The 72,089-nt window shown below is 37.9% G+C and overlaps 2 protein-coding genes across 2 annotated transcripts; one reads left to right on the top strand and one right to left on the bottom strand.

Annotated features, from left to right (window-relative positions):
- The first annotated feature begins 22,527 nt into the window (after positions 1-22,527).
- LOC142613922 (kinesin-like protein KIN-UA) lies at positions 22,528-38,850 on the top strand. The gene is made up of 19 exons (XM_075786439.1): positions 22,528-22,918; positions 23,753-23,853; positions 23,946-24,068; positions 24,772-24,957; positions 25,158-25,379; positions 25,503-25,656; positions 28,179-28,328; positions 28,832-28,920; positions 29,197-29,400; positions 30,132-30,278; positions 32,981-33,115; positions 33,241-33,372; positions 34,806-34,941; positions 35,050-35,142; positions 36,653-36,778; positions 36,896-37,021; positions 37,814-37,957; positions 38,196-38,324; positions 38,407-38,850. Exons 1-19 carry the CDS (start codon positions 22,732-22,734, stop codon positions 38,565-38,567), a joined length of 2,745 nt encoding a protein of 914 aa, XP_075642554.1. The 5' UTR covers positions 22,528-22,731; the 3' UTR covers positions 38,568-38,850.
- Positions 38,851-43,965: 5,115 nt separating this feature from the next.
- Positions 43,966-45,579, bottom strand: LOC142613690 (AT-hook motif nuclear-localized protein 24). Its single transcript, XM_075786142.1, has one exon. The coding sequence runs from the start codon at positions 45,038-45,040 to the stop codon at positions 44,126-44,128; it is 915 nt and encodes a 304-aa protein (XP_075642257.1). The 5' UTR covers positions 45,041-45,579; the 3' UTR covers positions 43,966-44,125.
- Between the last annotated feature and the right edge of the window lie 26,510 nt (positions 45,580-72,089).

Raw genomic sequence — 72,089 nt, 5'->3', positions numbered from 1 at the left:
AAAGTTTGTTGGATTTTGATTAAGTGAGTTCAACCCTTACTCGGTTGGTTAGAATTTGTGTAATCTAATTCCTCCAGAGATAACTTAATTTATTTGTGCCCAACCCGGAACTAACCCTATCAATTCCGGTCTCCTAAAATTGAACCCGCCGCTGACCCGCTGAAGGCAACAGTTCGGGTGGTCAGATGTCGTCGGTTTCTGGTCAAGCTCGGACTGTGTGAATTGTCGCCAAATTTTGCCTAAATCTGCTTATTTTTACTGGATTGTTTGGATTTCGAAGAGATCTTGACAGATCTTAACAAGATCAAGCCCGATCTCGAAGAGATCCAGCGAGATCTCACCGGATCTCGACAAATCAAACAAAATCGTCGCCGGCGAACAACTTCAATTGGTGGAGAAACCTATTTCTGGTGTTTTTCTGGTCGGGTTGGTTGAAAATCAGTTTTCATGCTCTAACCCGTCAACCGACCCGCCGGTATTGGGTTTTGGGAGTGGAGATTCGCCACCGATCGTCGCTGGCGTCGGTTCGGCCGGTTCTCAAGCCGGATCGACCGAGTTGGGTGGGTGGGTCGGGTACTACGTCTGGTTGGACACCCCTGAGTTTTCCAATAACTTTACATTCCTCAATAACTTTTTTAGGGAATCAATGTTCTCATAATTTTAGCTTAATTATGTTAATTACAATTTAAGATACCTTGTGAAAATGAGTAAGGTTCAAGTTATATTTGATGTAATCGTTACATCACTTAACTTTTTTTTTTTTTTTGACAAAGAATTTTGATAAATCAATGATAGGATAATATTATTTCATTATACTCTCCATGTATGCAAAATATCAATATAAGTGAAGATTATTAACTATTTCATCATAATATATATATATATATATATATATATATATATATATATATATATTAACTTTTAAACTATGCACACAACATTAGTTTGTGAATAAGATTGATTAATACGAAATTTAGTGTGTATATTAAAAACAACAAAAATATGTCCATCTGTGAGATTATATAATGTTATTGAGTTACGTGACATTGCAAAGAGTAACACAAGGAGTATGTAACTGGATAAAGTATCTTATGCCCAACCTTATTAACATGGGTTGAGATGGATTGGAAACCCTGCTTAACCCAGTTCATCTGAAGCAACCTATAAAGCAATTGGGTTCACTATCTTATTGCAGGTTCCAAATAAAGTACTGGCAAAACTTAGAAGTATGATTGTCATACATCAAGCATCATCTTGTAGAACATTCAGTTCTGCACTAAAATTTTTTTTAAAAAAATGGTGCAATTAAAGATTCACTTACTGACTTACTGTTGTTTGCAAATGCTTACTTCTGTCGAGAATGGAAGATGACCGATCAATGCCTGTTAAGGTTCTTACATAAGAAATGCTTATAAAAGATCACCATGTTACCGGTGCAATTAAAGTTCTAATTTCTTCAAGATTGTAAGATAAAACTTGCAACAAGTAAATTGGCATTTAGAGTTAGGGGTCTTAAAGACATACCCTTCTATTGTGTATCAAAATCTATGATGCACGGACGCAGCGCCGGAGGTGCCGCGCCCGCGTCCGACGAGGCATGACGTGGCGACGCGCGAGGGACGCCGCTGCTTGTGCGTCGGGCCGCGTCTGCCACTTTTTTTTTTTTTTAGCCGACTCGCGCCGACGCGGCTTGAATCGCGCTGACTCGGCGTCGATTTGGGCCGATTCGGCCAGAATCGGGCCGTATCGGGTCGTATCGGCTGGCGACCGAAACAGCCGAGATGGCCGAAATCGGCCTTGAATCATGCCGGAACAACCGAAATCAGCTCTGAATGAGACCCAAAAACCCTAAATCTATCTTTCCTTAATTTTATTTTGAATATTTGTTGCTTCTTTTGTGTTTTCTTTTTGGTTTTGTGTTTCTTGCTTTCTTCTTTCTTTGTTTTGTGAATCAAGGCATAGTAATATGTTTTTTAAGAATATTTTAATAGTAAAAATATATAGAAAATATAAATAAAAATATTTTTAATAATTTTTTAATTGCCGAGTCCCGCCGCACCCTCACCCACCTTTTTCAAAAATTGCCGAGTCCCGCACCCGTACCCGCACCCGCACCCGCACCCGCACCCGCACCCGTGCTTCATAGATCAAAATTTATGGTTTCTAGTGTTGTAAATCCAATTGCCACTATAAAGCACAAATCTATCTCCAACGATCCCATCGCTATAGAATTCATCGATTATGAGTACATCAAATGCAGGTACCATAAGCACAACTCAAAGAGGTGGTTTTGTTTTGCCTCATTTTCTCTATTCTAGCAATGCCTTATTATGTTATTAAATGTTATTTCAGCCACAAATTATGATAGTCATTTAGTAACTTAATACTTCAAAGATAGGCAGATAATCTTGCCTCTACTTTAGCTTCAACAAAAAACTATCTGCCTTCATTTCTCCCAATCTGGGAGTTTATAGACAGATCATTCAGCTATGTTTTGGGACCATTCAAAGCGAGGAAAATTCTTTTCACGTGGTGCCATGCTTTTTCATTAAGGAAAATTCTTAGGTACTCGTGAAGTATAACGAAATAGTGCTCTCTTCTCTCTCATTCACGGTGAACTTTACCATAAATTTAATGAGCGGACCCTATCATGAATGTGAAAGGAGGAAGCACCACTGACTATGCTCTGAGAGTACTTAAGAATTATTCTTCCATCTAAGTTAACAGTAAACTTAATATTGATATGCAAAGTGTAACAATGGTCATAGTTTATAATGCAAAATGTGCATTCGAAAAGTTTATGATGCAAAACATAATTAAAAGTATAATTTAGGATCATAAAGTGTAATATTCCCTAATAAAAGTCCTAAAACTTTTTTAACACAAAAAAAAATCCCTAAAACCTATGAACCCTAAATCCTAAATGCTAATTCCTTTAACCTTATATCTCAAACCCCGGGGTTTGATGAATAACAGTTTTCATATAAATATAACTAAATGTTAAAGTTTTTTTTTTTTTTTTCCTCAAGCTAAAACTTAAGAAAAAAACCTCAATATTCTAAAACAAAATAAAATAAGGCTAAAATGCAAAACTCAACCTATAAGTTTTACCACTTTTCATTTTAGTCCTTTAAGTTTACATTTTGTTATTTCAGTCTTCTAAATTTCAAATTTTCTCAATTTAGTTCTCCGTTAACTCACCATTCACATATACTATTAGTTTTGGCAATACTTTAATATTTAATATTTATTATATCATATTATTTATTAATTTAAAACAACATTTTCTTATAGAAAACCCAAAAATTAAAAAAACCTCAATTACCCCCAACCCGTCTCATCTAAAGAACACGAAATTCCTAGCCTAATCCGATATGTGAGAGACTGAGAGCGAGAAAGAGAGAAATATTTATAACTCAACAGCCTAAGATAATGGGGTTTTTAAAATACAAATTTTACAAGAGCGAGGAAAAAAAAAAGTAAGAGAAATGAGAATAAAAAAGAACCTAGAAACCCGTAGTAGTTGTGAGGAGTAACAAAGCTCGGAGAAATAAATAATTTCAGGTTTTTTTAAACATTTTTTAAAATTCATAAATAAATAATTAAATATTAAATTACAGCCAAAATGGCACCATTTTGGGTAAATCAGCGGCAAACATGGATGTGAGTTAATAGATAACTTAATTAAGGAGATTTGAAACTTAAATGACTAACAAAATACAAACTTAAAGAACTGAAATGATAAATAGTGTAACTTAGAAAATAAGTTTTGCATTTTGTTCATAAAATAAAATAAAAAAGAAGCCCATAATCTTTATACTTTTAACCTTAAATCATAAAAGTTATAGTCCAAATTCCAAAGTTTGATAAATACCATTCTTTGTTTATATGCAACTCAAAGTAGTTTTATAATTAATTTGTATAATCAAAATGAAAAATGCTAGCTAGCTCAAAGTTTCGGTTGGGCAATAATATTTATCTATTTTATATAATTTTTTTTTTCTAAGAATTGTTTTTTTTTTTTGGGTAAGTACATAAGTTGTTGCACATTGATGGAGCGGAAGTTTGCAGTTTAGACATTAATGGTATTTCATTTTGTTTAGTTTCTCTTGTCCTCATCTCTCTTGTTTAGCTTTACATGAAATAAAGGAGGGGAAATCAAATTGAACAAATCAAGCACAAAATCAGTGATCATAACCACTCAAAGTTTTGACGCGTTACCAACATTTAAATCTCTTTATTCTGGATTCTTATTAGTTATTAGTTTCTATATTTTTACTTTTGGATCTTGAAAAATTATACAAAACAGAAACGTACAATTGAGAGAGCAGCTGAGAAGGCGAATATATAGTGGCACATTTACGAGTATCACCAATAAATTATAAGGACTTTATTCTGGAGATTTTTTTAAAATTATTATTTTTAAATTTAAATTCCTATGTTCTAAATGCATGACTTCCATACGACGATTTCTATTTTTAAAAAAATGCATGACTTCCATTCTAGTTTATAGCTATATCACAAGTTAGATCCTAAAAGTTTAAAACAATTGGTAAACTGTGAGCACAAATTTGTCTAGATATAAACTATAGAGTCTATAGGGTATATTATACAATGCTTAAGATGCTACAAGTTAGAATATAAGAAAAAGAAAGTTATAGATTCAAGAATTCGAAACATGCCAGGTTCGACTGATCGAGGAGAAGGCTCAATCGATCAAGACACGGATCTGCAGAAATTAATTAAAACCTAACAGCTCATTAAGTAATTAAAGTTTTAGATCTAATTCTCCTAATATTTAAAGGAAAACCTAGGCACGCTTTGAAGAGACTTTGGAGATGCTCTTTTGAGATCTAAAAAGTACAGTGCATTCTCCTTTCAAAGCCATTATCAGAATTCCATCTATACATTATTAAAAATCGGTAGATTAGAAGTTGCTACAACAAGATCATACATAGCTGGTGATCTAAAATCTTTGAGTGAGATCTCAAAGTCATAAACGTGGGTGCTTGTGTTTAACAAATTTAGATAAAAGAGTTCATAGATTCGAAGCTGCATGTGTTTATGTGAGTAAGTACTACAAGATGTAGTTTTAGATTTTAGGGAGAAAATTTATTGTAAAACTTCCATTCTAACATAGTGAATTTGTTGTTTTGAAGATAGATTAATTATGTTAGATCATCTCCATGTTTTTTACCTTAAGACTGTTAGTTTCATTGGTTATCCTGAGTTATTATATTATTTGTCTTTTTTACTTTTCCGCGCTAAGTAGTATAATTGTATGTGTTTAACCTATATCTGAATAATAAATTTAATTATCAACTTGGTTAATTAATTAAGTTAAACAATTTGAGTGTATAAGGGTCTAAACAAACAAATAAAGATCTCATAAATAAAAAGCCCTAAAATCTTAAACAACCCTAAGGATTAAGGCCTAAACCATAAAGCTCTATAAATCCCGAAAATCCCAAAAAACCTAAATCCAACATCTTAAAAAACTTAAGCCAGCCAAGCCAACTACACCTATATCCTACGAATCTCTAACCCGAATGCCTTTAACTATGAAATTTTAAACTCTACACCCTAAAATTGTGACATTTTTCTCTCTTAAGCCCATTGGGGCGTAACTCTTTCGTATTTCGATTATTTAATAAACCAAAAAAAAAAAAATCTCTCTATATTTCTTCCTTCGTACAAGTAACAAATCAAGAATGTTTGCATTTCTGCGTTTCACAACTTCATCATCGTGACCAAGGTATCCTCTTATTTGGTGGTCAGGATGAGTGAAGATTGGTGTCCAAAAATCTGTTGCTTAATTACCCCCGTGAAGAATGGTCATATATTTAGTTAGCATTGTTCTATTGGTAAAAAAACTAAGATATAGCAAATAATTATACTGGCAAATAACATGAATGTTTACAACATAATTAATGTGGGAGTGCTGTTAATTTATATATCATTAATCCAGGGTTTAGTCTCCCCGTTTGCACATACTTGGTGTTCAGTGCTTCTTCTTTTTGCTTGCAACTCAGCTAGTTGTTGTAGATTCATGAACAATATATATTCTTTTCCTCAATTACCAGATGATAGATTGAGTTGGTATATATATGATATAAGAATTATTGCTTACACATTATGTGTATACATGGGGAACACTGAAGCATTTAACATGTACTTGTACCATGATTTCAGTACCACTTGCTCTGAAAATTTGTAACTTTAAAACTGATTGGTCTTTGTCAAAACAAAGTGAAAGTAGGGGAAAAAAAAGACTATTAAAGGCAGCCTATGGCTTAAGAGGTTGGATCAGATTTCCCCATACTTCTCGTGCCATTCAATTATGGAAGTCTCTATCAAAATAAGGGATTCCTTTAATTTCTCCCTTTCTCTGAGGCTTCCAGCCTTTAGAACTAAAAGGATAAGAATAATCTACTTTATATAAAGAACATTGTAATCTCATGATGTGAGAATTCGACTGCTCAATTATAAGTACCCGTGGCCATCTCCTTTGGACCAAGTAGGACGATGAGCACTTACAAAACTTTGTGGCATTCATTTTACCCTCCTCCTTTTTTTGGTTGTCACGATTTTCATATGACTCCCTTTCTAAGGACCAATTATATAGTTTTTGTTTTGTCAACTAAAATCATTATAGTTTTCAATCTAGATGATATATAAAGATGAGTTTTACTAATGTATGCCCATAGTGCATATGTTTAGATTGTTAATAACTATTTTAGGATTTTTTTTTTAATCAAAAGTGAAAGAGCAACTAATTTTTTTTTTTACAATTTTTACAATTTTCTATAAAAAGTTTCTTAAAATGGATGATTAATGTATGCCCGAACCTTATAAAGATATCGAGTTTGATTGTAAAAACCAAGATTGATATCTATGAATAATATGCTAATATATCAATAATATACTATAATATTGATTTTAGCTTCCTTAACCCATTTTAATATACTAATATCATTATAGGTTTTTTTTTTTTTTTTGGGACTAGATGGGTGTACAGAGCTTTTAAAGCCCTTGACTAATCCCTGAATGAATGTAATCTTTATCTCCCACACACATTGAGTAATTATATATATGGAGAAATTCCTTGAGGTAACACAAATTGTTGTATTAGGAGAATCGAATCCAGGAATTCATAGATTTTCTGAGTCTTGGAAACTGTGGCAGAGTTTAGATTTTAGTTAGGAGGCAAGATTAAAATAAAAAGTTGAAAAAAATAAATTAAAAAATGTTAATTAGTCTAAGTAAAAAGCATTTTAACTAATTATAAAAAGTTTGATTGACATAGAAAAAAAAAATGTAAATATAAGTTATAATTTAATTAATCATGCTTAAGGTTGGAGTTGATACTTAGTATAATATTTATTATGCTTAAGGTACTTTATAATCTAAGGTGACTATAGATATATATCTGAAATAAGTAAAAGGTATAGATAAAAAGTTAAAAACAATTAATATATAGTAATTAATAGGTGAAGTTAAAATTAATCTAAATACATGATATTCAAACAAGTCATTTAATAAAAGCAAAATGGAAAAATTAAATTAATATAAAACTATTAAATAACGAAAATATATTTAAAATTTTTAAAATTTTCTATGTATGTCTTGATTTTTTAAAAAGATTGTATGAAAATTTTATTAATTTTAAATTAACTAAAAAGAATCAACCTTTATCTATTTTATCTTAGCTTTCATTTCCAACTATAAAAATGTGAGTTTATTGAAAAAAATATAAATACAAAATAATGCACTATCAAAGATTTTTTTTTAAAGTAAACAAATAAAATTTGATATATTGGTTAGAGGAAGTTGTGATAATATACACTTTTAACGATCACTTTAAAGCTTCATATTGGATATTTCCCCCCACATTTCAAGCCTTGCCTAGCATTTGAGGGGATATGTAGACTTTGAATAGCTTATGTTTATATTTTTATCATGCAACATCAACCTCTCATGTCTTTTGAATAAATTAACAGAGATGCATATGCCTTCTCTTCCGAAATGTAAGAGCCGTATATGTCTGAAAGGGGTTTAATTTTGTTGCAAGATTTTAGTCATCATAGGGCTTCATTGTGTTGTCAATAGTCAATGTCAAACTTTTCCTTTGTGTTGAGTTTAATCATTTAAGAGGGGCCCTGATCAATGGACTTGTTAACCACTAGATGGTGGATCTAGTTCAAATGTTAAATCATACTTATTCTTTGCTAATACATTAATTCGAAGCTCCTGAGAATTTGACAGTACTTCCGACCACCTGAAGAAGTTACGGATCACTATCTCTCAAGTTTTGATTTAGGCTCTTCATCTTAGTTAGCTATAGTTACATTGTATACAAATTGAATGTCAATCAATATAAGGTATCATGACCCACCATGTGATTAATAGAGGGATGGATTAGAAGTGAGGTGATTTATACCGCTAAAAAACATTAACCGTCGTAGAGTGGTTTAGTGGTAGAGTAGAAGTCCTCGTATTATTTTACGTGATGCTTAGCAAGAGTTGAGTGGTTTGTGTAGTGACAATTCAATGAATGTGTTGTGTTCATAACTGAAGGGGATAAAAATGGTACGGAGAAGTTGAGGACGGATCGACACTATCATTGACCCAGCTATGACGGTTGGGTGTTGCTGAATGTCCGTCTTGTATAAATTATTTATGGATGCCACGTGGCATGTCGTTTGATATATTTCAGATAAGCCTTTTGCTTTATCCCCACGCAAACGCATGCGCTTAGACCTCTTGCGACACACGTTTGGGAAGACTCCTATATGGAAAGGAACTTGAGAAGGAAGTTGCATCCTTAAAGAAAGGTAATTCTACTCAATATAAATACCTGAGAAACCCTAGGTATGGAGGTACGCATAATATTCTTAACTCTAGCACTCTAGGGTTAAAGGAACAAGATTCTAACTTGACCTTCGGAGGGTATTCGGTCGACACCACACCGGTGCTCTCTTCTAGGTTCTTCGTTTTACTTTTGCAGGTGTTGCTTTCGTTTGAGGAGTGCTTGGAACTCACTTGGTGATATTTTCGGCATCATCGGTTGGCGCCGTCACATGGGAAAGAGGAAGAAAATCTTCGATTATTTTTAGCCTCGCTCTATCCACGAGACAAAGAGTTGCATGGCACTCACCGATCGATGGCGACGAACAACAATCAAGGCGACGAACCACGTGCCACCGCTTTGGAAAGGCAGGTCCAAACGCTTGCGGCGGCGGTTGAGCGCCTCGCTAAGCGAATCATGATTTGGAAGAACGATTGCGGATAACCGCAAATCCGAAGTGCACCACGGGAAGATCGGGGAGGGCGCTAGCCCCGAAGGAAGGAACGTGGAAAGACTCCGAGGGGCAATGCTCGACTAGACCCGAGCGACAAGAAACCAATCCACCACTTGCTCTAGAAACGATGCCGACCCACATAGCCACCGAGATGCGGGAGATGAGGGAACGTATGGATGCCATGATGAACGCCCTTAAGGGAAGGGTATCCGGCAATGCGGACGACCTAGTCCATAGAACGGATTCACCATTCACGGCATTGGTGAATTCATACCCCGTCCCTTCGAGTTTAAAATGCCCCGTGTGGAAAACTATGACGGATCCAAGGACCCGTTGGATCACACAGAGTCTTCCGAGAACTCTAATGCATCTTCGTGGTGTACCGGACGAGATCATGTGCGGAGGCTTTCCTCACCACCTTGAAAGCTGCGAGGGATTGGTACGGCAAGTTGACGCCTAATTCCATCGGCACTTTTAAGGAATTAAGGTGCACGATTCGTGTCACACTTCATTGGAAGTCATCGGCACAAGAGGTCTATTGCATGTATATTGGGAATTAAACAACGAGAGGTGAGACTTTAAGGTCTTATATAGCCCGCTTTAATAAGGAATCCCTCTCGATAGACGAGTCGACGACAAGACACTGTGGCGACATTCACAAACGGGTTACAAGAGGGTAAGTTCTTATTTTCCCTATGTAAGAATGACCCAAAGACTATGTCCGATGTCTATTACGGGGCGACGAAGTATATGAACGCGGAGGATGCCTTGCGCGGAGAAGACTACAAACCAAAGAAAAGGGAGAGAGAGGAAGATATGAAACCGGATAACGGACGAAAAGTGGCTAGAACCGAGAGATCGACGAGAAGACCGGAGACCCAAACCGCCTTCGGGGAGGTTCACAAGTTTCACCTCTCACGCGGCCCCAATTGACCAAGTGCTAATGCAAATCAAAGATGAAGGAAGCTTGACATTCCGGGTAAGTTGAAGGGAGATCCGAACAAGAGGTCGAGAGATAGATATTGCCGCTTTCACGGGACCACGGCCATGATACGACGGATTGTTTTGATTTGAAACAACAGATTGAAGCCCTTATAAGGCAAGGAAGGTTGCAAAGGTTCGTGAGGAAGGAAAGAATCGATCATCCTCGGAGCGAGAATCCTAGACGGGAAAACGAGCGTCCCGGACCACCTAAGCGGACATACGGATGATAATGGGGGGCAACGCTTCGATAGGATCGTCCAAGAAGGCCGAGAAAGACTTATTTACGGACGGTACAAAGTGTCCAATCGACGGGACCTTCATTAGAAAGAATACGGCGAAACGGCTCCGCATCGAGTTTTTTGAAGACGAGGCCGGCGCCTTCACCACCCCCGTGACGACGCGCTTGTGGTTAGCATCCGGGTAGGGATTTCAACGTCCACCGAGTTCTAGTAGACAACGGGAGCTCAGCAGACATCCTTTACTATCCTGCGTTCCAGCAGATGGGGATTGCAAAGGAGCGCCTGATCCCGGCACGCGCGCCCCTCGTCGGCTTTGGGGGAACCCGAGTCCATCCTTTAGGATCCGTCACATTGGAGGTGACGGTAGGGAGACTACCCAAGACAAATAACTAAAAATGTCTCCTTTCTAGTGGTGGATTGCTCTTCGACGATACAACGCCATACTCGGACGACCTACACTCAACGCATGGAAAGCCATCACTTCAACCTACCATCCGATGATCAAGTTTCCCACCGAACATGGGGTTGGAGAACTACGCGGAAATCAAGTAACCGCTGAGGGAATGCTACGTGGCCATGATGGAGATGGATGACCCCGTACGGACAATGAGCATCGAAGAACGGAGAATAATGGCGAGAACCCATGGAGACATTGGAAGAAGTCCAACTAGATGATTCAAGGCCCTGATCGAACCACCGGGGATAGGAACCTCGGTCGACCAACCGATTCGACATGCGCTTTTAACGTTCCTTAAAAAGAACCAAGATGTGTTCGCATGGAGCCATGACGACATGCCGGGAATAGATCCAGCCGTCATAGTTCATAAATTGAATATATCACCCTCCTTCCCCCCGGTCAGGACAAAAGAAACGCGTGTTTGCCCCCGAGCGAGATCGGGCCGCGAGCAGAGGAAGTGCGGAAGCTACGAGAAGCGGACTTCATACGGTAGGTGTACTACCCGGTACCGGGCCGGGCGAACGTGGTAATGGTCAAAAAGTCAAATGGGAAGTGGAGAATGTGCGTTGATTTCACGGATCGAACAAAGCATGCCCTAAAGACGGTTACCGGCTCCCACGGATTGACGCCTTAGTCGACTCGGCCGCAAAACATGAGTTGTTGAGCTTCGCTGGACGCCTTCTCGGGGTACAACCAGAGTTGGAGAAGACGGATCGAGAGAAGACATCATTCGTGACGAGTCAAGGGCTTTTTGCTATAAGGTGATGCCATTCGGGCTCAAGAATGCGGGAGCCACATACCAAAGATTAATGAACAAGATGTTCGAGCACCGGATTGGCGGAACGTCCAAGTCTACGTAGATGACATGTTGGTAAAAAGCGTAAAAGCGTCGGATCATCCGAGGACCTCCAGAGACTTTCGACACTCTTCGAACGTACAAAATGAAGCCGAACCCAAGCAAATGCACATTCGAATGCTTCTTTGGAAAGTTCTTAGGGTTCATGGTGTCCAATGAGGCATCGAGGTCAACCCCGAGAAAGTAAAAGCAATAATGGATCTAGCTCCTCCAAGGACGGTGGAAGGAAGTGCAAAGCCCGACGGGAAGATAGCAGACCTTGAATAGGTTTGTATCAAGAGCAACGGACAAGTGTCTCCCTTTCTTTAGGACGCTAAGGAGATCTTTTGAATGGACGGACGAATGCCAAAGAGCATTTGAAGAGTTGAAGGCATATCTCCGTGCCCCACCGTCTTGCTAAGCCCGTCTACGCCGGGGAGGAATTATTCTGTGCACAGGCTGTCTCATCGGCAGCGGTAAGTGCGGCTCTCATTAGAGAAGAAAGGAAGGTACAAAAGCCGTCTACTTTGTAAGCCGGGCGCTACGAGGCGCAGGAAAGGTACCCACGGATGGAAAAACTCGCCTTCGCGTTTGTAACCGCAACTTGAAAATTGAAACCGTATTTTCAAGCACACGCGATAATAGTCCCGACGGATCAACCATTGCGGAGAGCAATGAACAATCCCCTGAAGCCGCCGGACGGATGGCCTTGTGGGCAATCGAGGGGCCGAGTACGATATCCAATACCGGCCACGAACAGCTGTGAAAGGACAAATATTGGCGGACTTTATTGCGGAATTCACTACACATGAGGAGCGAGGGGCGCAGGAGCCCACATGGAGAATTCACACGGACGGATCCTCCGATAAGCACGCGGGAGGAGTCGGAGTTGTACTCCATACCACGAAGGAGATAAGATTGAATGTATGATCCGTCCGGAGTTCCCTACTACGAATAATGAAGCGGAGTATGAGGCCACGATGGCGGGATTGGAGCTTGCAATAGCGGTAGGGCCGGGAAGGCAAGGTATACTCCGATTCCCAAATCGTAGCTAGCCAAGTTAATGGGAGTTATGATTGCGGGAGTGAACGAATGAGAAAGTACCTCGGAGAAGTGAAGGGTCGAACTAATGACCTCCAATTCACAATAACTCAAATCCGAGAGAAGAGAACCAAGAAGCGGATCGACTTGCAAAGGCCGCTTCGGCCGAACCTATGGTTATCCCGAACGGTATTATCCTTTGTCCAATATTCGTCGTTGCTAGATAACGTTCGAGTGCAGGAGTTAACCGAAGACGATTGGACGATTCCCAGTGTGACATACCTCAAGGACGGGAAGCTTCCGGACGGGAAGGAAGAAGCTAGGAACCGAAGGTTAGAGTCGCCCGATTCATACTAATCAAAGGCATCCTCTACAAAAGAGGATTCTCCCGACCATATCTAAGATGCCTAGGCCATGACGGCGGATTATGTAATGAGGGAAGTTCATGAAGGGATTTGTGGAAACCACTCGGGATCGAGGTCTCGGTACACAAGCTACTCGTAGCCGGGTATTATTGGCCGACAATGCGAAGGATGCCCATATTTACGTGAGAGCTGCGATAAGTGTCAACGGTTCGGCAATCTTATTAGGCGGCCAACAGGAACTCACACCCATGACGGCCCCGCATGGCCGTTCGCACTGATGGGGATTGGACATCATGGGTCCATTTCCAATGGCGACAAGACAAGCGAAGTTCCTGGTAGTAGGAATCGACTACTTCACCAAATGGGTGGAAGCGAAGCTCTTGCTACAATCACGGAGAAAAATATTCGCAACTTTGTATGGAGAAATATTATGCCGATATGGGATCCCGAGAGTACTCGTGTCGGACAATGGGAAGCAATTCGACAACGATGCGTTCCGAGACTTTTGTTCTCGGCCTAGGAATCAAGAATCACTATTCGTCACCCGCTCATCCACGAGGCTAATGGACAAGTTGAAGTCACGAACCGGTCCTTGTTAAAGATCATCAAGACCGGCTCGAGGGGCAAAGGGCATATGGCCGGACGAGTTACCAAGTGTCTTATGGGCGTACGAACGACGGCAAGAACGCCAACGGGAGAAACACCGTTTCGATTGGCGTTTGGTCTTGAAGCCCTCATACCGTGAGAAGTAGGTTTGACGAGCTACCGCGTGGAAAGCTATGACGAGAATGAGAATGCGAAGCATTACGTCTGAGCTTGACCTTGTTGACGAAGTCGGGGCAACGGCGGCTCAAAGACCGGCGCGGTACCGGGACATGATGGCAAAACACTACAATTCTAAGGTTCGGCACGGGACTTCAAAGTCGGAGATCTAGTGTTACGAAAAGTGCTTGGCGCTACGAAAGATGCATCCACAGGAAAGCCGGGTCCCAGGCGGGAAGGCCCGTGCCGAATCATTTCATGGCGCGGAAGGGAACGTACTACTTGGAGACATTAGACGGAAAGAAGTTGAGCCATCCCCGGAACACGGAGCACTTTGAAGAGGTACTACCAATAGTGCGGCCGATCACAATACCTAGGCGCCTTACTTTTCGGTTAGTTTTAGACAGTTGTAGTTTTTACTCTTTAAACAGCTTTTCTTTTTCATGAACAATTTGGTTTATTGAACTTATGGGAGGAATTTTTTAAATAAATGCATGCTGATGAAAATCTACGAGTCCACATAGTGGACGGATCCACGTAGTGGACGGATCCACGTAGTGGACGGATCACCCAAAGGGTGAAGAACCTACGAGTCCACATAGTGGACGGATCACCCAAAGGGTGAAAAACCTACACATCCACATAGTGGACGGATCACCCAAAGGGTGAAAAACCTACGAGTCCACATAGTGGACGGATCACCTAAAGGGTGAAAAACCTACACATCTACATAGTGGACGGATCACCCAAAGGGTGAAAAACCTACGAGTCCACATAGTGGACGGATCACCCAAAGGGTGAAGAACCTACAAGTCCACATAGTGGACGGATCACCCAAAGGGTGAAGAACCTACACATCCACATAGTGGACGGATCACCCAAAGGGTGAAGAACCTTCAAGTCCACATAGTGGACGGATCACCCAAAGGGTGAAAAACCTACGAGTCCACATAGTGGACGGATCACCCAAAGGGTGAAGAACCTGCAAGTCCACATAGTGGACGGATCACCCAAAGGGTGAAGAACCTACACGTCCACATAGTGGACGGATCACCCAAAGGGTGAAGAGCCTACAAGTCCATATAGTGGACGGGTCACCCATAATACAACTTCATAAAATAAGGCAGACCACAAAAAGATTGGAAAATCGAGTTCATAAAGTGGACGGTTAGTTAAAATGGACGGGTTATCTGAATATATGACGGATAATAAGTAAGCAACATACCATTTAAGGTTTGATAAGTCAAGTTTAAAAATTACAAATGACGGTTCAAACAAAAAGTTCACTAAACAGTGATAAATTTTTACAAAAGGGAAAGTGTTCTATTTGTTCTTCGGAGATGAATTCCCGTCCAATGGACCGTCGTCTTGCTTGAGTAGGAGGTTGAACTTCACCTTCATCGGCCGGAGCAGTGACGGCCAACACTTCATCTGTACTTTCGACATTGGACGGATTGCGCGAGTGTTTGCCACCCGAGCATCAATGTTGATGCTGAGATAAGTCCAACTCGGGGTACGACGACTTAACGACGGATAGCGTCGTCGAACCCGTCTGCAAAGGAGTTTCCGAGCTCCGTTATAAGATTCTCGGAATCACGGTATTCTTGGACTCCGGCTATCTCCTTGGCATTGTCAAGCTTCGACATCGTCTCCGTCGCTGCTTATCTTTATTATTCAAAAGTTCACGTAGATGCCCATTCTCTTTCTCCACTTCGCCTCTAACTTGCTCGAGCACTTGAGCTTTTGTCCATGTTAATCTTATAGGTCTTCGGCTCATGTAACTCCTCCTCCATCGTCTTGTTTTTACATGTCTCGGACGGTCCATGGATGTCTCGTGGTTAAGGCAACGGCCAAAAAGCCCACTTCATCATCACCATAGCCCTTTGAAACAAAAGAAGAACGATGTCAAGATAATAACGGGCATAAAGTAACTTAGCAACAATAGTAGACGGATCCAAAATTACACGAGCAAGGTGAAGAGTCTGTTTCACCCATCGCTTCCGTCGAGTGGTTTCCAAGGTCCGCGTAGTCGTCGGCGGTCGGCATGGACGACATCTTCTCGAGAGCATGGCTCGAGTCTTCTCGGAAGAGGACGGTGGTTTCTCCCCGGGGTGTTGGACCCTTCATTAAACCCTTGCCTTTCCGTGTTTGACGGGAGTTTTCTCGGCTTGTAAGGCCACGACGGGTTCAACGGTAGTCCTTTGTTTCTTCGGAGGACGGTCCGCCTTCTCATGTTGGATTCGTTTGACGTGCCGTATGGGTCGTCCCCTTTGCTTGACCCGTCCGTTTTTCTTTCGCTTGCTTTGTTTAATAAGGGCTCTCCTCTGCGGCGTCCATTTCTGCAAATCAAAGACGGATGAGAGAGGAAAGGTAAAAAAAAAAAAAAAAAAAAATGAAAGACAGGTATAGTTTTGACGAACTTACGTTTTCGAACTACATTATCGTATTGACGAGCGCGGATGATGGTTCGGGTCCGTCACAATACCAATTCGGAGTATCAAGCGTGCGAGTTGAGCCCGAGTTCTTTCCTGCCGATTTTGTCTTGTTAAAAATTCTCTCCAAAAAACTCCTTGCTCCAAGTCAACGAGGACGGTCCCGAGCTGCAATACACGACGGTTAGACTTAGAAAATAAAGTAAATTGACTTTAAAGATTGGACGGAAGCAAAAAGGGGTACACATGCACCCGACGGAGGCATTATGCCCCATGTTGTGTCGACGGGCGTTAGATACATCTCTGGACGGCACATCCATTCGTCCCCTTCTAAAAAGAAGTAACGACTCTTCCGATCTCTATTTGAGTGCGGAGTGTCACCGACGAGCCTCGATAAGGGACTTCTAGCTACAAAGCTATACATCCCCTTGGACTTGACGATCTCTCGTTGGACGGTAACAATGGAAAAATTCTTCCACCGTCAACCTTCGGGCACCTTCAGACATCGCCCAATACAAAACCTCAACCCCAATGAACACTCTCCAGGCATTTGGGGAGATTTGGGTGACGGATAGTCCAACGTATTGAAGAAGTCGACCGTGAAGAGAACTCAAGGGAAATCCCGAGCCCCGCCTTTAAAGCTTGCTCGTAGATCCCAACACCGTCTACCCCTTGTAGTAGCATTTCTCGGACTTGTTTGGAAGACGTAGACGGATGTTGTCCGGTATTTGGTACTTTGTCCTAAGTGTGTTGAGTTGAGATTCGGTCATGGACGATCTAAAATCGTTTACCGTCCGGAGGCGGCCATAACGAACTCCCTAAGGCCATCTGGGCCAATTGCGATTGGACGGGAGGATCCACACCGTCCAAGCTACTAGTGGACGATTACGAACTCTCCGTCTCTAGACCACCATCAAGGGAAGAAGAGGTACTTGACGGATCCCTCTCTTCACTTGAAGTGTCGGGATCTCTTGGATGCGACGAAACTTTTCATCGTAGCCCGCCCCCTCGCGGACAAACGGCGGTTACTTGACGCACTAGACATTACCTACATTTATGACGGTATAACCTAAGACACCGACGGTTCTAAAGAAAGTGCATATACTCAAAACAATGAAATTCAAAGAAAGACGGAGAAAGGTTTGGAATACATACCGGATTTGCGGGCGACAGAAGGCAACGCGTAGTTGTGACGGTTGCGCTCGCTCACAAGTTTTTGACGGGAAGAAGAAATGAAGGGAGGAATATACGGCCTTTTATAGAGCAAAGGGCACGGAATACGAAGCGACGCCTCAGATTTGGGAAATAGCCAATCCACGAGGGCCACGTGCTCTTCGTCAGAAATACAGGCCACGTGTCATCCGTCATGGTATACCAAACCCGTTCCCATCTAATATATTGTATACAGTCATTCCATGAATCCGTCAGGTTTCAAGGACGGATCCAAGGACTGAAGGGGGCAACTGAAGGGGATAAAAATGGTACGGAGAAGTTGAGGACGGATCGACACTATCATTGACCCAGCTATGACGGTTGGGTGTTGCTGAATGTCCGTCTTGTATAAATTATTTATGGATGCCACGTGGCATGTCGTTTGATATATTTCAGATAAGCCTTTTGCTTTATCCCCACGCAAACGCATGCGCTTAGACCTCTTGCGACACACGTTTGGGAAGACTCCTATATGGAAAGGAACTTGAGAAGGAAGTTGCATCCTTAAAGAAAGGTAATTCTACTCAATATAAATACCTGAGAAACCCTAGGTATGGAGGTACGCATAATATTCTTAACTCTAGCACTCTAGGGTTAAAGGAACAAGATTCTAACTTGACCTTCGGAGGGTATTCGGTCGACACCACACCGGTGCTCTCTTCTAGGTTCTTCGTTTTACTTTTGCAGGTGTTGCTTTCGTTTGAGGAGTGCTTGGAACTCACTGGTGATATTTTCGGCATCATCAATAACGATGAACTCATCAAAGATCCAATGATACAGATGATATTACTTTTGCCCTCATACATTGCGGACTCATTTTTTATTCAGGGAAAAAAAAAAACTAAAAAACACTGCATAGAGATTATAAACATTTTATACCATTTTGGTGGGTGCACCCATGATTTAATGCAGAACTGGACCTTCTTTCTTTTCCTTTATATATTGAGTCAGAATGAATGAATGTCAGATGAACTCCTTACCCTTTTATTGTCCCTACAACTTCTGCCATTGGATTTGAATGAAAGAATAAAGATTCCAAGGCGTGTTATAGTGAATAGAGAGAAGGCTTTTTTAGAATGGGAAAGAGGCGGACGTTCTTTCAAATGAAGGCGTGTATTATAATGAATATGAATAGAGACTTTTATTTGAAATCATAGTGGAGGTTGATGCTCTCTTTTTTGGCTCCATAGTTGAATTCGAAAATTGTATGTCAGTAATATATTGTAGCTAGATTTAAAGCAGTCCATCTTTACTCGCTTTTCTCCTTTTTTTTATGCAAAAGCTATCTCTCTCTCTCTCATGTACTTTGCTTATCACTTTTTTCCTTTCTATTCAATCTCAAAATTTCAAAATCATGGGTAATTCTTATATGCTCTGGGAGCAATTCTCCCTCCTCTCACACGAGGGGTGGGCCCCACACGTGGGTCCCACCATGGGCCCACCCCTCATGTGAGAGGAGAGAGCATTGCTCCCGAAGCACCTAAGTTTTTTACTGAAATCATAGTGCTGAATCTCGAAGATTCAAGATTGCCCTTCTAGTATCTGATATTGGCTCAAACATCACTCAAGGTTGTCGTATGCCTTCTTTTTTTTTCTTTTTTTTTATTTATTTTAATTTTAAGAATAGAAGTCAATAAAGTTGATGAAAGATTTTGAGCTATCTTTGTCCCACTGTACTGAAATATTGAGTTAATTCATGGGTCATGGCATCAAATTTCCAATCAATTGGATGTTTCTTGGTTATCCTCTCTCTTTTACTGATCAATGGATGTATAATTATGCTAAAGCACAATATATTATCTTCTAACAAGAAAACTCATAATCTTTGTTCTTTGCATATAATGCAGGGATGACAGCCAAAAAGAGAAAAATGTAAAAAAGAAATAGTTATAATGAAAGTAATTAACGCAAAGTGGCCATAAGTCTTGTTCATGATTTGAAAGAAAATGCTTAAGTTAATAACAATTTTACTACAAAGAACTTACATATTGAAGTGACAACCTTGGGAGTGACCTCAAGGTTTTGACTAAGAGACTTGAACCCAATACTTCTTGGTCACATGAAACTTGGGATCCATTAACCATTTTCTTGTGGTTTCATGCTCAAAACCAACTTAAGACAAATATTCAATTCTTGTGTATTTTTTGCCATGTAAATAGTGGGGAAAGTATCCATTGAGAGTATTCATACCATTGAGCTATTGCTTGAATTCCCATGATCGTGTTAAAATAATCAAACAATAAGGTTTTTATTCCTAAATAGTACACATTTTTTAAGGAAAATGTACTTCTTTGTAACCAATTAACAAAAAAATTGTAATTGAATTCTTCAACTATCTTCCTTGATGTGTTAGAGCTGGTTTGTGGCTGTTATAGGAAGTAAAGCTTTAAATTTTATAACTTTTGGGATAAAGAGTTCAAGCACTTGGTTTGTTTAACAAAACTACAGTGATGAAGTATTTTGAATTTGTTATACTTATGTTTGGTAACCAGATTTGATAGAGTTTTTAGATTTGAGAAATGAAAGAATCGAAGAATACATAATAAGAATTTGTTATACAATGTGTTTTGAATTAGTATTTTCATATTTGAACGGAATTGAGCCCAATCAAAATCATTTAATGGCCATTATTATTATTATTATTATTATTATTATTATCATCATCATTATTAGCTCTCTCTCTGTCTCTCTCTTTCTCTCTCAAAATGGGTGGGCATTAATGTCATTTAAAAACAAATTAACATGGACATTTATGTCAATTTGTTATTTATGTCCAAAGTTGAAGTCATAAAATAAAGAGCTTTAAAGCTAAGGGCTTGTTTGATTTTGAATTTGGAGGGGTTGAAGAGTTCTTTAAGGGGTTTAAAACTCTTTTTAGCTGAAATTGCTAAACGATTTTCAATTTCGCTAAGGAACTTTAAGGGTACTCAAAGCTATTTTTAACTCTTTTTAGCTTTAGTGCATGTTTGGCATTGCTCTAGGAAATAGAATTTAATTGGAGACCTTTAATCGTAGATTTAACTGAAAGGTTTTTAAGGCTTATTTGGTAATCCATTCCAAACTCACATTTTTACATTTTAAACAACATCATACGCATTTCTATGCACTTTTTGAATGTTTGGAAAATTACAATGAATAATATTTCAATGTTTTGAATTTATAAAACATGAATAGTGAATTGTAGAACTTTTCTTAAAAGTTTCAAATTTTAACATCAAGTTTTAAATGTTTTCAACTTTAAGGACCCCTTGAAGTTTTTTTGTTTGTTTGTTTTTAAGTGGATTGTCAGATAAGTTCTTAGGAATAGAACTTTTGTGATATATTGCTTTAACTAAAAAACTTTTTAGCGTTTTGAGTGTTTGACAAATAACAATAATTGAAACTTTAAAAGTTCTAGATTTATAAAGCATGGATAATAAGTATGGAGATTTTTTTCCCCAAACGTTCCATTTTTTTTTTTTAATCTTCAAACTTAAAATAAAAAAAAAATTTAAAGACCCCCTTAAAATCTCTTTAGTGAAATTGCCAAACAATCTGACAATTTTTGCAAAAAAGAGCTATAAGCCTTTTAAAGCATTTTAACACCCCCTTCAAAAGGAGAACGAGATGGACAAGAGCTTTAAAATACCATTCATTGTAATTTATCAAACACAAAAGGGTTTTTCATTAAAGCTTTTTATTAAAGAATCACTACTACTAAAGGTATGTTTGGTTCTATGATTGAGCTGAAAAGCTCTTTTAATTAAGCAAAAAATGAGGGTGTTTGACAAACCATTGAAAAAGAGATTTAAAAGGTCGTTCGAGTTGAAAACAACTTTAAGGCTAAAGTTAAAATTTGGAGATTTTAAGAAAACACTAAAGAGCTTTTCAGTTAAAACTCTATATTGCAAAGATTTACCATAAATGTTTGACGGTTAAAGATCTATGTACTTCTCATAGCAATACTAAGTGGGAGCTAAAACTCTACAGTTAAAACTCTACTTCTTATAACAATATCAAATGGGCACTAAATATGCGTACTTTAATAATAAGAATATATAAAATTTTTGCTTCCACAGATCTGGTTAATGTACCCAAGTTTTGTCTTACTACCTAAAGTAACAAGATTATTATACAAACTTTTCTCTATAATAAATATACTACACTTTTTGTAAGTGTTTCTTAAATGAGTGTGTTTGGGCTCAAGGAAAGGTAGAAGATTTCTACATTTATTATAATTGTGCTCTAAACTACACGACACACCTTGGTGTCTCCTTTATTTACCAGCTTGCTTAGAAAACTCTAATGACTTTGAGACATTCTAACTTCTAGAGATAGGTTTGTGTATCACATGAAAACTTATCTATACTATACATGTCTTCTTCATCTTCTTCTTTTTTCCAGCGGTACAAAATTGAAATCCTTGCCAATGTAACTTTCCTTTAGCGGTAGAAACTCAACCAACTGAGCGGTTGGGAAGTTAGGAATTGAATGCAAAAAAGTCGTGGTGAATGTGAGGAGGGGCAATTCGGTCAAATCACACACACACCCCCACTGACACACGACTCACGTTGTGCCCCTCACGACACATCCTCAAAAACCCCGTAATACACAACGGTAAGCTTAAAAAAGGAAATAAATTTTCAAATATACCCTTGTAAAAGTAATTAAAATTCAAATCTTCATGGGTGTTCTCGTACAATAGAGTTAAAAAATGACCCACTTTTGTTTAATTGCTAAAAATAAAGTCAAATACTGTCTCTCTTTCTAGAGTCCTGAAGAGACTGTCTCTCTACGCTTTCAATTGAGGAATGCAAAACAAAACAGAGGCCGTGTTTTCCTGAGTCACATCTTACACGATTTAGGTCCACTTCCAGTTCCACAAAGTACAACAACCTTTGCCAAACTTCAATTTCTCCACTTGGGTCTTGTTGGGTCTCTCTCATTTTCTTCTCTCTTTCAAGAAAGATTGCATTTTTTTGCACTTCTAGTATTTTGTGTGCTACTGTAACATTGAGGTATAAGCCATTTCTTCAATGGCCTAAATAACGAGAATTAGTAGGCAGTGGCAGACCCCTTTTTTTTTTTTTTTTAAAGAAGCTTCATTGGGTTTGGTGTTAACAATGGCCACTTCAGGTGGTGGTAATTACAGAAATGGGACACACAAGAGCTCCATGAAGGTGGATAGGTCTCTCACTTTGAGTTCAAACCCAAAGTCCTCTGTAAAGTCCAAGTCTTTGCCTTCTTCAGGGCCCCGCCGCAATAGCACTGGCTCTCTAGCCGGTGGAGCAGCCAAGGATAATGCTGGAGGTGAGTTTTGTGGTTTTTATTTTATTGGTGGTTGAAGAATTTGAAAATTGTTGCACTTGGTTATTGAGATCTTGGGCTACCCATTTCTTGTTTTGGTTGGTATAGGTGTTGTGTGTATAGAATTGTGTTACAAAATTTGATGGGTGTTTTGGGTTGTGGGAAAGAGAGGCTTTTTTTTTTTTTTTAAATAAAATTTTTTACTATAAATTTAATTTTTTAAAAATATTTTGGGTTGTGTACTGCCATTATGGTTTTTGCACTTTGCCTTATTTTCTTGCTTTGAAGGCGAAAGTTGCTTTAGGTAATTGGGTTACTGCTTAAGAGCAAGGAAAGTACTTTCAAAATGCTAAGCAAATTGAACTATAGAAGTTTGATTATTATTGTATTTAATATCTGAGGATAGATATTGGATAGCCTTTTGATCACTTATAGATGGAACTCCTTTAATTTGGGTAAATTTGGGTGTCTTCTGAAAATAAAAATGCTTGTTAAACAGTCTTGGTGGGTTCGCACTTAAATTATTGTTTAAAAAAAGAAGATTCTTTCCTTTCTACAGCTTGTTCATCATTCCTTTATATCCCTATTTCTCTATATAGCTCTGAATGCTATGAATTGGTTTGTCCTGGTAAGGGTAAGAGATTATGCTTTTCTATAATAATACCAACTTGTACAGACTTTGCTAACAGTTTCTTTGATAAGTTTCTGAAGCATTGCCTTTTCGTTAATTAAAAAGGGATGACTAATAAGATTTCCTTTTTAAAGAAGCTGTGTTTTAAGCTTTTGTCAGATAATAAACCTTTTGTTGTTCATTATATGTTTCTATTTTGAGAGTAGTTCCTGGAAGAGTTCGAGTAGCTGTGAGATTGCGACCGCGTAATGCTGAGGAATTGGTGGAAGATGCTGATTTTGCTGATTGTGTAGAATTGCAGCCAGAGGTGCCCTTCAATAGTTATTGATAAATATGTTCTAGTTGGTTTCAATACTTGTTTTTAGTATACTAATTCACACACGAGTGTTCCTTTTTCAGCTTAAAAGGTTGAAACTTCGAAAAAACAATTGGGACTCAGACACTTATGAGTTTGATGAAGTGCTTACCGAGTTTGCATCCCAAAAACGTGTTTATGAAGTTGTAGCAAAGCCTGTTGTTGAGGTGTGTATAAATGTGATGGCAGTTTCTGTTATGCATGTTAATGCATTTGAATTTCAGTTTTTGCTTTTGAAGACATGGGTGGTTCATGGATTGATTTTTGATTATGTTATTTGTCTTGGTAATCTGTTGGGAATGTATAATCAGGATAGTGGATCATATCAGTTCGATTCAAATATGGGATCAAACCATGAATTTTAGTATAAATGCAGTTAGAAAGTTACTATAATATATTTGCATATGCTGAATTAAAAAAAAAAAAAAAAAATCTGAGAGCCATAGTGTAGAAAATAAGCAAATAGCTCTTGGATTATGTAGGCTTTCAAGTAATGAATAAAAGTGCGAATAAAGCTCCTTTATTTTCACTTAAATCATAAATAGGGTCAAAGTATAAGCACCTAAAGGTGTTATTTAAAGTTGAGTTTTCTTTTTGAATTTGTAACTACATGTTGTGTTTGCTGTTCCGGACATATAAAACTATCACTCACTTACTTCATTTGTTCATATAAGCCAGCTCAGAATGTCATCAGCTGCTTGTTTTCTTACTGTTTTATTTATTATTTTTAAATTACATTTTTTTCCCCTTTGATATGCATTCAAGGGAACTGTTTATATGTTTCATTACATAAATTTGGGTAAGTTTGTTTTCTTAGTTTTTGTGGAAATCCCTCCAAGTGATGTGCTTCTTTGTAATTTTCTTTTTCAGAGTGTTCTGGATGGTTACAATGGAACCATCATGGCATATGGGCAGACTGGTACTGGTAAAACATATACTCTTGGACGACTTGGAGAGGAAGATACAGCTGCTCGTGGAATAATGGTGCGTGCTATGGAGGATATTCTAGCAGATGTTTCATTGGAGACTGATTCAGTCTCGGTCTCATATCTGCAGGTTGTTGTCCTTGAAAGTAAAACCTAATGCATTGTTTCTAATATCATCATTGTCGTTTGTTTAATTCTATTATTAGCTGGTTTATACACATGACTTTGTCATCATTTTAGATATGTTATGTTCTGAAGTCTATGTTAAACAGTCTGTCAGCACTGTTACAAGTTCATGTTTAACATTAGGCTCCCTACACATACATGCAGCTTTATATGGAGACTATACAGGACCTTCTTGATCCCGCCAATGATAACATTCCTATTGTGGAAGACCCAAAAACTGGTGATGTTTCAGTACCTGGGGCTACCCTAGTGGAAATTAGGGACCAGCACAGTTTTGTGGAACTACTGCGATTAGGGGAAGCTCATCGCTTTGCTGCGAACACAAAATTGAATACAGAATCTTCTCGTAGTCACGCTATACTGATGGTGAATTACGCATTTCTTGTATTTTGATGCTTGTGCTCTTGAAATTTCAAGGCACTTATTGCAGTTATATGAAGCTTTTTGTTGTTTTTGATTGAGCATTAATAGATGTCCCTAATCCTGCAGGTACATGTAAAGAGATCTGTCAAGGCAAGGGATTCAGCATTTTCAAGTGAAAATGGTAACAGTCCTCATATGAAAACATTAAAGCCTTCCCTTGTTCGGAAGGGAAAGTTAGTTGTGGTAGATCTTGCTGGTTCAGAGCGTATTGATAAGTCAGGTGTGTGAGTGTAACAAGAGGACTTACTTAGTCCTCTTTCCTTGTTATGACTTTGTCATTTTACTATTGTTGTTTGTTTTATGGCCTGACTCTTTATTCATATGAATAGCATCCCTGCTGTTCTTAAATTTTTGCTAAACTATGTTACAATCTGTATCTTTATACGGGTACTTTTTTCCTCTATCTTGGTTTACTGAAAACATTTTCTAATGAAAGTCAGTCTTTTAAGGTGAGTTTTGGTCAGCCAGGGTGCAAAATTATAAGAAGACAAGAAGTAGTGGGAGCAGATGAGGAGGAAATCTGGCACTCTTGGAAATTGAATAAAGTATACCTAGGAGCTTAAAGTGTGGATTGGAGAATATTTATCCCTAGAAATATGTCCAAAGCTAGACATCATCACAAGATTAATCCCAAATGAAAACACTGTTAGCTAGATCTCATTAGAATACCTTGGAAATTAAAGGAAAGAGAAATTTGCAATCCACCAGAATTTGAGAGAAAATTCTTAGAGAAATATTTATTGCCATCTGATAAAGCCAGTGAAATACAATGTCTTGTAAAGTTTCCTATGACTTTGCTGAAGACTAAATTACAAGCCATTCACCTTAATTTTTGACGGTCCTGCTTTTTAAAAAATTCCAAGGAAATTGATCGTTGTACTTTTGGTTCTTGATTTGTGCCCCCATAGTATATCCCCAATGTACTCGGCTTTGCACTTTTTCTATTATTAATAATATTTTTACGTTACTTATCAAAAAAAAAAAAAAAAATCCAAGGAAACATGTTCTACATCACATATGTAATTATAATGGGAAAGAGTTACAGGCTAAAAAACTTCTATTTTTCAATTCTTCCTTCAAATAAAAATAGATTAAGTTACACATACAATGGAAAATTTATATTTTCATAGAAATACTGTGATGATATTGTTAACAAGTTAAAGAAAAAACTGTCCAGTACCTTGAAGCAAGAGTCTTTGATTTACCCCCTAATTTCTTAAATTGTAGCTACAAATTCAAGTATTTTCTTTTAGTAGGCCGTGTGAAGATACTTCTCTTTTGGAAAGACATGAATAACTCATGAACTTCATGAATAATATGTGTTTGATCTGAAACTGAAAAATTAAACTCATATTCTAACAGTGGAATCTCTAATTTATCAAGTTCCAATAATGTTTGATAAATATAAAGTGGTGAATTCTGATTTGTATTTGTTGTACTATATAAATATGGATTTTGGTGATATCCTTTGCTATGGTTTTGGTTCAACTCAAACAGATATATTTTAAGACTGAGATGGTAAGAATTTGAAATTTTTAGGCATGTCAAACATCATTTCTGGTTTTGAATGAGCTAGAGGTGTACTGGGACAATGCTTGGGCAAGATTTGCACCATGCCTTGGTGGGCGTGGGGGTGGGGGGGTTTAGTTAAGCTGTATAAGGAAGACAAGGATAGGGAGGAGAAAAAAAAAGAGAGGTCTTTATTTTGCAGTGGTCCAAGTTTAATTCAAGGTAGTTCTGGAGGAAAAAAAAAAAAAAAAAAAAAAAAAGAAAAAAAGAAAAAAAGAAAAAGGGAAGGGCTCTCACAGTGGAGGTCATTGGGTCTTACAAGGCAACTTGTTCCTTGCAAGTCCCTGACTCCCTGTATCAAGTTGCCCACCATCAATTGTTTAGAAGAATTGATAGAGGGCTCTATGTCAGGGAAGTTCAATGGTGCATTATTGGAAGGTCATGATTAGAAAATTGGATTGCCCTGCAGCAAGTTCGCTACCATCAGTGGGCCAGTTGTTGTCCAAATGACATGGACATTGAAGGTTGTGGCCTTTAGGGTGTATATTTAAGATTGGTAGCTGCAATGCAGGTTGGCAGGGTGAATAGCTTAAGGTGACAAGTCAATACATCTGAAATAGCTGGCTTGGGGTTGTTTCCCTCTTTTGTTTGACAAAGCTTTAGGTGGTGCTTTGGGCATGGTATGGGTGCACCCTTGTTTCCATTCCTTGATTTGGTAAAGCTCCTCAGTGGTTTCTCCTGCTAAGGGAAGTGTCTTATACTCTTATGTCAGGATTACTGTTGATAAACTCACCTTTTTCAACTGGGGAAGCTAATAGACATGCCTTACAATCTATTCAGATTTTGGGATTTCATACCAATCGCTTGTGATTATTGATTTGGGACAAACTGACAGCACTTGACTAGCATTGGAGAGGTTCCAACTGCTAAATTTTATTTAAATTCTGTGAGTTCACACCAGGGCTTTTTCCTTGAGAAAGCATTCCTGTAAAATTTTCACCTTAATTTTCTTCATTCAGTGGAACAGCAACTATTTCCAGTTGTAGACATGTCATATTTGATAGATTCTGCGAGCATGCATGAAGAATGCATAACAGATTCATATATTTTCCTTCTTTTCTTTTCTTTTTTCCTGATGATTTGTGCTATTATCTTAGTTTATCTCGCCATGTGTTAACCTATCTACCACATATTGAAAATTGTTTATTCTTCTTTTCTCTTTTTCTTTGGCAGGAAGTGAGGGGCATACACTAGAGGAAGCCAAATCCATCAATCTCTCCTTGAGCGCATTGGGAAAGTGCATTAATGCACTGGCAGAGAATAGTGCACATGTTCCTGTTCGTGATTCAAAGCTTACAAGATTGCTTAAGGATTCATTTGGAGGCATGAATCATGTTACTCTTCACATGGATATGAATTCAATTTTCCTTTTGTTTTATGGGTTTAACCTCCAATTTTGACAAATGATTTGACATGTTCATTCATTAAAATGTATTGCAATTTGAATAACTGAATGAGAGTATGTTAAATTTGAGCTCTTTCACTTTCTAAAGTTTATTTTGTGTTTGGTAGAGATTCAAAATTTTAAAGGTGTGGAGATGTGGATCTCTAAATCAGCAGTTTATGTTGACTTTTCATGTACTGAATTCATATATATACATATAAGGAACCGTATTTAGGGCCTGAGATTTTAGACACAAGATGATTTTATCATATGCTTGCAAATACAGTTTCAAGGCACCATTTTTTCTTTCTTTTAAGTGGCAGAGAATATTCCATCTTTGATAGTGCCTTTAATTAATTAAATGTCCAGTATTTTCTTTATTTTTTTATGAAGTATCATTTGCGTTTTGCTATGTATGATACTGACATTGAAAATTTAACAGGCACAGCAAGAACTTCACTAGTTATTACTATTGGTCCATCCCCACGTCATCGAGGAGAGACAGCAAGTACTATAATGTTTGGACAGAGGGTGGGTTACGAAGTCATTACCTTTCTTTCTCACATTCTGAATATGTATCTCTGACTTGTTAGTGTAATCCTGATAGATGGAGTTATGCCATTTCTCTTTCAAAATCATTAGGGCAGGCTGCTAGCATTTTTCTGCATAATAATCCTTCTTGTCTGCTTGGATCTCAACTGTGTGATCTATGGCAACAATCGATTTTTTCATGGGGGACACTTTTATATTTGTGTGTGTGTGGCTTTTTCTTATTTTGGAAGGTGCTAATATTTTGTCATCTCATAGGCTATGAAGGTGGAAAATATGTTGAAATTGAAGGAGGAATTCGATTACAAAAGTTTAGCTAGAAGATTAGACATACAATTAGACAAGCTTATTGCAGAACATGAAAGGCAGCAGAAAGCATTTGAGGATGAAATCGAAAGAATAAATGTGGAAGCACAAAATCAGATTTCTGAGTTTGAAAGTAACCATGCAGATGCATTAGAGGTAAACACTTATATCTACATTATATATATATATATATATTTAAAACTTGAATATTGTATGTGCTTGCATATGTTTGTTCTCACAATAGTGTGTTTATAGAGAGAGAGAGAGAGAGAGAGAGAGAGAGAGAGAGTCTTTCTTATAGGCTTATAGCTTATGGTGCTAATATATACACGTGTTAGATATAATTTGGAGTTGAAGTTTTGGTTCTGCATGTGAGTTGCATGTTATGCAATATTCCAATAGCTTGCCATAGTACGTTTGGCTTGTGTCATAACTATGATGTGATAACTACAAGCATTGTCGTTTTATCTCTATTGATTTCTTAAGGTAAATTTGATAATGTACACAGTGACCTCTCTACAACTTACATTTGGGAAATCATATTCTACATGTGCATTGGTCTCTACCCCCTTCTTAAGAAACCTGTTAGCATTTACATGATTGGTAGCTTGGAGAATTCTCTATTATTTATATCCAAAAGTTTTGTAAATCTCTTCATAGGAATAGTTGTTATAAGTAGCACTTTTTGGCCAATGAGCTCTAGCTCAAATGGCACCTCCTCCTTTTGTAAGAGCAATGTGGAGAGTGAAGTTGTAGATTCAAAACCCAATAGGTGCATATTGAAATATTTCTGTGTTTGAGTTTAATTGCCAGTTGAACTTCATTTACCAATTATCATGCTTATCTCATTGCATATTGAAATCCATGTGTGCTTGTTTCTTTTGTAGAAGGAAAGATTGAAATATCAAAAAGACTATATGGATTCAATAAAGAAGCTTGAAGAGCAATTGGTGAAGAGTCAGCAAAAGAATGGCAGTGAAAAAGTTCCAGTTGGACTCAGAGAGGATGGCTCTGCCTTGACATCTAACACAGAGGTAGCCTAGTTATGAATCTGCATATCTTGTCATTTATTGTTGTCCATACTGTAGGTAAATGCATGGTACATGTGCTAGTGCTATTTTAAATATCTGATTTAGTTTATGGATCTTGAATGCCCAATACCTTTGTCACCGAGTCCAAAAAGTGGCCTATGTAACCCATGTTTCTGTCTTTTGTCTCTTACTCTTCGTAGGGTTAATTTCACCATAATCCTCTTCCATTGCCAATATTACTTTGACTTTTTGCATATTGAGAAAAATAGAAGAGGAGAATTTACTAGAGGTTATGGATGCACCACGCTATTGTGCCGATTCCACCTTTTGGGTAGCTGCAATTTGTGTCAAAGTTTCCTTTCCTATGGCTAAGAAAATGAATTTGGTGTCAATACCAGTTGGAAAATTTGAATAAAAATTGGAGCTTGATTTGAATTCAGTACAAAGATGTAAATATTATGAGGCACTTGAAGTTCTTGAGATCTTTGCTTTCTCCATTTTAATGGCCAACCAAATCCACCAAAAACCCTTTAACATGGTTGGCCAACTTCATGACTATATCCACTGGCAACACCAATCAAAATCCACTATCAATGATATGGGCTACGACCATATGCCTAATCATGACAACATAAACTCTTAGACTCTCACAAGCAACACTCACAACCTCTGAAACAAACACTCTTAAAATACAAACTAGCCTACATCTCCCAATATACCTAATTAAATCAAATTCTTAGTTCTAAATCACAGACTTGACAAACTCATAGTCCTATAACTCTAATATACCTAATGGTGCTCTCACAGTAACACCTAAACAAACCCTTAAGTCACACATGCAAGTATCTCTCAACCCTAAGAGAGATACTAAACAGTTTTTCAAAGAAATCCATACACTTTCTTTTTTTAAGAGTCTTCTCCTCTCTCCATATGGGAGGACATCTTGGGCCAAAACCACCAAGTCCCTTATAGCGTTGTATATAAATAAGAACTCAATACTAATTTCTCGTTTGACAAGTTATACTACCTCTGTATCATGTCGTTGGTCATGTTTAGAAAATCCAACTTGTTAAGGGAACATCATTTAATGTGTTGTCTTTTAGTTAAAAAGGTACAAGTTTCCTAAATTACCCTCATTAATATAAACTCTAGTGAGAAGATGATAGAATTTTTAAATAAAGGGTAAGTTAGGAAATTCATTTATTGACTTTTCAATAAGGACTACATTTTGGGACGTCCCAAAATGGAATAGAAGACCAACAATTGGATGTAGGGGGAGTATCAAATTAATTAGTTTACAAAGAATAAACTTTCCCTTCCATACCAAAATATCCCAAGCTAAATCAAAACAGGAATTTGAGTGAATTTCTACCAAACCCTATGACTAATTGATATGGTATAGTATTACCTATGCTATAGCCTTCATTCTTGCTATAGCACCATATGGCTGACCTGGGAGGCTGGGTTTTTCCCCCAGGATTTTAGTCCATAGTCTTTACCTCATTTTTTGTTCTTTTTCTCTCTGTAGTTCTAGAATTCCAGTGGTTGAACCTTACAAGGGGGCGGGGTGAGTTTGTGGATAACAATTTATAGGGAAAATGGTGTTTTAGGCACCATGTTCAAGAGAAGCAAAAGAAAACAAAACACAAGGAAAAAAAAAGTGGTCTTCTGTATTGTTTTGTAAGCTTTTTATTTATTTATTTTTAATATTATTATTTTTTTAAAACATATTTTTCTTTGTTCTTTTAATTTTAATCTGCCAATAAGATTTTAAAACTTCAAAGTTTCTTTATTTTTTTTTAAAAAAGATGTTCATAATTGATGCCACAACTTTTTTCATTGGGTACAATTGCAAAAAAAAGGGTAGAAAAGAAAGGAAAACTCCTCAACATTATACATATACCCCAGGTTTGGTTTTTTTTTTTTTGGTTGAAAATTTCAGTAGGTGCAATTGCACCCACTTGCTACGATGTGGCTCAGCCACTGCCGGCTTTGGACTGAAATCATCCCATTAAGTTTACCATTCATGTATGGAGTTGGAATTTTCTACTATATTTATGGAAGCTTGCAGTGTATGGGGAAGCGAATGAAAGGAGTTGAACGTGAATAAAGTAGGACTATGGCCACAGTGGAGGAGAACTATCTATAAAGTAGTAGCCTATGCCTATTTGTAGGAGATTTCTCTTTTTAACATGACATGCAGTGTGGGGAGATGGCTCTAAAGATGCTGTTCTTGGCTGTATATATATATATATATATATACACGCACACAAATAATTTAATGAATTTTATGTAACGACTGGGGAAGGAATTCATTAGCATCCAAGATTTCAGAAACTTATGATAATGTTTATACACCTTTGTATGAGTTATCAATGTTGCTCGTTCCTTTAACCTACAACATTAAAACAGAAGCCAGCTCAGTTTTTAATGCTCTTATGCAGTTTTAATTACTGTCCTTTTTTAATTATTTTTTTTTTCATTTTTATCATTTATTATCATTTTTTAATATTATTGGTTCACATATTAAACCATCTCTTAGCATGTTCCACCATTTTTAATGTTTTGATTTCTTTGGATAAGTAGAAAGTTTTTTGAAAAATATAATTACTTCAAGTTCATGATAATGAATGCAAAGTGTCTAAAAAAATTACAATGAATCAAACAGAAAAGCTAAGAGTTCCACCACTTTCAATGTTGTTCAGAGTTCCAAGGTCTCTGCTGCAGAGGAAGTTGCTGAGCTGAAAAAATTGCTTCAAAAAGAAAATCTTTTACGGAAGACTGCTGAAGAGGAAGTTAATAATCTTAAAAGTCAAATAGCTCAATGGAAAAGGTCTGAGGTATGTTTTATTTCTCTCCAAGCATTTTTTAGTTCAACATTGTCTATGCTCGATTCTCTGCACTCTCCCTTCCCCCCATCTTTGGTATCTTTGTCATATGTAGAGTGATACTTTTGATATCGTAGGCATCAGGAAATTCAGAGATCTTAAAGCTTCGCAAGATGCTGGAAGATGAGGCAAGTCAGAAAGAGAAACTTGAAGGAGAAATAGCAATACTACAAAGCCAGTTGTTGCAATTAAGTTTTGACGCTGATGAGGTATTCTGTGCTTGGAATTTGTAAGGCTGTGGTTTAAATTTTTTGACTTTCTAATCAGACATATGCCATTGGAATACTCCCTTTTTGGATTTCTCCCCATATTCCTTGCATTGTTCTCTTATCTGATAGTCCTGAAGTATTCCTCTTTGCAAAAATCCTATATTTCATGGGATTAGATGGTCAAGGTTTATAAATTCTGTAGATTTTGTTCATTGTGTATTACTTTAAACCATATATGTAAATTATCAGAAATTTATGGAAGGCTGGGTTTTCATGAATTAAATTTAAATCTTGGGATTCTTAGCTCCTGAGGATGACTTAAATTCCTGAGAAATGTGGGTATTTTAAGTCTTGTGACAAGATATTGCCAATATCTGATTCTCACAACTTCCTTAGAGATTTTTCTCTCTAGTCAAAGTAAACTTTTTAAGAGAAAAGTACTAGCTATGGTTAAGGCGTAATAGTAGTTACTAGAGCATTGAGCATTTTTGTTATATCCTGATTTTAGCTTCCAATGGCCTTATGGATAAAGACTACTATTTGTTGGGCCTAAGGCCTGATCAATTAATGTCTAGGATTTACTATATTCTATTTACTTTATTTAATTGGTTAAACATTATTTTCTTTTCCTACTTGGTTTAGGAATTTAATTCCTTTTCTTACTGAGATGAGTAGAATTAATTCATTTTCTTACTAGGATAATATTAATTGGAACTCTATAATCTATTTAAAGAACATAGGGTTCAGTATTTTTTTACAGTTCGATTCAGTAATAAAATTTATTGTTGGAGTTTTCCTTAATAGCTTGGTGTTGATTTCAGGCAACCCTAGGTTTTATTCCTTGATTATTATTTTCTCTTTTTAGGTTCTGATTCCAACCAAGTCTTGGTGCTGATTCTTAATGCTATTTTACTCTGTTCTTTAGAAATCTGTTTGTCTTGTCCTGTGTCAGTAAGCTTGGCTAGCATCAAGCCATACCTTGAGTTTGCTCTGATGTTTTCAAGCAGATGATTAGGAGGCCTATACAGGAAAATCTAAATGGAAATGAGGCCTCAACAATTTCCCATTGCTAAATTGTTGGTTGAACAAGGAGGCCAAAGCACATTTAATTGGAAGTTTAATGCACTATTGCAAAGTGTACAAGTTGATAACATTGGCTATTTGGGTTATCTACAAAGCGATTTCCTTTTGATATTTATTACTTGACTTGCTAGGAATTTACAATTGGAAAACAATATGAATCTTAATTTTTGGGACTTACTTACTCTCATGTTGGAATCTTGTAACTTTTGTGAATCACTTTAAGCAAATTAGTGGGCATTAAATGATGTTTCTTATGTCATCTTTGTATGCATTTAAATGTGTTCATGGTATCCACCTGTATCTACCAATGTAGTATTTGATGAATTCTAAATTAAATATATGACATGTAGACAACAAGAAGACTTGATAGAGGTGGATCTGGTAAAGTTCCAAGCGGTCTAGATTCACTTATATCTCAAGTTAAACATCACCAGCAAGATTCAGGAAATGGGGAAAAGGCCTCAATAGCCAAACTCTTTGAACAAGGTAGCAGTCAGTGCCTGCATGACATTTGTTTTTATTTTAAGCTAACGAGTAGGGTTAATCTGCCTGCTTTCTTGGTATTTCTTGCTAATAAACTCAATATTCTTATAGTGGGATTGCAAAAGATCTTATCGTTGCTTGAAGCTGAAGATGCTGATGTGCGAATTCACGCTGTGAAAGTGGTTGCAAATCTAGCTGCTGAAGGTGTCTATATTTCCTAACACTATTATTCTGTTGTATCACTAGCTCATTCTGAATTGCCCTGTCAAATTGTGCTTGCACCATGGTCTTATGTTATTGCCACATGTTCAATTCAAAGTTCTTCTTTCTCCAATTCTTGCATTATGTTGGTGATTTGATAGGTTTTGTTAAATTACTGATTGTCCCAAAAGCTTAACTTTTAGGGCAATCGGTAATTTAACATGGTATTAAAGCAGGAGGTCTTGAGTTCAATCTCTGTCTCCTCCACTCTACCTACTATTTAAATTCCCATGTGTTGGGTCTTACCTATCAAAAGGTAGTTTCGGCCCACCCGTGAGGAGGAGTGTTAGAAATAGGTGGTTAAATGATTGAATTTACCATATTCTAATAGCTTAAGCTTTTGAGAGAATTGGTAATTTAACAAGTTTGACTTTTGGAATGCTTGCTTAGTTGTTTTGATTATTACTACTACTACTACTATTATTATTATTATTATTATTATTTATTGAAGATATGGGAAGACTGCCGGTTAGTTGCATGCATGTAATAGAGTTGATAGAGATAAGGATTTCTATGAAAAGTATAAGATATTTTCTTAAATTTCTGGGGGAGGAGGGGAAAATTTACTCAAGAAGTCATTACTACTACCACTACTACTGCTACTACTACTATTATTATTATTATTATTATTATTGAAGATGTGGGAAGACTGCCGGTTAGTTGCATGCATGTAATAGAGTTGATAGAGATAAGGATTTCTATGAAAAGTATAAGATATTTTCTTAAATTTCTGGGGGAGGAGGGGAAAATTTACTCAAGAAGTCATTACTACTACTACTACTACTACTATTATTATTATTATTATTATTATTATTGAAGATATGGGAAGACTGCCGGTTAGTTGCATGCATGTAATAGAGTTGATAGAGATAAAGATTTCTATGAAAAGTATAAGATATTTTCTTAAATTTCTGGGGGAGGAGGGGAAAATTTACTCAAGAAGTCATTAGTGAAAACAAGCTTTAGATATTAGGTACCGAGGTGTTGACATCAGAAGACCGGGGAAGACTGGGATCCCCTTCTTCAACGTTGACTTTGAGTCTGTATCTTCTTTCTTATTAAAATGATTTTATTGGTTGTTCTTCAGAAGACTGGAAGTTGAAGTATTATAGGAGGTTTAAGATGTAAAAGATCTTGGTATTGATCAGGTGTTATGAGGAGGTTTAGGGGTTGATTTTCCTTGTCGTTCTATTTGGAAGGCAAAACTTCTGGCGAAGTTAGCATTTTGTAATACGTGTTTCAGTTTGACTTTGATTATAATATTGTGATGAAGTTGAAGTGGAACTTTGTTCTTTCTCATCATGACATATGTTTAACTTTGTTTACTGTTCTGTATTGAACCAAGCTCTCTTTTTGAACATTTGGTTATCACTTTGATAGCACTTGATATGTGCTATTATATTACTTCTATCTGCAACGATATGAACTTCCTTTCATTCCCTCTAATGTGCAGAGATGAATCAGGAAAAGATTGTAGAAGCTGGCGGACTTACATCGTTGTTGATGCTTCTTAGGAACTCTGAGGATGAGACCATACATAGAGTTGCAGCAGGCGCTATTGCCAATCTTGCAATGAATGGTAAATATTTTGAGTCCATTTCTATGTGATTTGTAAAATATATGCCAGTCTTGGCTGATAATATTTCTAGTTTGGCTATGATTTTCCTCATATGTGCAACCTCTTGTGGCCTGTCAGAAACCAACCAGGAGCTCATCATGTCTCAAGGGGGCATTGGTTTGTTATCAATGACAGCAGCCAATGCTGAGGATCCTCAAACCCTTCGGATGGTTGCTGGAGCTATTGCAAATCTTTGTGGCAATGGTAAACTGTCTGACCTCTTTTATTTGTATGAAAATTTGACAGTATGTCTTACTAAGTATGAAGGAGATGTTTTGAGTATATTCATACTTGATTAAGGAGGGATTGAGATGGAAAATTGAATAAATTTAATAATCTGTTTGAAAGAAACTGGATTTAAGTTTACAGATACTTGGAGTGAGCTCCATATATTTTTTGTGCTACTCAAGCTTAGATGAAAAGATAACATTAGTAGAAAATCAGGATTAATAGAGAAGATTACACTGCTTCTTCCTGCTATAACACTAGACATACTTGCAACTACTAATTTTTGTTTCCTTTTCCTTAAATTCTGTCATCAATGATAAACCATATATTTAGAGTATTAGTTTAACCTGAAAATCTGAATGGGATTGTGTCTTTCAGCATCTACTGTAATAATTTTTTTCCTATGTATGGAAAAGAGAATCAAGTTTAAATTGGGTATACGTTGGAAACATGATGGTTTTGAGTGTAGAATGCAAACTAGTGCACTTGTTCCCTTGGAAAGTGATAACATTTTTTTTTTTTTTTTTTTTTAAATTTAAGATAGAAATTCTATTCTAGCCTAATTTAAGTGTATCTGTTTGTGAAGCTCTCTTTTGGAAACTTGAACCTCTACTCTTGTCCCCCCACACCCCACAAGTTCTTATACTTGTAGAGTAACCATTGCGCCAAGGGTGATAACATCTAGTTACCCAATAGAAAGTTCATTTGAGCTAGTCCAGTACATTGGCAGTCTACTGTCACTAACAAAAATAAAATTGCATCAATTAGATAAGTTGCAGATGAAGCTAAGGAGTGAAGGTGGTATCAAAGCATTGCTAGGAATGGTCAGATGCAGACATGCTGATGTTCTTGCACAAGTTGCTCGTGGAATAGCAAATTTTGCAAAATGCGAGTCAAGAGCAGCTACGCAAGGTGAAAAGCTCATAAAAGCACCTTCCTGATGTTCTTGTTACTCTGCTTGTCATGTGATGCACAAAATTAGCATCTTTATTCTTAAGAACTGCTTCCTAAGTTTTGTTGTCTTTTTGACAAAATTACCAGTTTATAAGTCTCAAATTATACCGTTTATATTCATCATGATATTTTAATGAACCATCTGTGTTTAAATCATCCTGTTTTTTGAGCTTAGACAGTTTTTAAAATGGTATAGGAACTAAGACCGGAAGGTCTCTTCTGATTGAGGATGGTGCACTTCCATGGATTGTACAGAATGCTAACAATGAAGCCTCACCAATCAGGCGTCATATTGAGCTTGCACTCTGTCATCTAGCACAACATGGTATGTTTGCCTTCTCTTGTCCTTGAACAAGTTGAGTTCCCATAGAATGTTGCCTAAGAAGGCTTGGATTACTGCATTTCAGAAGCAAATGCAAAAGATATGATCAGTGGAGGTGCCTTGTGGGAGTTGGTTCGCATCTCGCGAGACTGTGCACGGGAAGACATAAGGACTCTTTCACATCGAACGCTAACTTCCAGCCCTACTTTCCAAGCTGAAATGAGGCGTTTAAGGATAGGTCATTGACAAATTTGTGAAATAATTGAAGCAGCTGAAGGTGGGGTAGCATGGAAATACACATGTAGCTGATCCCAGCTGGAAAGATTGATCTTTTCAAGGTAAAAGAAGCAGGATGCATTGACTTTGCTGTCAGTGTCAGCTGTATTGGCCAAAGTTTTGTTATTAGTGGGGCATGCATGCTTGGGTTGTAGTCCTTGTATGAAGTTGATTACAGATGATAACTCTAATTTATTAATCAAATTATAGTCTTGTAATCTCATTTAATGTATTCACCCAGGTATGACCTTCCCATGTGTAGCTTCTAATTAGCTTGTAAATTGATTTGTATATGAAATCATTAGTAAAAAAATTTTTGGGGGGGGGGGGCGGTTGGAGAAAAACAATATTTTTGTCTCAAGAAGTATTGAGATTGTAATTTATGTAGCACATATTAATTTATTTGTTCAGTTTATGCTGATATTGTTTAATATGAAATTTATCTACCATTTCTACCACTTTCTCTGATATTTTACCTTCGATGAGATGCTGTCTGCATAAATTATGCGTTCAAATTATCTGTGGATAATTGAATTGTCTCTCTCATCTCAAGTCATTGATTATGACACTATAATGGTATTGAAGATTCTGCTTAGTTTGAGGTAATGAAAGTGTGCTTTTTCTTTTTTCTGATTTTTATTTTCAGGTGACTTATTATGTTTAGACACATGCGAAATAAGCATATCTAAGATATATATAAAATTTTTTTTGTTTTGTTTTGTAAGCATATCTAAATACCCCAACAGTAAAGGTTTTCTATTTTAGTTTCACATTTTGAATATCAGCACTACAAATCAAAGGGAACATACTGTGATGGACCCGTTGCCTGTTAATTCATGTTAGTCCCCATTAAATGGGCGTTTCCTCATTAAAATAGAAGAGATTAATTTTCCAGTACATGGTTTCTTACTTATTATAAATATTTTTGAGAGATTGACGTCTGTTGGCCAGTTACCACCTCCACCTGAGACAGTTGCTTTTCTAAATTCTTTTTGGGTGGTGTGGGTCAAAGTCCATGCCAATCATATATTTTACAGGCCAGTGCTAATCATGCTTCAATATGGATAACAATATTAAACTTCATAGTAAGGTACGAAGGGGCATGTACTACGTTTTTCTTTGATAGAGATTATTTAAAAGAGAGGAGTTTCTTTATTTTGTTAACATTTTGTGTGTGAGAGCTGTAAGACTATTCACAAGGTATGCATGAGTATTGCCACAGCAGTGACAACCTAGAAACAAACAACCTGGAGAGGTTGGTCTAGTAGCTCCCAAAGTTTTATCAATGATATCTTAACCTGCATCTTGGAGTCACTTTAAGGAGTTTTTCCGTTTAATTAGCTTGTGGGATGAGGGGATACACACATTTAGAGAATAGTCAGGCTCTCGAAGAGCTCTTGACACCACATTAACTAGTAAAAAAAAAAAATTTTAAAAGTTAGAAGCAATATCAAGAAAAGTAATCTTGGCAAACTAGAGGGCTTTGAATAAAAGATCCATGTTAGAAGCAAGCACCATGGGAGTATTTTTATCATTTGATTTGTATAACGGATGTACAACATGTGAACTCCACAGGTTCATGAGATCCACATGCTATGAGACACTTGTAACATATAACAAGTGTAAGTGCATGAGATTAATAATATTGTGAGACATCCGTTATATGTAATGAATACATAAGATACCTTTAAAGTTAGGACAAATTGTGTTAATAGTACAACACAAATCCAAACTAGTAGTAAGTTTGTAGGCCTAGGGCAATAACAGACACTGTTCATATGATTGTACACATGTTTGGTGCGGATATGAAACAAGTGTCAAATATGTTATAAGGGTGTGCTGCTCTATTAATAGTTCATTTGTAAATTCTCCCTAGCATAAAATTAATAGAACAAAAATGTTATAGTCTAGCCAATATTATTTTGTCTAGTATTCAGTTTATTTATGAAAGAAACTAGGCACTTGGATTTCAACCAAAACATTATGAGGGAAAGGACTGTTAGTGTTTACAGCAGGATTGTATAATGTTGTATATAATGATGGTCGCTAGCATTCGCCAAACGCATGATTTATGCAGCATCCACCGTGAGCCAATTTTTGAGAAAGAATATCTCATCTGGGTACTTCGTAGTTCTTGAAAAGTTATCCACTAATTTTTGAACAAGCATATTACATTTTGATGTGCTTGACGTTCAAACACGACAATGTTCACCAAATGCATCCATGGCACCGATGGTATACCACTTTTCTGCAAAACTTTAATGTTAACCAAATGCGACCATAGCTAAAATAATAACCCCAAAAAGGAAAAGCCAAACTATTACATGCAACTTATGTGTTTACCCCAAGATAGGAAATAATCATAGAATGAAATGCTATGTTCATAACTCCGTTGGTCATGCACTTTTATGTTCTCAAAAAAATTTCCTAGAGATAAGAGTAGAAAACAAAATGAGTTCAAGCTTGGAGCAAAAAATATAATCATCCCAAAGTTCAAAATTAAAGGCAGCCCATCTAAGAAAATAAGATTCCAAACCTATGGTCAGTTTGTCTCCACACAAATAGGTTGATTTTCAATCCAAATTAGGTTAACTTGGTTGGATTTATCCCTAACCTTGCTAATACATGCTTTTATAGGTTTATTTTTTTATTTTTTATTTTTACTTTTTAATTTTATTTTAAGACTAAAAAGCTACTGTTATTAAATGGCAAACTTCTAAATTGGGTTCAATCTAGCTAAATATTGATGGGTTCTTCATTCGATAATCCAGGAATAGTGGTGAGATAATTAAAAATATTTATGACAATATTTGACACAATCTGAACATCTCACTTTTTTTTTCCTCTTGCGGGTTACTATTTAGTCTAAATAGGTTTGTGCTAAAGTGGGTGGTGTTGTCCCACTTCTATATGATTAATAAGCAAGCCAATTTTGATTTGGCTTCCATAACTCACGATCATCGATCGTGAAATAATTCAATTCATATAAATAAATGCCCTTCTTACCCAATATAAATATAAATTTTAAATTTAGAATTGAGTGATTAAAATAATTTAATGATTATATTGATAAATTATTTCTTTTGTGGTAATCCTTTACATTAAGTTAAATGAGTCAAGTTTGTGTTAACCGTATACATGTTTATTAAATAAGTTGAAATGAGTTGTGTTTGTGTTAACCCATCATGACCTGTATCTTAAGCGTGTTACATAAGTCATGTCATGTCAATTTACTTAATAAATATGTTGTATTAGGGTTGAAGGAATTTGAATTTTTTCAATTAATTATTAAATGGATTGAATTATACAGTTAACCAATATAATCAAATACCCTTATCTTGAGATAATACATACTTTGACCTGCTAACATGAATGTCACTCCTAATTAGATATTGTGATAAGTGGGTTCGAGGATTCTCATGCCATCTTGGATTTGCCACGAATGTAGTGGCAAAACTTTAGGCTTGGGATTGGGGTTATTAGAGATCAATGTGGCTAGTGGATTTGTGGGTTATCACAGCATGCATATAGGAATTACCACAAGTGTAAAGGTAGAACTTTGGTCTTTAAAGGTTGGGTTAGCCTATCTTCATCCTTAGGCTATACCTATTTAACGGTTGAATTGGATGCTTTGACGGTGGTCTCCTTTCTTAGTACTGTTAGCGTTCATTCTGGATTGCTTACAGAAATGGATGATTGCATGTCTCTTGTCGATAATCCATATAAATAGACTAAATAGTCAAGCATGCTTACAAGGAAGCAAATAGGTGTACCTTGGTAGCTTTGGGAAGATCTCAAGTAGAGGACTTCTCTTTGTTTTCTTCACCCCCCTTTAGGGTTTAGTTGTCTTTGATGTTTTGGAGAATGTTAGTATTCAACTTATATCGAACTCTATTTACGTTATTACTCCTGTTATTCTCAGTTACCAAAAAAGAGATCCCAAACCTAAGTAAATTGATATAAACAAGATTTAGAAAGTAAATGTCGTGTTCCTTCTTCCTTGCCCTTTTTAAGATTCCATGCACATTGAAGTAAAACAAATCATATAAGGAAAAAAAAATACCAATTTTGAGATTCAGCTTGGAGAACAATAGCACGGTCGGGAAAAAAAAACAACTAAGGCTTTTAGCTAACAACAAAGAAGATGACCATCAAAGCAAAACTGAGAGAAATCCCACACTTTGCTGTAGGATGAATTATTTGGCTTCAAGAACCGGATTTGTGAATTTTAAAAAGCAGTTGACCAACAAAAGGAAAATATAGGAGAATTAAGAGACTTGATGGGGCAACAGAAGAAGCAAAAGTTGAACGTAGAGGTCTTCCCAAAAGCCATTGAGAGCTAGCTAGCTTTATGAGAAAACCAAAGCAATGTGTTTTAGGAGGGAGTATCTATACAAAGAATCTGAACTGGGTTCTGCTTGAACCTCAATTTTTTATAGAAACTCTTTTCCCGAGAAGTCTTGGGTCTAAACTTTGAAGAGTTACCTAATCTCCTATTCCCTGAAACCGAGAGAGAGAGAGAGAGAGAGAGCTACAACGCCCAAGGGCACTTTGTTGTCCTGGTTGTTGTTGCCTTTTAACGAAGTGTTGGCGATGGTGGTGGTGACATTTGCCTCGAAAATGAGCTTCATCTGAACAGTGCACGTGTAAACCAGCACCCCAAATTTTAACGTGTTCTCGTATATTAGAAACCCTTCATCACAAACTCTCTAGAAAGAAGGAAATTTAGATGTGGAAACTCTAAGAGACTAAGCCCATACCTGTTTCCTTCTAGTAAAACAGTTTGCCAATGCCAACTCCATTGAAAACCGTCGCTTTAATGAACCCTCCTTTGTTCTCTGAAAAATACTAAAACTACTACTAATTTTACTACAAAATACTTACAAATTAGTATGATATGCTTGTTCTTTTCAGCATATTAGCATAAATAACAATCATAATAATGATGCTACCAGCACACATAGTTGTGATATTAATATGTTCCTCCTCCTCGCTAAATGCTGCATAAAATAATAGAGAACTGCTTTATATATGGGGGCCGATAAGTGAATAAATTAAGGACTTCTTCACAAGGTGAAGGAGATTTTGCAATTGATCAATGGATACTCAATGTGTGAAGAGATAGGAGTTATTGAAGCTATCTGCACGAGACAACTTGGGTGAGAAAGAGTGATTCTTATTAGCTGCATTTGTTCTTTCTTGTGCTTCATCTTCTTCTACAGTCCTACACTCCTACTACAAGGAAGAAACTCCAGCTGTTATTTCAATAGCATCAAACTCACTCCAAGAATCCATAAATTTACACAGTCCTTCAATCAACAAGTGAACACATCATCTAATCATCAAATGCAAAACAAAAAACAAAAAAAACGAAAGGCTAAGCATAAGGAATAACCCCAAAAAAAAAAAGAAAAGTGCGATGCTCAACAATAACCAAACTTTCCTAGCTACAACGTTCATGATATCTCGGTAAGCCGAAGCTGATCAATATGGAAATGAAAAACCTGGCATGACCTTTAATGTTGTTGTCAATATGGAGGGCGACCAGTAGCCCAATATGCCTCAGCTGGCAATTGAATTGAGTTGAGAAGATTAGGCGGTAAGCCATGAAAAAGAGGCGCATTTGCGTCTCCACCTAGAAGCTGTGGTTGTTGCTGCTGCTGTTGCTGCTGTTGACCAACCCCACCTGGGGACCCAATTGAACCCCCTTGCATTGGCAACTGGGGCTCCTCTTCTTCCAAAGGAAGCCTTTCATATGCAGCGTTACTAAAAGAGGCAGCCATAATCACAACTGGTCCAGATGCAATTAGTGTCCCAACAACACTACCCCCCACAACTTGGCCTTGTCCCCCAGCTAAATATATAGTCAAACCTGTTGCAGCAGGTGGTGCTGGTGGTGGTAAAAATGACCCAGCTAGAGATAAAATCTCAAACCGACCATGTAAAGTCACAATTGCACCTGGTGAGGCTGGTTGCCTTAGAGTCACATTAGTCACAGTTCCAGTCCCACTCATAATGCACACACCTCTCTGGCGTCTTCTTGCAAAGTTAGCAACACTCTCAACAATATCACAACCATCACCAATTTCCATTACATGGGTGCGTAGAGCATTAGCACTGTCTCTTGTGATGATGATCGGCGGCTTGGGCTTGTTCTTGGATCCGGCTGGCCTTCCTCGAGGTCTTCTTGACATTTCTCCATCTCCAGGACCCATGATGAGTTCCTTGCCTTCACTGCTGTTGTTGTTGTTGCTGCTGTTGTTGTTTTCATCGCGATCTCGTTTGTGGGGGCGGTTTAGGCCACTGCTACCGCTTTGTTCATCTTCTGAATTCTGTTGGTGGTGGTGAAATTGTTGTTGTTGTTGCTGTTGGTGGTGGTGATGGAGATCTCTTGTGTGGAAAGGAGGTGGAAGAGAATGGCCATGCGCTGTAACTGGATCCATTAGTTTCTTTTACTTTATAACTTGGTATTCTTTCTATCTCTCACAACCCTTGACTAGTACTTCCTCACATAGACAGAAACTAATTAAGTAGTACAATCAGAGCAAGAAACAGAAAGACAAAGGAGTAAATTAAAGGTTGTACAATTAATCTATATGAAAAAGAAAAGAAAGGAAGTGGGAGCACAAGGGAATAAATAAGCTTTGTGGCTTGCTTTCTGGTTTCTTTATCTAGTTTAATGAACTAATTAGTGCTAGGCCTTCAACAGAAAGGAGAGAATGAGTGGATTTTTGGTGTCATCCACCAAATTCTGAGCTGAACTTATAAACCATCTTTTAGGGAAGCTTTTGTAGTGGATTTAGTTTCTCTTCTTTCTTGGTGGTGGTGTTGTTGAGAGTTTGGGAGAGAGAGAGAGAGAGAGATGATGATGATGAAATGAGGAGGGAAGCATATAGGATAGGTTTGGGTTTCTCTTCTTTTAGGGGCTAGTAGTGTAATTGGGTTAGGGTTAGATTGACACAAATAGATCATAGATGGGTTTGGTTTTGGTAAGACTGACTGCGTGCTTATGGGCGGTGGATGGGTCCCCACCTCTCACTCTCTCTCTCTCTCTCTCCCCCTTTGTTTCTTCCAGCACTCCACATTTTTTACTCTCTAATTGTATATATATCAGCAAAGAAATTACTATTTTTAAGCTTCCTCAACTTCTCATGGTCCTTAAGTCCTTGCAAACTCCAAACTCAATCTTTGAGCTCATAAACCTTGCTTCTTCTACTTCTTACAAATACTATGTTATTGTTCATAAAGTTTTCTACACTTGTTCTTAATCTTAATCTTGTTCTTTCCCCATTTTTAGCACCTCATCCACGTGTGGTTTTTCTTTTGTTTGTTTGTTTGTTTTTTGTTGTTGTTGTTGTTATTGTAAGATCTAAGATACATATTGACAATTTTATTTTTTATTAGTTTATTTACTCAAAACCGAGGTAAATAGTGGCTTAAGATAATTAGTTTTTTTTTTTTTTTTAAATAAATCAAGGTAAATAGTGGCTTAAGATAATTAGCTTTTTTTTTTCCAAATAATTCAACTGATTTTTTTAAAGTCACTTTTATTTCACCTATAAACAAATAAGCTAGCAATAAACGGAAGAGGATATTCTATATATTTATGAATTTCATTTTTTAAACCTAAAAGTCTGTCTCATATAATTTATAATTTAAAATGAGATAATATTAAATATATTTTTAGATTTATAATATTTAATTTGAATGATAAAATGAATTCATTTCACATGAAAATATCCTTATACCTAGCAAAAATAAGATAGAGCCAAACATTTAGCACCAATCATTGGAATTCTCTAGTTGTGACTAAACTATTTACTATTTTCAAACGGTGACCTAGAGCCGAAACCCTTATAGGACCGCTCTTTCTAGTGTTGGATATAACCTAGTTTACCAAAAAATATTCCTGAAGCCAAAGTTGAAATATGATTTAAACAAAACAATAGCTGACACATTAACTTTTAAAAGTTCAATTAACTTTTACTTTTATCTATTGTATTCTTAGCAAAATAAGCAGTATTTAAATAGATCCGTATATACAGGAGAGAGAGAGAGAGAGAGAGAGAGAGAGAGAGAGAGAGAGAGAGAGAGAGAGAGAGAGAGAGAGAGAGAGAGAGAGAGAGAGAGAGTGTGGGGTTTGTGATTCAATTTTCTATTACCCACATGCAACTCTAGGGTCTGCAAATTCCATCTTTATCTCTAAAAGTCTAAAACCTTAACGTTATGGTCCACATGCCTCTGTAAGCACGATACGTGTCACTTCCCCCACTCTTTTCGGGTCCCTTTCAACTCAAGTTCATCTTTACCTTCCTCCTATTCTCTGCTTGGTTAGTGTTTGGTCATGACCGAGCAATTTCTCACTCGCCAGTTGCCATTGGTCTATTCGGCAATGGTTGTATCAGCACACACACAAGAAGAGGTATCGATTCTAGACCAGTGACTTGGTCGCCGATTATTAATTTTGGTACATATGGGTCACAAGCGGTCGTTCTAGGTCATAGGGATGCCGAAAGTCACAATTCTTTGAATTGGTCTAAATCAGTTTACTGAAAACGACCCCTTCAAAAGAATAAGGCAAAAACACATGAGAAGAATGAGATATTCGTGTTTCACATTAGAAAGTTTTATACTATGTAAAATTTGAAAAATATAAATATTTAGTGTTCATATTTTCAACATAATATGTACGAAATGCGTACAATGTTAGTGTATCATAATAATAATTTTCCTATTTGAATTATACGCCCACTTGATATCTACCTCAATTGTGTTGTAGGGGAGTGATTTAGAAAAGCATCCTTGACCAAATTGAATGGGATTAGTAAGTTTGATGTTACACATTCTTCCTTTCATTTGAATTATTCAATTGTATGGATAATCCTTATTAAATGTTAGAAATTGTCTCAAATTATTATTTGGATTTATTTTTATTATTGGGTTTCTTAGCATGGAAGGACATGTCTTTCTTTGGCATGAAAGAAAATTCTTTTTTGAAAAAGTGCTTAGCTATTTTTTGTTGTCAAGTAATAAAATAAGACCCTTATAAATACACATTATGACAAAGATGTTGATTTTCAAATAAAAATATTTGATTTTGAAGCGCACACAAGGCATTATGTGAAGGCCTATATAAGGGACGGAGCCAGAGCCGAAGGTTTGGGGGGGGGGGGGGCAAAGTTTGAGCTTTAATTAATAAATAAATAAATAAATATATATATATATATATATATATATATATATATATATATATATAATTGCAATATTTTAGTCATTATGGGAGAAAATTTAGGCTAATTTTGATATTGAGAACCCAAAAAGTGCAGTACCTGAACTTGGTTTGTGTTAAAATTAAAAAGCTTTTTTTTTTTTTTTTTGACTGTGAAGATAGAATTTATTGATTAAAGGGTTTGCAAAACACCCTCTGAGAGTATACAAGACCAAAATATTACAGGCCCACCCCATTTGACCAATGGGTTACGTATCCGTATAATAGTAAAAAAGAAACATTACAAACAATTGGCTAGTCACGTAGCTTTTTTCATTTGCTTGTCATGGTTCGGCCAGGTCTCTGTTCCTATAAGAGAGTTGACGCACCTTGAAGAATGTCCTTTGGCTGGGATTGTTTTTCCTCAAAGCAGAACCTATTCCTGGAGTTCCAAATGAGAAATTATTTTGTTTCATTCAAGTGCTCTATTTCTTGTATATAAAAGCAGAGCTGCACTTCCTTATTCATTTAATGAGAAATTATTTTCTCTCATCTTCATCTTTGAATTTATCTTCTCATATGAGATAACAAACAACATATATATGGGGTGTTGTGAGGGCCTTGATCATAAAATAGCTCTGAGATTAATTTTTTTGAGCTAATTGAACATTAATATTAAATATACCTATACCTATAGAAATTTTTTTTCCCCAAAATCCAGGGGGGGCCATGGTCAAAGAGTAGCTCCGTCCCTGGCCTATTTGTTCCAAAGTCTTATCAAGCAACACTCCAACATCATGCATAAGGGGAAGGGCAAGTGCAACTACAAGGTGCTTTTCTTCGTGATGTAGTTGAATTTGAGCAAAATCTGGCTCAATTAGGATTAGGTCTTCGTCAAAACCTAAGGACTAAACAAAAATTTCCTTGGAATTACTCAAAGTTCAAGATATGAACGGATCTGACATAACTTTGATTTGAATTGTGGTGTTATACTTGGTAAATATTTTTTCGAGCAAATTCGTTCCCTAAGAAGTAATGAACCAAGCGTGCATACGTTCTATGATGAGTTCTTGTAATCTTTAGTTACCATATTCCTTACTGGTTAGACTATGATGGAATCTTTTTATTTTTAGCATTATGCCTTGAAAGTTGAAACTGATCGATCAAATGAGTGATTCACACTCAAACTTAGAAGGTGAAGCCTACTAACAATCATCCATTTGATAAGACCAAATTCAAACCCCACAACAACATTATAATTATAAAGATGCAAAACATGTTTCAATAATAATTATCAAATGTAAATTGCACATTTGACCAGCCAAACAACCTATAGAGAGAGAGTAGGAGAGAGAGAGAGAGAGAATACAAAAATGAGTGAATGAATGATGATGGAAAAAACAGGGTGTAAGGTTGGTAGTGGGCATGGTTTGACCGCATAATCTAGAGTGTTGGGGGTGTGGCAGTGAGTAAAAGACGCGTGGGAAGCGCTGACAGACACACAAACACACAAACACACACACATACACGCAAAGCGCCACTGCACGAGCGCCGGAGAGTTTGCTGATAGATACTGAAACTGAAACTGAAACTGAAACTGAAAGAAGCTCGCATGACTCGTGAGAGCGCAAACCCATGCATTAAAAGATGCTCTTTGTCGGGCTCTCTCATGGTGGGCCCTCACACCCCCCACCTCTTTGATACTATGTCTTACTCTTATGTATATGTAATTGTAACCCCTCTTCCAAGTTCCAAGTTCCAACTCCTATACGTAATAAGCTAAAGCTAAGAAGACAGTCCCATTGCCCTCCAAAATGCAAATAGGACAACACAAAATTGATTTACCCCATATGGAAGGACTTTTATGGCTAAGCATCTTTTTTTGCCACCATGTTGCAATTTAAATACAATGGGGTTTCTATCTACTCGAAGTCATATACACACACAAGTAAGGAAAAAAAACAAAAAGATTGTACTTCTCATTTTTCTACATCTTAATTGGGATTGATTGTCCTCAATAATAAATGCGATGGTTGTAAAAATACTAATAAATCAAAAAAGAATGAGAGGTATTGTTAAAGATTACATGAATTTTTGGTTCTTTCAAGGTGTCACATGTGAACATAATCATGAGTATATGCTTGAGATATATTAGGATACTCTTTAATTGAAATGAATTTATTTCATGATTCATATTAAATAGTGTAAATGTTGCATCACTTAAAATTATAAATAATGTGGTATTTTATACATCATTAAATCTATATAAAAAAAAAAATCTTAAGTATGAAATAGACACCTGGCCTCCTCATTTTTAATGAAATAAAGAGGATGTTTGAATTGGAAACAATATGTATTGAATACAAATTATATAGCTACTAATACTATTAGGTGGTAGACTAAGACTCTCCTGCATCCACTATACATTGTACCTGCATGAGATATATATCCTCTCATGATAGACCCATTCCCTTTTGTGTATCCTCTTTTGGAGGAGTTTAGGACTTACATTTTTTTATTAAAAAAAAAATTGCTTGTCTCGTCTCTCTAATTAATCACTTAGAAAAAATGAAAACAAGAAGAAGAATTTTTTTTTTAAAGTACTCTACAAAACATTCACTTTTCATTATACAATGTGATATTTCAAGTGGTTTAGGGCTGTAGAAGGATAATATGTCCAAATTCTAACGTGCATGTAAAATATTCTACTCATACAATGAGTCTAGTAACCATAGTATACTATTGGTTAGTTTAGAGTTTAGCCTCCTATATATAAGTATCTCATTGGGATTATTGTAATTGAATAATTTAATAATGTAAAGATGTATCCATCAAGTACTTTCCTCTATGTAGACATAGGTTATTAAGCCAAACTACGTAATTCTTGTATCTTCTTTAGCCTATTGCTACTACCATCGTGCCATTAAACTTTTCAGCAAAGAATTACATATTGCAGCCTCTGTTCAGCTCACCATTAGAAAAATCTTCCTCTGATCTACTTGACACTGGACGAATTGTGTCAAGTAAAGCTTCCGCTCATCTGAATGTGTCGTTAACAATATTGATGGTAATCCCACGCACTTCTGGCATCGACACCAGCCAGCAACTTCCTTCACATGTTCCCATGCATGATACACACCGGCCATATCTATCTACTGCCACATCCCAACACTAAGTCATGCCATGTTTGCACTAATGAGACATTAATAGCACACATCAACCGGACAAGCATGTCAGCGTTGCCATGTCAACCTTGCCACACTAGCACCCTTGTGCCAAGTCAACACGACACACCAACCTACTTGCCTCATTAGTGATCAATGGCTTTTCATCTCTATTTGGGTTGAACCGACCCATGTCGGCCTGTAATGGGTCATTAGTGGAAAAGTTGAACTAAACCAAAATTGGTTCGTTTCGAACTAGATCGAACCATTGATCCAAGTTGAACAGATTGTTGACAAGGCCAAATCAACCCGCGTGATGTAAGACATAATTTACTGTTTAGTCATTGTAATTTATTAATAAATTGGTGGGAGACATCAAAACAAAGTTTATTGATTTTATTGAGGTTGATAGATTTGATTCAATTGATAGTTCTTATTTGTAAATCTCTACAATTACACGAAGATAAAAGAAAAAAAATTCAAGTTGATTTATTTTTTCTATTAATGAATTGCAAGTATGAAAAGAAGATCAAGGGGCTTAAGCATTTGAAGTATTTGTTTATTTGGGGTAGAAGATTTCAGATTTCAAAGATGAACTCGAAGACGAGTTTGTTTCAAGTGAAATGGTCTGATGTAGGACACAATTTACTATTTAATCATTGTAATTTATTAATTTTGGTTTAATTTGTAATTTTCGTTATTTTAGGTTTAGGTTATTTATTTTCTTATTTTTAGGTGCTTTTAATGCTTTTTAGGTCAAATTTGGATCCTCTTATGGTTAGGTATCAAGTAAGAGTTATTTTAAAATATATTTTCTTATCTGTCAAGTTTTACAAAGCCCTTAAATAGACACCTAAGTCTGTACACATTTTTTTAACAATTATTCAATTAATAAAATTCAGAATTTTGTCTTTCTATTTTATGGTGGATTTCAGATCCTTTCTCCTTGTGGATTCGAGGGCCTTTATGAATTCAAAGAACTCTCGCGGATTTGAGATTATTTTTAGAAGCAAATATGTTTTGTTTATTGTTTTTTAGAAGTAAACATGTTTGCTTATTGATGCTTCCGCATCCCACATCAACCTGTTAATCAAAGTGTACTTTGTTTCAATTGGGTGTATCCCACTCTTTTGTTTTCGTAGATATCAATTTTTAGTCCATTTTCACATATAAGACACCCAAATCAAACAAATTGGCACATCTCTCATTCTTTTTTACTTCAATCCATGCAAAGCCTGTCAACCCACTCACGTGCTTCATCACGCTATCGTCCATTGATGATGTTTCTTAAGCCCTCAATGTAGCCGTTCTCCAAATATAGCAAACCCTCCTTGATCACTTATGTAGCTGTTGAGATGTCACGGAAGTTACAAGAAAACAAACATATTGCTTTCTGAATGATTGAAAAAAAAAAAAAAAAAAACTAAACACGTTAGCTTTTGATTGAAAATCTCAAATCCATGAGAGGTCCTTTGAATCCAAAAGATGATAGGGTTCTGGAATCCACTAGAAAGAAATAGATAAAGTCTGTATTTTTATAAATATAAAAATTGAAATGCGTTGAATGCTACAATATGTTTAAATAGTAAAAGAAATCCTAGAGCAGCAATGAAAAAGCCCAAAAACCCTAATCCGTGCTAATTGTGTAATTAGGTGGCAAAATAGCTATTTTTGCCAAAAATAGAAAAATTTAGATAATTGTGGAATTAAAAATACTATCTCTAAGCTACATCTCAAAATAGACGGAACCTTATTATGACTTTTAAACTAAAAGTTATTAAGGAAAAACACATATTACTATAAATAGCAAAAATGCTATTTTCGGAGCCTTAACGAAAGAATTTGCAAAAATTTAGGCGACGCTCAAGAGAACTCAAGTCTGGATTGGAATCTCATTTCCCTTTAACCTGCCAAATTTCATGCAATTCTGACATCATTACCCCAATGGCCTTTGGCACCCCCTTGATCTTGCACTATGACTTCCGATGTCCTTGCTGCTCCAAGAAGGTATGTATTATCTGGTCTACATCATGTTCTTAGGCCTTTATAGCTATTTTCTAGCATTCATCCATTGCATATTCATTATACATTGTGTGTTGTGTTTGGTCCATTCTCCATCCAGTTCAGTCATTCATGGTCATGTTCATCAAGACATCTTAGAGGTATCTTCAAAGCATTTTAATGAGCGTACATTCCAAACTCAAGTTGTCTTGAAGCTTCCATTTTGAGTTTGAGGGGGATGTTAAAGATAACAAGTCTAAATTGAAGTCAAGACCTAAGTCCAACGATATTTGATATGAAAGCAAAGTATTCTACTTGTACAGCAAGTCTCATAACTATGGTTTAGCTTCATATAAATATCACCGCATTGATTCATTGTAATTGAATAATTCCATACAGTGAAGATGTACTTATCCACCTCCACCAAAAGGTTTTTCTATGTTGCGGTTAGGCCGAATCCTCTGTGAGAGATTCCAACAAGTACATATGATGCGCACACATTGAACTTTTAATGGAGGAGAATGGATGAGAACTATTTTGCTAATCTTGAGTTGCCTTTTTATGTTTTCTCCTTTTCAGTTATAAATACACCGACATTTCAAGGTTAGTATTAGTAAATATTAATGTTGCTCGATTATTTTTCTCACGTGCGTCACGTTTTTGTACCTTGAATTTTAATCCTTTTTGAAATGACCCTACATGTAACATTAGGCATAGATTCAACTTTCATAAGGTTTGATTAAATTAACAAGTACACAAAAGCCGACCACAAAGACACGCACGGTCCCATCCAAAAAAAAAAAGAAAAAAAAGACACGCACGGTTTATGGCATCCACATTATAATTAGGGCAACAACTAGAATTCCAGGAACACAAAAAACAACAATTGATAAGTTTAACCAACAAAGCTTGTTCAAGATGCCATGTCCCAAGATATCTCAAAATTAAAATGATAGAAAAACTAAAATATGTGAGATGAGATTCGTGAGACCTATCAATGCTGCCAAACATAGTCACCTCTTTTTCTCATAATCATCTTATAATTAACTACAACACTAACTTTCTTCAAGTTGACCACCTTACACATTTCCAATATGAATTAATAATTGAGAAAGAAGGTGACTGACCTAATGAACTTCATCTGTATTGACATTAAACTTTAACGTCGAGCAGGGAAAACGACAGGCCACCAAAGTGTTACGGATTCCATGAGGTCATGTGGGGCACATTGATTAGGGGAAAGATCACTGATAAGAACATATTTCATCAATTATTTCACTTTTTTCTTTTAAGAAATAAATACACACATAAAAGAGAAAGAAAGAGATTCTAAGATAAATGCACATCACAAACTCCACTTAAAAGTCATAATAACTTAATAAAGAAGGAGATTTGAGTTATAAGTTTCATGTTTTAGGGCAAATTCTAATATCTTTGTATAAGCTTCATCAAATTATATATCTAATTCTTTGGGGATTATATATCATGCCACTATCGTTGTTGTGTCTGATAATATATTGATAATAGGTTGAAATTAACTAAGCTTCAAGTGCCTTTGTCTCTGGAAAAGTCAAGGAAGGGATGCAAGTACCACATTCAAGACCCTCTGAGGATGGCTATGTTAGTTTGTAATGTAAAACACATTTTGTTTGAAACTCTTTAAGCGGTTAACTCTAATTTGGGGTAGTACAATTAAATAAGATCGCATAAAATAGATAAAAACTCATTTGACTGTTTTAGAAAATTTGTGATTTCGTATATGTCTTATGAAGATGTGGGAAAACACTTCCTCAATAAAGATTGGACCATTGATATTACCAAAAAAAAAAGATTGGACTTTAGAGTTCTTATCCGCTAACTTGCTTGTTCAACATCATTGTACTATTTTCTTTCTCATTGGATTCAGCCAGCCCTCCTTTCATTTATTTATTTATTTTTGAATATTCACAGTATAAAATATAGAGAACCTACAACGGAAACATGCGTGTTTAAGGCCAGCCAATGAAGCCCACGTGCATTCCACCACCATTTTCAGTTGACATCTATGTTAATGCAAACATGATTTTTTTTTTTTTTGTCATGTTGACAGATGCCTTTAAGATAATTGTTAATAAACCATTTTAGAAAAGTTTTGACACCACTTTCATAGGAAATATAACATACTGTCAAAATAATTAATTGGTTCTTATTTTTTCATAAAAAGTTAAAATAGTTCTTAAATCAATGCCATTAGAGCATCTGTTAACATTTTCCTTTTTCTTTTTTGAGTTTTTTGAATGGAACATCTATGTCTTCTTCCTTGTACAAAGCTCACCACAAAATACTAGGGCTATTGCAGCGTTTCAGAAAGTACTAATATAGGATATGGACTTATTCCAACGTTTTTAACATGCCGTTATAGTAGATTTTAAAAAAAAAAATTGGCTGTAGCAGCGCTTCCAAAACGCCACAATAAGTCCATAACCTATGGTTGTTTAATTCATTCTTTGCATGAAGAGCAAAGAACGAATTAAACAACCATATTTTCATCCTAAAGTAGATTTAGGCTTCAGATGTTATTGCAAAGATAACCATTAATTAATATAAAGGAAAAAAAAACAGTACTTATGGTTTGGGTTGAGTTTAATTTGTCAATTTGTGGCTTAAAAGTTAAAACCACTTGATTCACTTGCGGTCATTTCTGACAAGTTCTAAAATTTTAAATCTTGTGCGTATAATCACATGCCTCAAGAAGTAAGCTAAAGAAAATATAATAGAAACCTTATTACAATCTAAATATATTAAATTCATGTTAGTGGCCTCATAGTCTAGTGACCATCCGTCAGTAAACATTATCCCCCTCCCCATTTTTTTCATTATTAAGTTGCATCCCCTAAGACTTAAACCTATGATCTCATTCCCAACTCGATGAGCCTTCAAAAGAACATGGTGAAAGAGATCATTTGAACTAAAACTCATTGTCAATGACAATGGAACTTATAATTGATAATTCCCATTTAAAAAATGCAGTGGTATAGTAGTGCTGATTTTGTGAAATGACCTATTTAGCAAATGCCACTAGAACACACAGTAACATACTAACATCAATCTGTTTTCAACGAGCGGTTAGACTTGTGATTGACTTGAATCTTATCCTGTTACTTGATGAAGATTATAAAACTTCTGAGAAATTTAAAAAATATTAGGATTTAAATTGATGAAAATTTTATTCTGTAAAATTATCTATTTTACAAACCCACCATAACACACCACAATAACATCAATCTGTTTACCAGGGGCATTAAGAATTTTAGATGAAATCTTTTTTAGATGAGGGATTTCAAATGCTGAGATGTTTTAAAAAGAAAATTAGGATTTAAATTGATGAGAATTTAATTTTATCATTTAAAATTTGGCCATACTACAATTTTGATCCTTCAATTTTCAAAGTCAAGGTCCCTCAATTATTAATTGTATCAATTTTATCTTTTAAATTTTAAAATTATATCAATTTATCCTTACTAGCTAACTTGATTAAGAATAAAATTGACCTAATTTTGAAAGTTGAGACAAATTTAATACAATTAATAGTTGAGGGATGAAGTTGACACAATTACATTTATAGCAACAAAATTGAAATTAGCCCCACGTTCGAAGACTAAAGTTGTAGTTTGGCCTTTAATTAATTTTCATTAATTTTGTTAGAAGAAATTAATTTTCATTACTTAGATGAACATAATTTAAAAAGATTAAAGTAGTCATAACAATTATGATAGTGATGGTAAAATTAATAAATCAAAGATTAAAGTAGTCATAACAATTATGATACTGATGGTAACAATAACTTGGTACCAGTAGTGATATGGTATCTTGATTTTTGTAGTAACAGCAATTTGATGGTGGTGGTTAAGCTATGGTAAAAGCAGTACGAAGATTAGTAATGATTTGACAATAATTGTGTTTTTTTTTTTTAACTAGAATATTACAATAAATGTGTTGATATATAATTTGTAAAGTGCACATTTCCCTGTTAAATTGGAACTTGGGATTTGGATATTTGAAAATAAGTAAATTCTATGGGATTTTGGAATTATCCTTCTTCCTAATCCAAATGAATAGAAATTAAAATTCAGGAATTTCTAAATTACAAATCCGTTCATAAAATTTCATCTCAAAATTCCCCATCCAAATTCAACATCAAGGTAGGTTAAATGGTATATTCCCATGTCAAATTGCATCCCAATATCAACACTCTCAAGATCACAAGAATAGATATGATTATTTGTCTCCTTTCAATACAGTTATAAATAAGCTTTTCATGCTCCAGAGTCTTAGCTACGTTGAGTTCACGGGCTGCTAAAGAGGTAATTAAGCTGTCTTTGTAAGAATCAAGGTCGTAGTTTAGACTTAAGACTTTCGAATTTTGTACACTTATTGATTTATGAAAATAAGCATCAACTTGTTTGACATTTTCTACACAATTTACGTTCCTGATTAATCCGGATACATAGTTTATAGTCTATAACCTTAGCTTAACAAACCCCAATAATAATAATAATAATAATAATGAACCCCATTTGTGGCTCTTGTTGACATTGAAGTTGAGGTCTTCAAAGAAGGGAGGCTCTTGCCTAGAGAGAGAGAGGTTGTAGCGTGTAATTGTGTTCTAGGTAATGATGTTGAAGTGGAAGTTGAAGATGTGAAAACTTAAAAGGTTCACCGCTAGTTTCAATGCTAGTGACTTAATCAATATTTTAAGACATAAAAAAGATTAATTAATCTAGCTAGTGCATTTCATTAAACAAATCAATTAATTAACCCGTCACAATCTCCATAGAGATTAAACAATTAATATGTACAGTGCAAGTCCAAGAAGGGGTTAGAATTATAATTAAAATGGGGAGAGGCATTATGGGAAAAAATATAGTTAAATGAAGTCCCATGTGAAAGGCACCTATGAGCTCAAATCTGGCCTAGAGAGTTGCATGTGTCTGCTTGCTCAGCAGCCCTTTATTTCCGGTTCAACACTGCCATTTGCTATATAACCTTATTCTGAGAGTTCACATGTGAGTTAATTATTTTTTATTTTTTATTTTTTTTTAAGACTTAAGCAAACGACAAATGGGGTACCCAGCGTGACTAATGGCAGCTTATCATTTGGAATCTTTCTGGTCATCGCTTTCCCTCTTGCATGAAATCCGCTGTGTCAAAGACTCTATGTACCCCTCTCACATTTTTGAAAGTTAGATGCTAGGACCTTTAATTGTTTGACCTATAATTCGCTTCCTTGTGTGTGATTAAAATTTTGAAATAATGGTTTCAGTTAACCCAGCTAGCAAAATCAACTCTTATAGTCGAATAAGAGATTTGAAATTCGAATATCATTTATATCAAAAACTAATTAGTATCTTGACTTGATGATAAAGAGCAAGCTCATTGGAGGGCAAATGTCATAAGTTGAAATTCTATCGTATTTTATCATATGATTATCATTTTTTGTAGGTAGCTAGAGAGATGTATTGTGGCTAGCAAAATACAAGTAAAAAGGATATAATAATATCCATGGTTAGTCAGGGAATACGTAAGATAGATCATTTAGAATTGAAATCACTATTCTTGTTCAAACCCAAAAAATAAATAAATGCTTATTTTAACAGGTAAACAGACAGAGAGAGAGAGAGAGAGAGAGAGAGAGGTGGGTTTCAAACTAAAGACATGAGAAATCACAAAAGATGCTATAAGTAATACACCATCACTTGAACTCCATAAATGTGCTTATTTTGTTTTTTTTTCCCCCATTTAGAAGTTTGTAAGAATTTTTTTATCTATATTTTATTTTTCACTTTCTTTTAAACCTAGGCAAATACTAGTATATAGATATGTATTCAAGCTCTTAGGAAGACTTTAAATTAGGCATTATAGTAGGAATTTGTTTTTGGAGAGCCAAATAATATATTTGATTATTAAGTACTTTTTTCTTTGTATATATTATATTCCTACTATATATGATAGCAGTATAGAATAGTACAATAAAAAATATACTTACTAAAAAAACTTCAATTAAGATTAACAACAAGATTCAATATCTTTAAATTATCATTAATCAACTGTCAATTTTATGAGGAATGAGCAAAGTTTTTTTTTTTTTTTTTTTTTTCACTTTAATCTTTAAAAAAATAGTTAAGATAATTATACATTCATTATAAGTTTATGATTTTCAATTAATTTAAGTAATTGGTACTTATAACTATCACTAATAGGATTGTGATTCTATTCAAATGAATAAGGAACCTTACTTTCTTATAAATATTATATAATAAAAAATAATAATTTTATTTTTATATATGTAAGTGCACAATTGCACCTGAACCCAAAGACAACTACGGGCTCAGGCCCAATGAGCCTTAAACAATGAAATTTATAGAGTGTGGGCTTGAAACCTAGGTTAGAAGTACTGAGAACTTGATAACAGGCTAAAAGTTACAAAAACTTGTAAATAATAAACGATAATTGTAAATAGACCTCCTCGGACGTAAGCCGAGGACTCTCCCTGTATTATTTCTCTTTCTTTCTTAAAGATTACAATTCTTAATTTTTTCTTTGTTTCTTGCCTCCTCCCTTTTCTTTGGCGTTCATCCCCCTTAAATACTTCTTTTCCTAATACTTTATCCACGTGTTGCTCCAACCCCCTCCTCCCTAGATATTTCTTTTCCTAGTGCCTTTGAATAGTGACCAGAAGTTTCAGTTCTACTGTTCAGGGGCCACTTCCCCATTAATGCGGCCAGGGAGGTAGGTGCAGAGTCTTTAATGTGGAGGTGGCAGCCTTTGCTTTTGGTATTTTTCCCACACCGGTGTACCTCGAAGGCTCAGGGTTTCCCCCTTTTAACCAACAGTCCTTCCAGAATTCTGCCTTGCCCTTCGTAGTGAATCTCCAAATTCTCTTGGATCTGTCCGAGGAGAAACTCACCCTCGGCTGTATCCTCGAACCCTCGGCGTATGGGCCGATTCGTAGAACTAACCAATTCTTAACTCAAGAGTAGATCGGCCCTCCTTGCTAGAGCCCAAAGGTCCAAATACCCGCTTGGGTCCTTTTACTCCCACAATAGCCCCTCAAAACTCTATTTTTCAGCATCCGAGGAGAAAAATAGGGTTTTGATCCAACGAGAACTTACCCCACATGTTTTGTACATAACTGCGCGTGTGGAGACCGTTTCGCGTTTCAGAGGGTGCCACTTGGCGGTTTTATTTTCAAAAACGCGCGCATTTATTACCGTAAGTTACACCTTGTCCCCCACGTTCAACGGTGAGATGAGCATCCAACGACCCTTGTTACTCCGTGAAAATTTGGGCGAGACAAATGTAATTTCGAGGCCGCTTCCCGCACGTTGTGACTCTTCGGGAACCTGGGCCTTCATTTATTTCTTCAGAGGCTAATCCCATCAAAACATTAGTAATCACCTTTTGTCTGCACAAATCCGTGGAAATTCGCATAACTTCAAATCTGTAAGTTCCTATTCTCTTTCCTCAACCCATTCTCCTCAGATCCTGTTCTCGGCTCCCCTTCTAACCGTCCTCCCTCTTAGAACTTAGTCTTTCGTTCCTTTCTAATGGGAAAATTTAAATGTCTAGTTGATACCGCTGCTGGGATGGAGGGTTTTAGAGCCAAGTATCACATTCCCAGCGACGTAGGTTTAAAATATTGCCCGGCGGAAGCCGTGGCCGGTTCTAGGAAAACCGGAGAGGTCATCATCCCAATGGTCGCCTTCGCAGAAGGTGGGATGACCCTCCCAATGAAACCAATAACTAGGGAGTACCTCCGCAACCACCGATTGTGCCCCGATCAGTGCGCTCCCAACGTTTTTAGGGTCTTAGGAAGCGTAGATGCTCTAAACGAGCAAATGGGTCTGAACCTTACCTAGCACGACGTTGTTTTCATGTACGAGTGCCATAAACTTACCAATGTAGGTTATTATATCAAATCCCATTCTAGCGTAGTTAGGTTAATCTCATGTCTGCCCAAGTCTAATAAAGGCATGAAGGATGACTACCTCATCGTCTCTGGCAATTGGCACGACGGCCCCCACTGCCCAGTTGAGTGGGGAGATCCAGGTGCGACACCTTAGGATTTAACTTCCCAACCCATAATTCCCTCTAACATCTAGAAATGTGCATTTGCATTGACCTGAGCGTCTAACTTTAATTTATTACATGTTCTACGAATCTGACCATGTTTGTTTATTTGGATGTCTTTCTTTGCAGATAAGCAAAACGTGCGCCCACGCTTAAGCCACTGCAACGTTGTAGATTTGAATCGAGTGTTACGCTCCGAGGTGTTCGTCAGTGCAGACTTACAACTTAGGGCGGCTCATTTGATTCTAGGGTACGACCCTATCTCCTCGGACTTCCAGGAGATCGAGAACGTAATAATCGCGGGTGACCGAAGGCGTAGGAGGATTCACGTAGCCCGACCCCACTTCTTGGCTAACCATGACATTCCTGACGCCCCTCACACCGTATTGTACACACAGCCCATAGCGGCAATCCCCCTCGCCGTGCACTCTCAGGAAATTGCTATCCCAGAGGAGCAAGTGTCTTCTTCGAACACGTTGGACGAGGAGATAGAACAGTTTCAGCTCGAGGACGCCCCACGACCTCGCTGAAACCCGTTCGTTGTTCTTTCCGACGAGGAAGAAGAAGCAGCAGAGGCCTCTGGGATCGCGGGTCTAGTGATAGCACGTCCAGATGACAGCTCCATTGAAGAAGAGATGGACGAGCTGAAGGACCTTATGACTACGAGAGGCGCACGAGTGGCAAAGAAGGGAATGAGGGGGTCCCAAGTTCCCCCGGCTTTACCACCACCTCCTCCTCCTCCAGTCGACCCCAAGCCTCCGGCCGAAGATCCCAAGAAGAAAAGGAAGGCGGAGGCCGAGGGGGCTGGTGGTGAAAAGCAAAAGAAAATGAAACAGCTCGCGCCGGCCCAGCAGCAGAAATTGGACAAGGGCAAAGGGCGCGCCCGCTCAGTTGAAAGCGGGGAGATCAGAGACGTGGCCGAGGTGCGCCGAGCACCAGCTACCTGGTCTCCTGACTTGAGACTGGACGACGCACCAATTCCCTGCCACTCCAGCATTAGGGCAGTCCAACAAGGCCACGCCCACCATTTAGCCGAGGCGTTGGAGCGTCCTCTCCTGCTGCCCAAGGACATGGAAACTTTGGAAAAGATGGGCCAGCCTCAATTATTCCTTTCATTAAAAAGGGGTTTAGCTCTGGTAAGTTCCACCTCACACTTGTACTCTAGATTCATTTGTAGACACTTTACCATGTTTAACCTCCTGACATTTTTGCAGTCCATTCAAGAAGTTTTTGCGGCCGAGAAGTTTGTGAAGGACTATCGGAAGCGAGCTGGAATGGAGCAAGAGCTAAGGCAGGAGACAGAAAGGTCCCTAGGCCAGGCCTTAGCAGAAAACGGGAAGATCACATCGCAGCTGGCCAACCTGAAAAGAGAAAGGGATGGCGCCGAGGCCAGCTTAAAGACGATGGAGACCCAAGTGGAGGGGCAGCGTAAGCTTCTTCGTCAGAAGGACGACGAGCTCTCTCTAGCCCAACGGGCACGCTCCGACTTGGAGAAGGAGCTTACGCGATTGAAGGAGGAGGCTCTCACCCACAAGTAAGCACTAGAGGCCGCGAAAAAGGCTAGCTATTAGGAGGGGGTGACTAGAACGCAAGAACAGTTGACAGAGGCTTTTGCGGCCTTGTGCCGAGAGTACTGTCAGCAGGTTTGGGGAGAGGCCATGAATGCAGCAGGGGTTCCTCAAGCTTCCGAGCTGAGGAAGCCCGAGAACATTTGGCCTCCCCTAGACATACAGGAAATTGAAGACCCTCCTGTTGTTGCCTCTCCTGCCCTTCCTCCTGTGGTGCAAGAACTTGTTCCTGATCCTACAGAACCTGAAGGTTCCCATAAAGAGAAAGACGAGTGTGGTAGTGCCGAGAAGGAGCAGATTCAAAACGTGGAGCCCCTCATTCCTTCAACAGACAAAGGGAAGCAAGTCTTGTCTACCTTTGAGCTGGAACTGAAGAGCACTGAGGCTGGCAGCAGCTCCCTCCAAGACCCCCCTCCCCTAGCTTAGGGCCTAGTATAGGAACTTTCTGTACTCCCCCTTTTTTTGATGTATACAATTAATGAAGAACAGTTTTATTCAACTTTCATTCATGCTGTATTTGTTTTACTTTATTCTTTTTGTGCTTGTCATGAAAGTTCTCACTGATAAATAGTTAAAGGGAGAACAGAATAAATAAGTCTAACTCCACCAATCAAACAACTATAACTTCAAAACAGCCGTATAACTTAGTCTGGATATTAAACAATGCCTTAGTTAGAAAACTCACATGATGGTTAAACCTTTGTACTCTGAGGTATTGTTTTTAGTAGGATGTAAGGTCCGAGGACCATTCCTTACAAAAATTTGTTTAACACTTAAAGATATAGAACTTAGGATCCAAATTAATGAATGGTAAGATACTGATTTCTACAAAACGTGTGTTAAGAATAAGAACAGTGACAAGATATTAAGAATAGTAACTTCAAATGTTAATTTTCCCAAAGTAGGAGGTCTAAGGACCCGACATAACTAAGGTTTTGTTTAACAAATGATAAGATATCAATTTTCACAAGGTTTGTGGTCCGTGGACCATACTTAACCAAGTTTCTGTTTGACATTTTAGAATAATAACTTCAAATGTTAATTTTTCCAAAGTAGAAGGTCCGAGGACTCGGCATAACTAAGGTTCTATTTAACAAATGATAAGATATCAATTTCCACAAGGTTTGTGGTTCGAAAACCATACTTAACCAAGTTTCTGTTTGACACTTTAGAATAATAACTTCAAATGTTAATTTTCCCAAAGTAGAAGGTTCGAGGACCCGGCATAACTAAGGTTCTGTTTAACAAATGATAAGATATCAATTTCCACAAGGTTTGTGGTCCGAGGACCATACTTAACCAAGTTTCTGTTTGACACTTAAGAACAGTAACTTTAAATGTTAATTTCCCCAAAGTAGAAGGTCCGAGGACCCGACATAACTAAGGTTCTGTTTAACAAATGATAAGATATCAATTTTCACAAGGTTTGTGGTCTGAGGACCATCCTTAACCAAGTTTCTGTTTGACACTTTAGAATAATAATTGTAAGCCTCTGAGGTATTTATAACTTGGAACTACTAGCTAACAAAAGCACATTTTATTAATAATAATACCTTCGAAGGTTATTTACACTCCATGGGCGTGGTACAATTCTTTCATCTAGGTCAGCTAGCCGATACGACCCTATGCCCGCTACTGAAACAATGCGATAGGGGCCTTCCTAGTTTGGTCCTAGCTTACCCCAAGCTGGGTTCTTAGAAGTGCCCACAACTTTTCTTAGTACGAGATCCCCAGGGGCGAGTGGTCTTAGCTTCACGTGGGCATCATATCCCCGTTTAAGCTTCTGTTGATAATAAGCCATTTGGACCATAGCTGCCTCGCGTCGTTCCTCAAGTAAATCAAGACCTTTCTCCAGGAGGCCATCGTTATTCTCCGGACTAAAAGTACTTGTCTTTAGGGTGGGAAAACCAAATTCCAGAGGTATCATCGCCTCGGCTCCATAAGTCATAGAGAATGGCGTTTCTCCCGTGGACCTGCGCAGTGTAGTCCGATACGTCCACAAAACATGTGGGAGCTCTTCTACCCATCTGCCCTTCGCATCGTCCAACCTTTTCTTCAGCCCACTGACTATGACCTTGTTAACGGCCTCGGCTTGCCCATTTCCCTGAGGATAAGCTGGGGTGGAATATCTGTTTATGATACCCATGTCGCCACAATATTGCCTAAAGGCCTTGCTGTCAAATTGAACACCGTTGTCGGAGATAAGTGTGTGTGGTATATCGAATCTAGTGACGATGTTTTTCCAGACAAATTTCTTGGAATCAACGTCTCTGATATTTGCTAAGGGCTCGGCCTCAACCCATTTAGTGAAATAGTCTGTCCCCACGAGAAGCCATCTTTTGTTTCCTGCAGCCCTCGAAAATGGCCCCACTATGTCCAATCCCCACTGTGCAAAAGGCCAAGGACTGGAGAGAGGGTTTAGAGCCCCTCCAGGTTGATGAATATTAGGGGCGAACCTCTAGCATTGATCACATTTTCGAGCATAATCCTGAGCCTCCCTCTGCATATTGGGCCACCAATAACCCTGAGTCAGAGCTTTGTGGGCTAAGGATCTTCCCTTGGTGTGGCTCCCACAAATCCCTTCATGCAGTTCTTCCAGAAGTGCTTCCGTTGATTCAGGGTGCACACACAACAAGTACGGTCCTGAGAAGGATCGTTTATACAGTTTCTGGTCCTCGGACAACCAGAAATGTGGCGCCTTTCGACGTATCTTATTTGCTTCAGAATTTTCCTCAGGAAGGATGTCATTCTTAAGAAAAGATATAACCGGGTCAATCCAACTAGGTCCAGGCCTTATCAGATGAATGCGAACTGTATTGACAACAGTAAGAGTTGACTCTAGTAAATCCTCCACGAGGATAATCCTGGGCAAGCCCTGAGCCGAAGACGTTGCTAATGTAGCCAAAGAATCTGCATGGGTGTTTCCACTCCTAGAAATGTGAGCTAAAACGAAGGAGTCAAATTCAGCTTACTGATGCTTGACTTGAGCCAAATATTCTTGCATTCTTGGGTCCCTAGCCTCCATGGTCCCCGTGACTTGGCCGACCACTAATTGAGAGTCCGAGAACACATGGATTTCCTTTCCACCCATCCTATGTACCATCTTCATGCCCACCAAGACTGCTTCATACTCGGCCTCATTATTAGTAGCCGAGAACGCCAATCTCAAAGATTTTTCGAAGACAATTCCCTTAGGGGACATCAGGCCAAGTCCGACACCAGACCCTCTCTAATTAGCTGCCCCATCCACATACACTTTTCAAGTCGAAGGTACTACGGCTATGATCACACCAACTGATTTTTCATCCATGTGTGCCTCTTTCAGAGTTTCTTCTAGTAATGGTTTGGTAAACTCTGCCACCAAGTCAACGAGGACCTGGCCCTTCACCGAGGTGCGAGGCCTGTATTTAACGTCAAAGGCTCCCAAAATGGTCCCCTACTTTGCCACCCTGCCAGAGTAATCGGCGCTGCGTAACACCGCTTTGAGAGGCAGTTGGGTCAAAACCACCACAGTGTGAGACTGGAAATAATGAGGAAGCTTGCGCGTGGCATGAACTATGGCCAGAAGTGCTTTCTCCAAGAGTAGATAGCGCACCTCGGCCTCATTTAAAGACTTACTAACGTAGTAGACCGGTCTTTGCACCTCGCTTTCATCCCTTATAAGGACAAGGCTGACCGCTTGGACGGCCACTGCCAAATAAGCAAACAAAACCTCGTCCGCCTCGGGGCGAGACAAAATGGGTGGCCGAGAAAGATATTGCTTAAGCTGTTGGAAGGCTAACACGCAGTCCTCTGTCCATTGAAACCCCTTCCATTTATTCAACAATTGGAAGAAAGGACGGCATCGGTCAGCTGACTGAGAAATGAACCTATTCAATGCGGCAATCATTCCGGTCAATTTCTGGATTTCTTTCGGGTTCCGAGGCGGCTGCAAATCCTGAATAGCCTTGACCTGCGCTGGGTTCACCTCTATGCCTCTATGAGTAATCATATATCCCAAGAACTTTCCAGACCCCACGCCAAAAGAGCACTTTAAGGCGTTAAGGTGCAGCTTGTACTTTCTTAGCATCTGGAAGGTGTCGGCCAGATCTTTCACGTGTGAAGGTATTGTTTTACTCTTCACCACCATATCATCCACATATACTTCAATGGTCTTCCCCAGTTACTGTTCGAACATTCTGGTCATCATTCTTTGGTAAGTAGCCCCAGCATTCTTCAACCCAAATGGCATGACCTTATAGTGGTAGTTCCCCGTTGGAGTAATGAAAGCAGTCTTCTCTTGATCCTCCAACGCCAAGGAAATTTGATGGTAACCCTGGAAGGCGTCCAAAAAACTCATCCGAGGATGTCCGACAGTGGCATCCACCAGTTGATCAATACGCGGCATTGGGAACGAATCCTTGGGGCAGGCCTTGTTCAAATCTGTGAAGTCCACACATACTCTCCACGTTCCATTCTTCTTTTTAACCACAACCGTATGCGCCAACCATTCGGGGTAGAAAAATTCTTTAATAGCCCCAGCCCTCTTGAGTTTGAGCACTTCTTCCTTCACGGCCTTGGAATGTTCTTTGGAAGAACACCGAGGTGGCTGCCTTCTCGGAACAATAGTAGGGTTGACGTTTAAATGATGAAAAATGAAGCTCGGGTCCACGCCGGGAGCCTCATAAGGGTCCCACGCAAAAACATCAATATTTTCCTTGAGAAATTCCAACAACTCCATCTTCTCCTGGTGTGGCAAACGTATGCCAACTTGGAAGAACCTCTCTGGGTCATCCGCTATCAAAAACTTCTCTAACTCCTCACAAACAGCCTCCTCTCCTGTCACCGCTTCAGGTGCATTCGGAGCTGTTAATTGCTATGACTCTTGGATGGGTAAAGCTGATGGCACGGCTTCTATCTAATGAAGCACTGTGGCCGATATGCATCGCTTAGCCACCGATTGGCTGCCGAGGATTTCCTCAACATATTCCCTAGAGGGGAATTTAACCTTAACATGCAAGGTGGAGGAGACGGCTCCCAGAGCGTGCAGCCATGGCCTGGCGAGGATGGCTGTATATGGGGAGTACGCGTCGACCACAATGAAATCCACCTCAACCGTTTCTGAGCCGGATTGAATGGGCAAACGAATCTGTCCCTTCGGCACAACGGCCCTTCCTTCGAAGCTTATGAGTGGCGAGTCATAAGGAGTAAGATCTTCCAGCTTCAACCTTAGCCCCTTAAATAAATCAGGGTACATGATATCTGCACCGCTGCTCTGATCAATCATCACCCTTTTGACATCATAACTCCCTATCCTGAGAGTGACCACAAGAGCATCGTTATGGGGTTGAATGGTACCAACCTTATCCTCTTCCGAAAATCCCAAGACGGGTAAAGTCACCTTCAACCTCTTCGGCCTACAGCTTGCCTCCTCGACCTGAGAATGGGAAACCGCCATCACCCTAGTGGGACCTAAGCCAATCTTGCCAGGTGCAGCGAAGATAACATTAATCGTTCCCAATGCCAACTGAGATTGATTATTATTCTAATTGTTCAAGCCAGATTGACTGTCCTGTCCTCTAGGTTGACACAAGTACTGCTTTAGTTTTCCTTCACTGACCAGCTGCTCCAAGTGATTCCAAAGGGTCCGACAGTTCTCGGTAGTGTGGCCCACGTCCTGATGGTACTGACAAAAGAGGTTCTGATTCCTCTTCGCAGGGTCTCCTGCCATCTTACTAGGCCACCTGAAGAAGGGCTCCTTACGAACTTTCTCCAGTAATTGGTGTACTGGTTCTTGGAACACAGTGTTCACGGCCTGAGTTGCTACCGAGCCGGATTGACCGATATAATCTCTCCTTGGCTTGTTGTTATGGTATCTGTCCGACCTGAAATCCCTTCTCTCCTGCGGGATAACCTTCTCCTTACCCTTTCCTTGCTGCTGGTCTTCCTCCACTCTTTTGTACTCATCAATACGGTCCATGAGGCGACGTACGCTGCGGACGGGCTTTTTGATCAAAGACTTTCTCAAGTCGTGATCAGTAGGAAGACCTACCTTAAAGGTATTGAGCGCCACCTCATCAAAGTCACCATCTATTTCATTGAACATCTCCTAGTACCGGTCAGAATATGCTTTCAACGTCTCCCCTTCCCTCATGGTCATGGATAACAGCGAGTCTAATGGCCGAGGCACTCTGCTACACGTAATAAACCGCGAAGTGAATGCTCTAGTAAGCTCCTCGAACGAACCTACAGACCCCGATTTAAGGCCATTGAACCACCTCATAGCAACAGGTCCCAAGCTAGAGGGGAAGACTTTACACATCAGGGTCTCGTTATGAGAGTGCACCGCCATCCTTTGGTTAAAGTGACTCACGTGCTCCACTGGATCAGTCCGGCCATTGTAGATGGTAAAGGTGAGCTGGGTAAACCTCCTAGGAAGCCTCCCTTTCTCAATCCTCCATGAAAATGGGGATTTAGAGAGTTGGTGCAACGCCCGACTAATAGCATCATTCCCTAAGCCCCTAGAAGGAAGCTTCTTGCGTCTGCGAGCTGGCTGGTCGTCCTCCTCACAAGAGGACATTGCGCTGGGGGGTGAGCATGACCCTGAGCTATAACTACCTCCCCAGACCTCCTCTAAGGAAGGATTAGATGAGGATGGCGAAGACCTACGTCTGGCGTGGCGTAGCTTTCTCTTCAAACGATTAATCTCCTTCTGCATGGCTTTAGCACCATCCTCGTGGGTGGTGCTACCCCCGCCATGAGTATGGCTAGCCCTAGGGTATTCTATATGGAAACTCCCCTCACGATCCCTTCGACGCTCAAGACGCTCGAAAAGATCCTCCGGTTGTGATCCCTGTGATTCTGCATGGTGAGAACCTAGGCCTGCCATAGTATCCCAGCTCCTTCCAGGCTAGACTCCCCACAGACGGCGCCAATTGTAAGTGCACAATTGCACCTGGACCCAAAGACAACTACGGGCTCAGGCCCAATGAGCCTTAAACAATGAAATTTGTAGAGTGTGGGCTTGAAACCTAGGTTAGAAGTACTGAGAACTTGATAACAGGCTAAAAGTTACAAACACTTGTAAATAATAAACGATAATTGCAAATAGACCTCCTCGGACGTAAGCCGAGGACTCTCCCTGTATTATATCTCTTTCTTTTTTAAAGATTACAATTCTTAATATTTTCTTTGTATCTTGCCTCCTCCCTTTTCTTTGGCTTTCATCCCCTTGAAATACTTCTTTTCCTTATGCTTTATCCACGTGTTGCTCCAACCCCCTCCCCCCTAGATATTTCTTTTCCTAGTGCCTTTGAATAGTGACCAGAAGTTTCAGTTCTACTGTTTAGGGGTTACTTCCCCATTAATGCGGCCAGGGAGGTAGGTGCAGAGTCTTTAATGTGGAGGTGGCAGCCTTTGCTTTTGGTATTTTTCCCACACCGGTGTACCTCGAAGGCTCAGGGTTTCCCCTTTTTAACCAACAGTCCTTCCAGAATTCTGCCTTGCCCTTCGTAGTGAATCTCCAAGTTCTCTTGGATCTGTCCGAGGAGAAACTCACCCTCGGCTGTATCCCCGGACCCTCGGCGTATGAGCCAATTCGTAGTACTAACCAATTCTTAACTTAAGAGCAGATCGGCCCTCCTTGCTAAAGCCCAAAGGCCCAAATACCCGCTTGGGTCCTTTTACTCCCACAATATATAACAATATTTATTGGAATCTAGAGCCCATTAATATATAACAATAAATAATTGTTAACAATTTAAGGACAATTCCATAGATATAAAAAATATCTATTAAAATATTATTTGGGGGCCACCCTAAAGTGGTTCAGCCACTATATGGTATAAATACCAAAAGTTTTGTATGGTTCTTTTTTTTCTTTTTCTTTTTTTTTTTTTGTGGTAAATAGAAGATTCATTTCACAAACTAAAGCATTACAACAGGTCCAGGGCATAGCCTATTAAAGTACATGCCGGATAAATCATCCACAAACACATTCATAATGTCCTCAGGTAGCCTAAGAAAAGAAATAAAATCAATGTCTTGCTCAGCGCCCCTCCTAGCAAGAACATCCGCACGCCAGTTGGCTTGGCGATAACAATGCTTAAATTGAATTCGGTGGAATTAAGTTACCAACTACCTGCAGTCATCCAATATAGGGGATATGACATTGTTCTCATAATTTAAATTAAGAAATGCATCCACAATAGCTTTAGCATCAAGTTCTACGATCAAAGAGGATATATGTAAATTGCAGCAAAGAATTAAGCCATCTCTTAGTCCCCATAATTCAGCCATAAAGCTATTTTCTGCACCAATACGCCTCGAGAAACCAGCTCTCCATTCACCCCGAGCATCTCTAATAACTCCTCCATACCCTACTAAACCCGAGAGAGTAATGAGAGCTCCATCAGTGTTTAACTTTTCCCATCCCTCTGGTGGTCTTTCCCAGTAGACTCTCTTGATGACATTGCGGGTTGGGCCCCTAGGAGAGTATACGCAATACAAAAATTCTTCAGTTTGACTGATTATTTCGGCAACCAGCCCTGGGTTTTGATTCTTTCTTTTAAACACAAAGTTGTTCGTGCTTTTCCAAACATTCCAAACCGCAAAAGGAAAAATCATGCTTCAAGGAGGTTTTCCATCAATGAGGCTCTTATTCATTCTTCCATTAGCATTCAGACACTCCTGCAGACTGGCATTCCAAAAGGCGTGATTGGTAGGTTGAATTCCCCAGCATGCCAAACAACTTTGACAAAAGAGCAATCTCTGAGAGCATGAAGGATTGATTCTGGTTCCCTTTGACAAATAGGACACATCTCATCATTCACCACCCCCCTTCGCACCAAGCAAACTTTCACTCCAATACTATTGTGTGTGTGCATCCAAAGAAAAGTCTTAATACGAGGCAGAGTTTTGGCTTTCCAAATCCAATTGGCAGAAAAAGGAGAGTCTGAAATAGCATCAATGGCAATGCTATAAGCACTTTTAAGGTCAAAATTGCCTATAGGATTTCCTGCCCATGTTAACTTGTCACTTCCTCTACCTGTCAAGGATAATGGTGTGGCTTGAATCATCATCTTAGTGTCTGTTGGAAGATCAAAAGGGATCTGATCCCAATCCCACCCCGTGTCCTTAATAATATCCTTAATTTCCAAAAATTTAGCTCCCCTAGTTAATGGACCTTAGATGAGTTGTCAAAGAGGGCCCTTCTCTGTCCAGTTGCTTTGCCAAAGATTCAGTGTGCTAACTCTTCCAATTGCCCGCTTACTGCCTTTAGTAAATACCTCCATGCCTTTTTTCATTGGTCTCCAAGTTTGTGAGCATGACAGCCTATTTGCATTGATGGCACTTGCACTCCTTTGATTGAAATACTTCATTCTAAGCACTTCAGCCCATGGTTAGCCCCTTTCCATGTGAAATCTCTAATTAAGTTTTGCAAGCAAAGCAACATTTCTGCCTT

Source organism: Castanea sativa, chromosome 10 (genome assembly GCF_040712315.1).
Source record: "Castanea sativa cultivar Marrone di Chiusa Pesio chromosome 10, ASM4071231v1".
NCBI lineage: Eukaryota > Viridiplantae > Streptophyta > Magnoliopsida > Fagales > Fagaceae > Castanea > Castanea sativa.
Note: the sequence above shows the minus strand (reverse complement) of the source record. Positions and strands in the feature narration are given on the sequence as shown.

Excerpts from the sequence above, each read along its gene's own strand:
- LOC142613922 (XM_075786439.1), top strand. The coding sequence starts at position 22,732 with ATGGCCACTTCAGGTGGTGGTAATTACAGAAATGGGACACACAAGAGC. Across the intron at positions 24,069-24,771 it reads TAGCAAAGCCTGTTGTTGAG|AGTGTTCTGGATGGTTACAA; the intron begins GTGTGTATAAAT and ends TTTCTTTTTCAG. Across the intron at positions 30,279-32,980 it reads CCTTGACATCTAACACAGAG|AGTTCCAAGGTCTCTGCTGC; the intron begins GTAGCCTAGTTA and ends AATGTTGTTCAG.
- LOC142613690 (XM_075786142.1), bottom strand. The coding sequence starts at position 45,040 with ATGGATCCAGTTACAGCGCATGGCCATTCTCTTCCACCTCCTTTCCAC.